Below are 72,089 nucleotides of genomic sequence, written 5' to 3'. Positions count from 1 at the left end.
TCCGGTCGAATTGGACCAATTTAAGGTTTCTCTCTGAAAAATGTAGTTAATTTAATATGATTGTCATAAGGTTCCATGACTTTTGTACACGTGCGGTGTTCCCGGTCAAAAATGACCGGTCATTAGAAATGAATGGGTGAGACTACAATTAGTGTATCAAATTGAGTTCAGGCACATGCCCATTCATCAGATGTACACACTTCCTCTCCCAGACCCACACATACATGTGTGTTTGAGCACATACACTCACACCTCACTCCCCTTCTTGGCTTCCATGGAAACCCCCACGGGAATCTTTCACCCATGGGAACCACACCTGTTGGCATTCTCACAAACAATCGCAACATTGTTTCAATAATATATAGAACTTTTTTCGCAGCTCTGGTATATAAAGCTTTTTTGAGGCCTTGCTCACAATTCATTCTGTGGCAGCACAATGACCAAACGATATACTGTATGTGAGGCTCTTGATCATATCTTTGGTCATGACACTGGTGAGGAGGAGAGAGGCCAGGAAACTGACAGTGAAGATGCATTAGAGGAGGAATTGTCAGAAGTTGAAGACAACACAGAATATGATCCAGACCAAGAGACAACCGATGTGGAACAATCCAGTGATGACGAAGAGGGCCCTGCTGAGGTTGTTGTTACATTCCGGTCAAAGAATGGGAATTTGTTGTGGTCTTCATCCCCACCTGAGAGGAGAGGTCGGTTGTCGGCTGAAAATGTTATCAGGATGACCCCAGGCCAATGAGATACGCCATATCCCAGGTTGATGACATAACATCCTGCTTCGAACTGTTGCTGACAGTCAATCAAAACTATAGTGATAAACATTACCAACTTGGAGGGGAGATGCGTTTACAAAGACGACTGGAAGGAGGTAGCCCGGACAGACGTCCAAGCATACGTGGGTCTTTTGATTTTTGGCTGGTGTGTACAGGTCCAGAAACTAATCTACCACCAGTTTATGGGATGCAGAATCTGGTCGTGCCACTGTGTCACTCCAGACATTTCACGTGTTGTCATGGGGGATTTTCTTCAACAACCGTGATACAAAACCAGGCCGCTGTCAACAAGACAAGCTGGCAGCGATCAGAGAGGTTTGGGACAAGTGGGTGGAGCACTTGCCACTCATTTATAGCCCAAGTCCAGACATCACAGTGGATGAGCGTCTGGTCGCTTTTAGTGGACACTGCCCATTCTAACAGTACATGCCATGCAAACCATCTAAATATGGAATAAAGATATGGGAAGCATGTGATGCAAGGACACGTTATGCCTGAAACATGCAGGTTTACACCAGGAAACCTGCAGACGGTGTCCCCGAAGGGAACCAGGGGAAGCGGTTGGTCCTGGAAATGACTGCAGGTCTCCAGGGGAAAAACATAACGTGACAATTTCTTCACCTCATATGCTCTTGGTCAGGAGCTGCTCCAAAAAAAATGTATCATAGTGGGGACGGTCAGAAGGAACAAGCCTGAGTTGCCTCCTGCCTTACTCACTACCAAGGACAGGGATCGTTTTTCCTCTAAATTTGCCTTCACCGATAGACACACTCTTGTGTCCTACTGCCCGAAGAAAAAGAAGAATGTGCTGCCGATGACAAATCTACACAGGGATGCCGCTGTGAGTACCAGGGAGGACAAGAAGTCCAACGCTATCCTGGATTACAACAGGAACAAAGGGGGAGTTGACAACCTTGATAAGATATGTTACTTTTTATCTCATGTACTTTTGTTTTCTATTACCAGATTGTTTTATCTGCACTATAAAAATAAGACATGTTGTTTGGTGAAATGCTCATTGAATTTGTGAACAATATGGAGTCAGTTCTATTCATTTGAATATGTAAATATGTTTTAGATGTGATAAATTAAAACAACACGTTGATGCAATTTTTCACGTTACTATGCAAGACATGAAGTATCACTTGTATGTACTCATTATTTTATTTACTGATTGTTGCACTTTTGCAGGTTACTGGCACATACTCTTGTAAGAGGATGATGGCACGTTGGCCCATGGTGGTGTTCTTCAACATCCTAGATGTGTCGGCCTACAACGCGTTTGTGGTGTGGATAGAGGTGAATCCAGGCTGGAAGCAGGGGAAATTCTTCAAGAGGAGACTATTCCTAGAAGAGTTGAAGAAAGCCATGGTGGCACCCCTCATTCAAAGGGGCCAACACCTTCCTCCAACACCATTTTCTGCTGGATTGGTGAGAGATATACAAGGGCAAGAAGCTAGATTTACGGCCGCCAGAGACAGAAGAGACAGAGGGAAGAGGTGAGATCTGTGTGCGCCAAGAGATGTCAAAACGAGCATTATGTTCCATAAATGCAGTGCATATATTTGCAAGGCACATGCAGCAACCACCACGTATTGTACAACATGTGCATGAGAACACACAAAATGTAACCAGCATTGATTGACAGATTGTGAACATTTGAATGTTTTTGTTATTGTTAGTAATACTGTTATTGTTACTGTTGTTCTTTAATGTGTTCAGACATTAATTTTGTAATATGGTAAAATTTTCATGTGTAGTCCTTTCTTTACTAATAAAATCATACAGGTCTGTTTTGACCGGGAACACAACAGATGTTATTTTGTGCCACTATTTAAACATTTGAAATAGTTTCAAAACGTATGTCCTTGTTAAACTTTGACACAAAGTAGTCTGTGCTAAATAGCACAATATGTTTCATCTGAGTATTTGTTATAGTCAAAATAATCCATACATTAAGCTTTTTTTACTCAAAAACGAGTTGTATGAGCTCAGGTCAATGAGGCCTACAGGCCATAAATAGCTAATAGAAGTTCAAAACTTGTAATGTTCACAATAACCTAAGTTGATAAAAAGATCTAACACAACATTAAGTGATAATATATGTATTATTATGGATATATAATCAGCTATAATGGGGCGGTCATTTTGGACCGGGAACACAGAATTAATTAACATGAAAGGAACACAACAGAAGGGTTAAATACATTGTTACAGTTGTTTGTTATCTACTTAGCGAATTCTAGCCATAATTGTATTGACTTGAAATCAGTCATAGCACCTCAAAACAAGACATTGTAATAAGAACAAGATAAAACTAGCTGAAACGAACCACTTACGATTCCTCAACATGGCAGTTTCTTGTCATTGTTGTTAGCTACAGTATCTGGCCATCCAGAAACCCAGCAACTCACAGACTTCTGCCCCATTGAAGCGTGCACATCTTTTTCCTGGCGTTCTCAGCTAATCCATCTATAAGGAGTTCTTACATTTGAAAAGCTGTATTGCAGGGGTAGGTAACCCTGTTCCTGGAGTGCCGCAGGTACTGCAGGATTCTGTTCCAACTAGGCAGCACACCTGACCAACTGAGCTAATTGATCAGGGATTGCCTAAATTCAACACCCCTGGTCTTCCAGGTTGGTTCAATCAAAAACATGAAGTGGCCCTCCAGGACCAGGGTTGCCCCTGCGGTTTTGTATTACAGTAGACCAGTAGGACAGTAGACCAATAGACCAGTAGACCAGTATGCCAGTAAAAGTAAAGATACCTTAATAGAAAATGACTCAAGTAAAAGGGAGTCACCCAGTAAAATACTACTTGAGTAAAAGTCTAAAAGATTTGCTTTTAAATATACTTAATAAGTATCAAAAGTAAATGTATTGCTAAAATGTACTTAAATACAAGTATAAATAATTTCAAATTCAGACCGTCACATTTTCTTTCTTTTAAATTTTTTTACAGATAGCCAGGGGCACACTCCAACTCTAAAACATGATTTACAAATGAAGCATTTGTGTTTAGTGAGCCTGCCAGATCAGGGCAGTAGGGATGACCAGGGATGTTCTCTTGATAAGTGTGTGAATTAGACAATTTTCCTGTCCAGCTTAGCATTAAAATGTAACGAGTACTTTAGGGTGTCATGGAAAATGTATTGGAGTAAAAAGTACATCATTTCCTTTCGGAATGTACTGAAGTAAAAGTTGTCGAAAATATTAATAGTAAAGTACAGATACCCCCAAAAACAACTTAAGTAATACTAAAGTATTTTTACTTAAGTACTTTACACCACTGCCAATAGACCAGTAGGCCAGTAGGCCAGTAGGACAGTGGACAAGTAGACCAGTAGGCCAATGTTGCTAAACAGAAACTATAACACACTTTCCCAATGACAAAAAAGTTACTTTGAGCAGACCGTCCAGTGCCAGCATGGAGGGAAAGTCCTTGCAGTTGGAGACTCCTGTTGAATCAGTTACACATGCCTTCCACAGGTTGGACCAGTAGGTAGCTGTGGTGATAACTGTGCCGTCCAGAGAGGACACCTTCCAGTAATCCGTGGGTATGGTGGAGGAGATCAGGACCCAGCCAGATGTGGTCAGAATAAAGGCCAAAATCTCTGTCACCATTTCACTCATCATGTACAGTACACCAGCGCTTACTACTGAAGTTGGTGAGAAATACAGAGGTCACAGAAAAGACGGTCCACTGGCCAATGAAGCTTGTTGAAGACAATCTCAGGCATGGGCTCTGGAGCAGTAACCCAGGTTAAATGGCCATGGTGGGATTGATGGTTAATATGTTCTGGAATGTTTCCTATTCATCAGGGAGGGGTTTAGCCCTCGTTGTCAATGACTGACCAATGGTGTCTAGCTTCCTCCACCCCCTCACTTCACACACATCACTCACTGTGATAGAGTTGATGGGAGTTAACTGTACAGAAAGGTCAAAGGTAGAGGATGCACTGTCATGATGTGTCAAAATGTGTCATGATGACTTCATATATGATGCCTCACATAACAAGAGGATAAATATACGTGATTCCGAAGATTTAGAACTTATAGGCCTATAACTTAGAGGACGTCGCACAACCAGCCTGTACATCTAAAGGAGATCATCACATTTAGCATGGGGGACATGATACAGCCACTTTCGACTCTGTCGTAACAACCTGCTCATAGGGGAGTTATTAAGTATTAAATAACAAAAAAATGTGACCGAAGGTTAAAAGTAGAATAATACTGATCACTCATTAACCCGCACCATGGACTGATGCTTCAGAGAGAGAGAAAGAGACATAGAGAGACAGAGAGAGAGAGAGAGAGAGAGAGAGAGGTAGAGCAACTCAATGACATGGTAGTTAAAAATGAAGTATCAACACATCTGATTTGACAAACAATGGGAAGGAACTAGTTAATAAAACAGGAAGGAACTAGTTAACAAAACAGGAAGGAACTAGTTAACATAACAGGAACGTACTAGTTTACAAAACAGGAAGGAATAAGTTAACCTAACAGGAATGTACTAGTTAACAAAACAGGAAGGAGCTAGTAACATAACAGGAATGAACTAGTTAACATAACAGGAAGGACATAGTTAACATAAACAGGAAGGAACTATTTAACATAACCGGAAGGAACTAGTTAACATAACAGGAAGTAACTAGTTCACATAACAGGAAGGAACTAGTTACCAAAACAGGAAATATGTAGTTCACATAACAGGAAGGAACTAGTTAACAAAACAAGCAAACAAATGGCTGTACATAGCCATAGATCCTAGAGTACATTCATAGGGATACAGAAGGAATACTTTCTTCCTAACTATTTTTTACAGTTACGTTAGTGGCCCATCTAGTGGTAAACTATTGTACATGTGCACAGTTTCAAACACCACCACATGAGGGAGTTTTGAGAGATCAACGTGCACTTGACATGCACAGAATGCAGCCCAAAAAAGGCAGTATCACAAAGTGCTACATTTCTTAAGTCAACAATGCCAAAGTAATGATCCAGAAACGTGGCATATGATTGCCTGTGTCACTGGGAATTTATCCTTTATAGCCTCTGTACTTTGGGACAACAGAGAAATATCATGGTGTCAATTACCTTTTCAATGTCCTCAGAAGAGATTGAACACAGCTGAAAAATATATCTCAGCAATGTTATAACTACAATTACTAGTTCTTCTCAACCAAGCCTATAATGGCCACTGCATTTGGCAGAGCTATGTCTCTATTTTTACATGTTGTCCTGTACACTGGCAGGTGCCTCATACAGGAGCCACTGTGATTCAGTACGTGAACCGCCTGTTCTCTCAGTCTTTCCTGAGGATTACACATTGGCCACGGCAAAAAGTTGTGTCATCACCTGGAACACAAATACGTAAGAACATGAATTGTTCTTATAGATTATATTTCAAATTCCACAATGTGATCAAATCCACTAGAAGTAAACTATATTTAACAAATATTACAATGTGTAACAACTGTCAAAATACCTTCTGTCAATGAAGAACAACATGCTTCGATTGACTTTCTGTCAACGAAGAACAACATGCTCCAAATGCAATGATCTGATACCCTCCAAAATATTTTACACAAGATAATGCATTTTTATCTGACAATTTGCAATCACAAAATCAGTGGCATTGAAACATACGTGTGAATAAAGGATATTTAAGAAAATATCTACAAATAGACAAGGACTATTGGATATACGAATGTTGCAGTTTTGTGTTACAAAATGTTGCTGTTTCATTTTAGTTTCTTCTTTTTGTAGAGCGCATCAGCTGTAGGCCCAGTTCATTAACAAATAAAATGCATATTATGCATGTATCATATGATTGTCAGTCAGTTCAATTTAATGTACTTAACAACTTTTTCACAGTATGATCATACTGATAAGACAGGAGCATGAAACACAGTAAAGAAAGAATACTAGTGAACCAGGATGTTTTCATTTAGTGAACCAGGATGTTTTTCATTTAGGGAACCAGGATGTTTTTCATTCAGTGAACCAGGATGTTTTTCATTCAGTGAACCAGGATGTTTTTCATTCAGTGAACCAGGATGTTTTTCATTTAGTGAACTAGGATGTTTTTCATTTAGTCAACCTGCATAAAATAATTCCACAGGTCGGTCCCTTGTTGGTTGTCACTGTACATGATCTGTGTGATGTGGATGGAGGGACCCTCCTCACCCTACCTTCCAGTTTGAAGATAGTGTGGTGTGGTCTGCAGTGCAGGGCTCCAATGGCGTTTCCAGCACAGTTATTCCACAGTCCCTGGAGGACCCATGTGGCCGTGATGACAGAGGAGGCTCTGCTGGTGGTCCTCCATTCGTTGGACAACGTGGCACAGAAGGTGGCACCAAGCCCAACCAGGCCGCCCAGGAAAGCCAAGATCTGGATGCCTGACATTTTGGAAAAAGGTGAATTTAAAGTTTTTTTCAAAGTCTTTCAGCAGTTTAAAAATGAGAAGAAATAAAATGCCCCAGGCGAGCAAATTACACAAGGGACATGTGTTCAACAGAGATGATTTACACTGAGGACATCTAGTCTCGCACCATTTACTGAGCAGAGGGATGGACAGAGTGAAAGAGTAAATGAAGTCAACTGACAGTTAGTTATTCAGGCAGCATTTGAAAAGGTTTTCCTTTTTTGCATCTTTTGTGCTCTCCAGACTTGGTCTTTGAGTGAGGTCTAGTGTCATATTAACATTAAAGATATAAAGGACTAATCAGTAAGCCATAAGACAATCAGCAATGTGACAAAGTTCAGTTACTAGTTCAACTATTCCTGTTTACAGAATAGGCCAATTTACGATAAAAATAGCTTTTGTTTGACCTTAAATAAACTTTGGATGGGCCATAAACTCAATATTATACAATGTACATGTGTGACACAAAGATCCCCCCCAAAAAATGTGGTCTGGAACAGGAAACAGGAAGCTGTAGACACGTACCGCAGCAGTTTTCCCAAAGAGTAATCTCCCTTTTTGTGTATTGACATCTGAACTCGACCTTATCTCAATGTATTTGACCTTTAACCTATACTCATCTTACCTAGAGTGCTTCATTCACCCCAATACTATTGAGTGCAGTGAGAATGTTTGCAGTGATACTTTATTTGACCCTGCTGGTCATCTGTGAACGTTTGAACATCTTGGCCTTGTACTGTTATAATCTCCACCTGGCACAGCCAGAAGAGAACTGGCCACCCCTCAGAGCCTGGTTCCTCTCTAGGTTTCTTCCTAGGTTCCTGCCTTTCTAGGGAGTTTTTCCTAGCCACCGGTCTTCTAAAACTGCATTGCTTGCAGTTTGGGCTTTTAGGCTGGGCTTCTGTATAGCACTTTGTGACATCGGCTCATGTAAAAAGGGCTTTATAAATAAATGTGATTGATTGATACTTTATTTGCCACTATGTGTACAGTATTGAGGCTACAACTAGCTAGGAGGGGAAGCTGGTTAGAGCGGGGGACAGGGTTAGGAGATCTGCTAATCCACCTGTTAATTGTTAAGTTCAAGCCTGTGGAAAATAAAGCTGCGTTCATACCTTAATACCTTGACTTATTACACATTTTGTTATGTAGCAGCCTGAATTCAAAATTGATTAAATATGTTTTACCCATCTACACACAATAACCTATAACGACAAAGTGAAAACATGTATTTAGACATTTTTGCAAATGCATTGAAAATGAAATCCATTTATCTCATTTACATAAGTATTCACACCCCTGAGACAATACATGTTAGAATCACATTTGGCAGTAATTACAGCTGTGTGTCTTTCTGGTTAAGTCTCTGAGAGCTTTACACAGCTGGATTGTACAACATTTGCACAGTACTCTTCAAGCTCTGTCAAGTCAGTTGTTGATCACAGCCATGTTCAAGTCTTGCCATGGGGTTTCAAGCCAATTTAAGTCAAAACTTTTAACTAGGCCACTCAGGAACATTCAATGTTATCTTGGTAAGCAATTCCGGCGTACATTTGGCCTTGGTGAATTTGTCTCCCAGTGTCTGTTGGAAAGCAGACTGAACCAGGTTTACCTCTAGGATTTTGCCTGTGCTTAGCTCTATTCCGTTTATTTTTATCCTAAAAATCTCCCTAGTCCTTACCGATGACAAGCATACCCATAATATGATGTAGCCACCACCATGCTTGAAATTATGAAGAGTGGTACTCAGTGATGTGTTTTGTTGGATTTGCCCCAAACATAATGCTTTGTATTCAGGACATAAAGTTAATTTCTTGCCAATATTTTTTGCAGTTTTACTTTACTGCCTTGTTGCAAACAGGATGCATGTTTTGGAAAATGTTGTATTCTGTACAGGCTTCCTTATTTTCCCTCCGTCATGTTAGTATTGTTTAAGTCACCATTGGCCTCGTGAAATCCCTGAGCGGTTTCCTTCCTCTCCGGCAACTGAGTTACGAAGAACACCTACCGGTATCTTTGTAGTGACAGGGTGTATTGATACACCATCCAAAGTGTAATTAATAACTTCACCAAGGGATATTCAATGTTTGCTTTTTTTATACCAATAGTTTTTCTACCAATAGGTTCCCTTCTTTGCGAGTCATTGGAAAACGTCCCTGGTCTTTGTGGTTGAATCTGTGTTTGAAATTCATTGCTTGACTGAGGGACCTAATTGTATTGTGTGGGGTACAGAGATAAGGTAGTCATTCAAAAATCATGTTAAACACTATTATTGCACACAGAGAGTCCATGCAACTTATTATGTGACTTTTACTCCTGAATTTATTTAGGATTGCCATAATAAAGGGGTTGTAGAAACTTGTAAAAAATTCTAAAAACATCATTCCACTATGACATTATGGGGTATTATGTGTGGGCCATTTTGAATTCAAGCTGTAGCATAACAAAATGTGTAAAATGTCAAAGGGTGGGAAAACTTTCTGAAGGCACTTTAACTATGTACAAAACGATGTAAACACACCTCGGAGGGCTGACTGTAAGCATCTTCTCTCTCTTTAGGGTCACACGGTGGCACAGGGTAGGTACACGGAACTCCAGGGCTCCTGAATGGGTATCACCTCGCTGCTGAAGAAGGATGAGGATGATGAAGAAGAGGGGAAGGCTGGCACAGCCCCTGCCTCAGGCACACTCATCCACCTCCCACCTCCTGGGAGAGCACACAGCATCCTGTGCTGTCTTGTTTGTCAGAATAATTAAAGAGGATTATATGTCAGCGGTAGCTTCCTGAAATGGCACCCTTTCCCTTTATTTATTTACTTCTGAACAAGGCCCATAGAGCTCTGGTCAAAAGTAGTGCACTAAATAGGAAATACCTCTTGTCAAAATTAGTGCACTAAATTGGAAATGCCTCTGGTCAAGAGTAGTACACTAAATAGGAAATGCCTCTGGTCAAAAGTAGTGCACTAAATAGGAAATACCTCTGGTCAAAAGTAGTGCACTAAATAGGAAATACCTCTGGTCAAAAGTAGTGCACTAAATAGGAAATACCTCTGGTCAAAAGTAGTGCACTAAATAGGAAATACCTCTGGTCAAGAGTAGTACACTAAATAGGAAATACCTCTGGTCAAGAGTAGTACACTAAATAGGAAATACCTCTGGTCAAAAGTAGTGCACTATATAGGAAATACCTCTGGTCAAAGTAGTGCACTAAATGGGGAATATGGTGCCATTTGGAACAGAGTCAGTCTGTATCAAAGCAATGAGAGCTGTCAAGTTCGTTGAACACGGTGTTCTTTACAAGGTAAGAACTTTTGTCTGCTGCTTCCTTTTTGCTCCAACTGGAGGGCAGTATATATTCTCAGTTTGTCTACCTTCATACTCCACCTGCATATAAAGAGTAACTCAAGGATTTGCATGACTATTTGGGTGTATTATAGCCAGTTTAACGCATGGTGGAGAAGAGTTACTCAGGGGGAACCATCAGCCTCCGTCTTTATCTGAGGTACTTCATAGCAGGTGCTAACATTCTGGTTCTCCTGGCCCCGGTTTTCCTCAATCTACTGTCAATGGCTCTGCAATTACATGTGACACTAGAACATATTCAGGCTATTTTAATTTTATTTTTTTAAGTTGGGGTAGCTATATATTTAGCATTTTCAAAAAATAGTCTAAAGTAAGAGAATAATGATTATAACTACTATAATGTGAATTGAGGCCTAATGTGGATTTTCATATATATTTTCTAGATGAAATATATTCTCAAGGGCTGGTGGCTGGCTTACTGGTGAGAAATGTTTTGAATCAGTGAACACCTATGTTCAGTTGCTGAACAAAATAATATTGACTTTCTGAACATTATAACCTGTTTGCTTACAAATAATTGGTCCGAAGTCGGAATCTTGTGAGAAGTCATGATTCGTTTTCTCAAATACAACAGATCGATGTTGTTTATTTACATTGATGATGTGTTGTCATTCAGGTTGACCCTGTATCCCGGATCAGGAACATATTGCTTTGTACTCTACCTTCAGCTTCCTGCTTTCTATTGATGGAATTGGTGTTTATTTGTCCTTGTGGGTTTGATTCCTTTGTGCTGGGCAGAGCCTCTGAACAGGAGCGTCTCAATGTGACAGAGTCCATCCTCAATGGCAGCAGTGCCACTCTGCAGCTGGACCTTGACCTTTCTTTGGGTGTTTACGCAGGTGAGTCACAGTGAACGCAGCTCCCATTGTCTGCAATTGAGACTCCGCACAACCCAGCCATTCACTGAGCACATCCCCGGGCTTTGGCTGGAGCCCAAGGCCTTCAAGGCCTAGTGTCGATACTCTGTGTTTACAGGGCCTCAGCTGCTAGAGAAGATAGGAGTGCTTTTCTTGTCTTCAAGTGTTGGATTGCTCTCAGGTCTGATGTGATTGTCTTCCCATGACTACTCACCTCTTCAGTTTCCCACTGAGCCTGTGTTCACAGTCCATAGTCAACTATTGGCAGCTCAACCTTTGAAAATAAAAAGTGAATCACTGAGGGAGAGATTGATGTGGAATCTAGACCCATTTTGAGTTTTCCGGCCCAACAATGGTACAGTGAAGTCTACAGCTGACCTACTTGGAGCAGGAAGATGGAAAAGTATTACTGCACTCTCCTGGTGTGTTTATTTCACCTTTTTTTGTTGCTATGTAGGTTTGACAGGGGCCACCATCGTATTTGCCTTCCTGCATAGTCTTGTGTTCTTCAAGAACCTGGTGAGCTCAGCCCAGCCTCTACAACTGCATGCTGACCGCGATCCTCTACACCCCTGTTCGCTTCTTTGACTTCAATCCAATTGGTAAGGGGCCAGGCCATGTCAATAATATACTTTCTTCACTGACACAGTATGACCACAAACCACATCTGTTATAACCACGTACCACATCTGTTATGACCACAAACCACATCTGTTATAACCACAAACCAGATCTGTTATAACCACAAACCACATTTGTTATAACCACAAACCACATTTGTTATAACCACAAACCACATCTGTTATAACCACAAACCACATCTGTTATAACCAAAAACCACATCTGTTATAACCACAAACCACATCTGTTATAACCAGAAAATGTTAATGTTTCAAGGCCAGATAGCATCATTACTTTTTTAGTTTAACATTTACGTGTGCTTACATTTTGGAGTCCTCATCTTAAAGGCCATTCTGTCCACTAGAGTGCAGACTATTCCTGGGACATACCAGCTTCTGCATTGGCAGCAGCATACCACCCTGCAGTCAACTGCTGGCTTGCCTCTGAAGCCTAGCAGGGTTGGTCCTGTATGGGAGACCAGATGCTGCTGGAAGTGGTTTTGGGGGGCCAGTAGGAGGCTCTTTTTCTTTTGGTCTAAGGAGACCCAATGCCCCAGGTTAGTGATTGGGGACATTGCCCTGAGTTGGGTGCTGTCTTTCGGATGGAAATTTAAACAGGGGTCCTGACTCTCTGTGGTCACTAAAGATCCCATGGCACTTATTGTAAGGGGTGTTAACCCCGTTGTCCTGGCTATATTCCCCATCTGGCCCTCATACCATCATGGCTACCTAATCATCCCCAGCTTCCAATTGGCTCATTCATCTCCCCTCTTCTCTCATGTTAAAACAAATTGTTCTCAGTCAATTTACCTGGTAAAATAAGGGTTGAATTACCAGTCCAGTAGACCAGATTCACACCTATGTCTGTCCCCACTTTACAATTACACTCTGCTGAGGTAAACAAAATACACCTTTAGACAATGGTTTTGCATCTGTTAAAACTCCAATAATTTCTCTATAATATATAATATACATGCACTAGTCTTAGTAATATTTGTTACCTATAAGTGTAAATAAATCATTCACCTTGTAATACACCTGCTAGAATGACAGGAATATTCAATGTTCATTTAGGACTGTAGCCCTCTCCTGCAATCAAATGACCTAGTGGCCTCACGGCTGGAATGTTATTCAGATTTATTTTATAATTTCATCATTAATAAACATTCATCATTTCAACAAACCCGCCAAAAATCCGGTGTTTCAATTTCAAACAGTTTTGTTATATTTCAGTCTTCTGTGATGTATATAAAGTGTAATATCGGGATGCAAACGCAAAATGTAATCAATTTCATCTCTCTATCTGACATGGTACAGGTGTCTTCTTTTTTAAGCCCATAACCATGTGTGTGAGGTGTATACTTTTGTTTCAAAGTAGATTTGTTTAAGACTACCAAGAAACACTCTGTGAGACCTTGATTTAGCCCAGTTCAGTAAAAGGTTAAAGAGTTATGTGTTACTTTTTAGTTAGATGGGTATTGTTTGGGGTTTTGGTACAGCACTACATCGCAGAGTCAATTTAGTTTAAAAGAAGCTTCATATAAACTGAAATCATCAATCGTCGGTGAGTGTCAGAACTCCGAGTCAATAACATGTGAAATGAATCTACTCTATATTTAGGTGTCACATCTTTTAGAAATGAGTGAGAAGAGGGTTATCTATGAACCGTGAGCCTGAACAAAAAAGCAAACAATGGTATTGAATGAATATTGTTTGCTCTAGATCTTGAAGTAGTGTTGTATTTGAACGACAGAGCTGACCAAATACAGGTCGATTTGCCTTGTGTACTATATCAGAAATCTTTGACTGTTTCACTAGCTTTGTAGACTGTATCTGTTTTGGACAGAGTGGAGTAGGCAGATGGACATGACCTTAAAACTGAACAAACAATACAAAGATGACCTGCTCTAAAGGATACTTCCCTTATGTTTTTATAACAAGGCTGCTTCACAATACACCTACCTCCATATTAAGGTGATTAAACAACTGACTTCTATCTACTTATATATTTTTCAATTTGAAGACTAAAATGTATTCTTCCCAATTAAATTTGACAATTCATAAAACAATTGCTGCCATTTCTGTGGTAAAATCTGTTTCTAAATGTATGTTAATGTAATATGATGTCATTGTCCTTTTTCATTCATAACCCAAGTCAAAGGTCAAATGGGCCACATTGATAACTAGTGTTTTTCTAGGCCATTGTTCACCTGTCAGCACATCATTACTCAGGTTAATCTCTCCATAGTGACATGCATGTACAGCACAATCAGCACGGTTGGGAATGTTCTCATTGAAGGAAACTTGGATCAATATAATGACTCATAGTAAACTTGTAACAAAACTACAAGTATAATTTGAGGGTGTTCTTCAGTAGTTTCTGTGGTTTCTGCTGACATTAGAAGTGGGTGTAGCGTGGAGGTTGTGTTTGGAGCAAACACTGTGGGTCTTAATCTTTGAGTTTTGTTTTTACTGCTGCCGTTCCGTTGTGTGTGTCTACGTTACGGCTTATCTTGCCGCGTACCTCCCTGGTAATCTACACATAGGAGGAGCACAAACAGTTTGAATAATGTAATCATCTGTTTAATAGCGCAGTAAAGGAGAGGTTTAACAGACGCTGCTATCTGATTGCTGTTGTGCTGGTATCAGTAACCATTGTAATAACGGTCCAATAATTCTGTCTTTGGCCCTAGAATCCAAACACTCCACTATGTCAGACTGGATTCAGTTCAGACACAACAACATCACGTCGTTTAAGAACTTTGGTTCACCTGTGGTATTGTCCCCCCCCCACAAAAAAGGGCATGACAAACATACCAAACCACCACAACAAAACTTACAAGTATTTTTTATTGTACCTTTATTTAACTAGGCAAGTCAGTTAAGAACAAATTCTAAATTTCAATGATGGCCTAGGAACAGTGCCTTGTTCAGGGGCAGAACGACAGATTTTTACCTTGTCAGCTCGGGGATTCAATCTTGCAACCTTCCGGTTACTAGTCCAACACTCTAACCACTAACCTTAATGCCCTTTTGAATGGGATTCCCAAGGTTTTTTCTCATTCTGTTATTTTATTTAACTAGGCAAGTCAGTTAAGAACAAATTCTTATTTACAATGACGGCCTACCCCGACAACGCTTGGCCAATTGTGCGCCGCCCTATGGGATTCCCAATGACAGCCGGATGTGATACAGCCTGGATTCTAACCAGGTACTATAGTGACGCCTCTTGCGCTGCGCCACTCGGGAGCATATGTTATGTAGTTATGTAGTCTCCTGAATCATGCTTTTCTTTCCCCATGCTGTAACTAAGAAGCGCGTACTCCCCTCGATTTAATAGAATAGATGATACACAGAGGTACTGTCATTAGGGCCATTGCCAGCACTGCTAGTACTGCCTCTCTGTTGTTTTTTTTTCTAAGAGTTTTTTTTTTCTCAGCAAAATGTCTGTGTGACATTCCCTTGTGTTGCCAACACAAGTGTGAGTGATGCACTTGTAAATGTGCATACGTTGTTAAAGATTTGACAACTGTTTACACTTGTAAGAGATATGGGTGCTGCTGCTACTGCTGAACAGGCCCTGTGTTTGGTACGTTGTTGGCTGCCATACGGTCAGTCGTACTGGGAGTTAAAGATTACCCTGACAAGCTCCGTTGTGTCATGCTCTAGGTTTGTACTAACAATTGAACCAATCATTGATGGAATGTGATTGATGAATAGCTTTTGTAGATAGGTACCGTAGCTCTGTAATACTGTATGTTTGGCTGAATGACTTCGATGGAAGATTTTTTTGGTGTAATACAGGAGTTATTAATTTGTTTGACAATCATAGAATTTATAGTTTAGATAGAGTTTGGTCCAATTATGACGCGTAAAATAGGACAAATGCTACTGTATGGGAAAATCCAACAGGATAATTATCAACATGTTTTGTGATTTATCACTGTGTTCCATTGGGAGCAGCAACACACAGCAGGGGATGTGTTCGGCTGACGTTGATCCCTGTAATTTAGCTAGTGTCGTTGAGTGGGCTAATCCCCTCTGAGACTGCAGGCCCGGGCCTCAGCTCATCAGCACTGTTGCATAGTGGGGTTTCAGTGATCACACACATGTGCAGGCACACACACACAGACAGACACACACACACAGACACACACAGAGACAGACACAGACACATGAATGCACACATGCAGGCAGACTGGCAGACACACACACACACACACACAGGCACACACACACACACACACACACACACACACACACACACACACACACACACACACACACACACACACACACACACACACACACACTCCATCTTTAACCTCTGCCCTCACATATCAGCCCAGGTAGGTCACATCCGTGCCAGGTGTCAGTGTCTGTTATTGACTCAGAGAAACATCAATATGTATATGTAACAATGGGGCAATCTAATTGAGGGAATGTTTTTTAATATCTATATTTGGGCCTTCAGTATCAGTGTAGCAGAGAAGTGGTAAAAGTACTGCAGAGAGGACCATGATATCGGAGTGTGCAAATTGAATGTGGAGATGGTGCCGTGTGTGCAGTGGGGCTGATAGGGCTCCCCTTCGCTCACCACTTCCACTATTTAATTGCATGAAAGGAAAGTGCAGGAGATTGCAGGACCCTGGTGTGTGAACGGAGAGAATGGATTTAGAATGTATTAGTATTGGCAGCAAGGTGCCGGTGGTGGGGTGGGGAGGCAGCCTTGGCCCCATGCCTCTGGGTCTTTTTGAGAGTGCAGGTGAGCTGTAGCCCAGTAGCCCCCCACCTCAGCATCCTCCAGCCACAGCAGCAGTCAGCCTCAGTGAAAGACTGGCCCAACAGCAGCGGGGCCTATCTTATCTAGATGTTTACAGGGAACAGAGATTTGTCACAGTCCCCTGCTCCAGCTCCAGACCACACTGTTCCTCTGCTTCAATTCTGATCGCAGAGCCCTGCCTACCTAATGTCACCACCCAAGGGGCCACCTCCACCCTGGTTGGGAAGGCCTGACATTTCGGCAGCCCCCACAAAATGGTGCAAATCACCCCCGGAGACTAACACCATGATAAATGTTTTTATAGTAATACTGCTGATATCTTGAAATGTCTGTCCCCCTCTACCACACAATAGGCAATATTGTTGACAGCAACCAGTGGTGATTGAAGCCATTGTCCCAGACCTGTCTTACCTCACAGGCATTTCCATGACCTGAATGTCTTTGTGTAACCGCATCACTGTAATGGATCTTGCCTAATAGTTTGTGGAGGGATTTTACCTGATTACAGTTGAAACAGTGAGCTGCTAGTTAAACAGCTGATGCCTCTGTGATGCTCTCTGGTGCCAACCCCCTGAATCCATGGTATGATGGAACTTAGGGTAATGTATTCTTTACCTCTATGCTTTGTGTACTGATTCACATGGATACAGGTCCTCTATGGTTTAGACAGTAGCAATACAAACAAATTATAGGGTTCTCCACAAACACAGTTTGACAATAACTCACTCCCTCCTGAGAGACTATACCCACTCAGGAAAATAACAACTGTGAGCCAGTTTTATTCCCCTCTTGGTGAGAGGCATCCCTTCAGGAAGTCTGCATGCTAAAGGGACACTCACACTGTGAATAAGATGAGTCTGCCGCAGTGTACAATATGCTTACGCCACTTGACTTTGAATCAATGCTGATTTGGAAGCATTGCTGGTTTGTAAAGGGGAATAATGCTCCGGCTGAGTTTATGCAATGACTGCTTTGGAAAGCCCTCTCCTGCATGCACATTGTAGGCGGGAGCAGGGACTGGCAGTGGTGGTTTTGGATAAAGCTGTAAGCTGCTTACGGCCTTGGAGAGAAGTGATTACAGGGCCCACCACCATGGGACCTTCTGGGAGCCATCTAGACAACTTTTAGGTCAGCAACCTCGACTCCACCGCTGTGCCTCCAAACACAATAACTTCACATCCTGCCAAACCTCCACTCCATCCTTCCTACCTTTGTCACGCCCTGACCATAGAGATCCCTTGGTTCTCTATGGTGTTGTAGGTCAGGGCGTGACTAGAGGGTGTTCTAGTCTTTTCATTTCTATGTTGGTGCTCTTGGTATGGTTCCCAATTAGAGGCAGCTGATGTTCGTTGTCTCTAATTGGGGATCATAGTTAAGTTCTCCATTGTTCCCACCTGGGTTGTGGGATATTGTTTTGTGTTAGTGTGTTGAGCACTACGACTTCACGTTCGTTGTATGTTTGTTGTTTTCTTAGTATTACTTTAATAAAATATGTGGTACTCAAATCACGCTGCGCCTTGGTCCATCTATCCCAACAACCATGACAGAATATCCCACCAAACAAGGACCAAGCAGCGTGCAACGGAGGGAAAAGTGAGTTGGACCTGGGAAGATATCATAGGAGGATGCAAGACCCTTCCTTGGCAGGAGTCGCCAGGAAATCAGGAACGACAGCGACGACGCCGGGGGGCCGCATCCACAGAAACCCCAAGATTTTTTGGGGGGGGGACACGAGGGGTGTCGGCTGAGCAGCGGAGAGTGCCAGAGCCCGTCTGGGAGTCGGTGGAGGAGTTTAATGAGGGATATATTTGGCGAGGAGTATGCTGCAGCGCAGGCGTGCTGAAGAGCGTGACACCAGTCCGGTGCCATCTGTGCCAGCTCCCTGCACTCACCCTGAAAAGCCAGAGACCGTCAGGGAGGCCATGGAGAAGTTGGGAGAGAGAGGAGAGAGATGTTGGTCAAGTGTGTTCTGCTCAACATTCGACCTGAAGAGCATGTCGTCAGTCCGGTGAAACCTGTACCGGCTCCACGCACCAGACCTCCAGTGCGCCTCCCCAGTCCGGTATGTCCTGTGCCAGTTCCTCGCACTCGCCCTGAAGTGCGTGTCACCAGTCCGGTGCCACCTGTACCGGCTCCACACACTAGGCCTCCAGTGCCCCTCTCAAGCCCGGAGCGTCCTGTGCCGGCTCCACACACTCGACCTGAGGAGCGTGTCATCAGTCCGGTGCAACCTGCGCCAATGCCCAGTCCAGGCACGGTGTCCAGTCCCACTCCATGGCAGGAGCCATCCTCTGCGACGATGCCCAGTCCAGGCACGGTGTCCAGTCCCGCTCCATGGCAGGAGCCTTCCTCTCTGCCGGTGCCCAGTCCAGGCACGGCGGCCAACCCAGCTCCATGGCCAGAGCCTTCCTCTGCGCCGGTGCCCAGTCCAGGCATGACAACCTTCCTATAGTATCAGCTAGCTTCCTCCCTACCTTCCTATAGTATCAGCTAGCTTCCTCCCTACCTTCCTATAATCTCAGCTAGCTTCCTCCCTACCTTCCTATAATCTCAGCTATCTTCCTCCCTACCTTCCTAAAATCTCATCTAGCTTCCTCCCCACCTTCTTGTAATCTCAGCTAGTTTCCTCCCTACCTTCCTGTAGTCTCAACTAGCTTCTTCCCTGCCTTCCTTAAATCTCAGCTAGCTTCCTCCCTACCTTCCTATAATCTCATCTAGCTTCATCCCAGCCTTTATATAGTCACAGCTAGCTTCCTCCCTGCCTTCCTATAGTCTCAGCTAGCTTCCTCCCTGCCTTCCTATAGTCTCAGCTAGCTTCCTCCCTGCCTTCCTATAGTCTCAGCTAGCTTCCTCCCTGCTTTCCTATTGTCTAAGCTAGTTTCCTGCCTACCTTCCTGTAGTATCAGCTAGTTTCCTCCCTGAGTTCCTATAGTCTCAGCTAGCTTTCTCCCTGCTTTCCTATAATCTCAGTTAGCTTCATCCCTGCCTTCCTATAGTCTCACCTAGAGTGTTTCCTCCTTTAAAAGTGAATGAAGCCTATGGATAAAGCAGAATTTAATAACTTTATTGTGCCAAGTGTGCACGTCCTATATACATGTACTGTAGGTATTAGCACGCATGAGATCCCCACATTGTAGCCTGTACATTGAATATATTTACTGATCATGTACTCTTCCTTAAAGGTGCGGTTCAGGTATGAATCTCTGTGAGGCATTATTTTTAAGTCATATCCAATACCAGGTATATCAAACTCAATTATTTGAATGATGTTGTGTCTGCATGTATGAATTACAATTATACACTTCAACAGTGTTTACCACTCCTGCTCCTGGGACATCAATGATTACACATTGTAACTATGCAATAGACTAGAAACATGATTTTAGTAAAGGCTGATTTGTAATTCATATATATAGAAAAAACAGTACACTACACTTCCTATGCATATCTAACTCCCTTCATCTGCATTAATCTGAGGACACAGGATAGGTGTTGTATTTCAATGAGATACTTAATGTAACGGCCGTCTGAAGGAGTAGACCAAGGCGCAGCGTGGTTAGTGCTCATCATAATATTTTAATGGAACACTTTAAACAAAATAAGAAACGAACGACAGCCAAAACAGTTCTGTCAGGTAACAACACTAAACAGAAATTAACCACCCACAAAACCCAAAGGAAAACAGGCTACCTATGTATGGCTCCCAATCAGCAACAATGAAGTACAGCTGTCCCTGATTGAGAGCCATACCAGGCCAAAACAAAGAAATACAAAACATAGAATAAAGGACATAGAATATAACCCCAAAACCCCAAAACACACAGAAAAACACCCCCTGCCACGCCCTGACCAAACTACAATAACAAATAACCCTTTTACTGGTCAGGACGTGACACTTAATTTCAACCAGTGGAGAATGTGAAACGCTTTATTGAAAGAAGGTCATTATCCAAGTGTTATAAATACATAATACATGCATTATAATTATGACAATTGTAATGTTACTTCAATGCACATATGGTTTCCATTATAAAAAAGAGGAAGAAAGAGGAGGTGGCGAGAGAGGTTTAGAAGACAGAAAGGGAAAGAGGTAAGAACAGAGGAGCAGGGCAGACAGCATATGATTAATGAATTACAGTTCTACCATAATATTCTCTCCGTTCATCACAATTGCGGTGTCTCCTAACCAGCCTTGGGCACCCAGTTGGCCCGAAGGTTATCTTAAGAGCGGGTGAGGTGGCGATGACGGGACTGGCTTCCTCTCTCACATCAAAACATACCTGCAGACGAGAGACCGATGGATAGAGAGAGAGCATGATTAAGCCTTGTTTTTTTATTCTAACACGCTCAGTCATCATAATCATCAGGAGGTGAAATGGAAACCTGACCTTGGATCATTAACTCTGGGACTACTACATCTCTATCTGTATTTCAATGTAAAGCATCTCTTTAATAATACTTCCTGTTGACCTGATCAAGTGACCTCTCACCTACAGTATGATCATGCTCTGTGTCAGCCAGTTCAGATGTGGGAGGGGTTCAACAACACAGCTGATTTAACCTGGAGGATTTAGGGAGAAGTGGGAGAGGGACGAAGTGAAGGAGAGAGACTGTTATTGAGAAAATAAGGTAGTTAAAGAGTCTGCGTTCAACAGGAATCTGTGTGTGTGTAGTCTCACCTGGTGACTACAGAGTACTTTATGCTGAAAAACCGACACGTGGACAAACAAAAGAAGATACTGTCATTATTAGGCTTTTACATTAACAGATCATTGTGAATTACTAAAGTATAACATCCCTTATAACAAATCATCATAACATTGGATAGATAGATACATGTAAATGTGTAGCATGTGACAATATCAGGATCATATCATGGATAGCGTCACAAATGAATACATAAACATCACATGAAGCTTGATGACTTTATCATTTGAAGCAGCTGTGTAGTGCTAAGGCAACAAAAATGTGCAAACAAAAAAAAATGTGCACCCCTTTGAGTCACCAGGACCAGGACTGAGAACCACTGCTCTTCCTTGGGACCTCATAATCTGCAGACAGGATTTCACAGCTCTCTATATCTGAGGACAGAAAACCTCACAAGAAATAGACTTCATTATACTCAAATTAGACAGCACTGAATATGATGTTCTCTGTCCTCACTTCTAAGGACTGGAACTACACAAAAGTACCTGCTCTATCCAGAATAGCCTACTCTCTCACTTTGACAGCTGGGCCTGCTCTGCTTTCACCCTACTCCATGGCTGTTAACTAGCTACCTACACATGTATTTTACGGTGATAAACATTTCAAGATTGCTAGCTAATATGAAGTTAGGTAGCTGGTAAAATGTAATTAACTTATCTAGCTATCTATACAGTATGTAAACTACCTAGCTACGTTAGCAGCTCATTTGAAATCAAATGCACTGTAGCTAGTTAGCTAATAATACATCGGGTTTTTACATTTTTGAAAGGTATTTACTTAATTGAATAGGTTCTCCCAGCCATGTGGACGATTGAAAACAGGCCAGCAAAGTTTGTTAGTCACCAGAGAGGTTAAGAGCATATTACTATTTGCCTGTGAATAACCAGACCTTCATACAAACTTGCTATGCTGAATTCTTGACGCACAACCGAAAGGGCTGCCATATCCTGCCACCACGCCCACAAGCGAGCCACTCAGGTGGAGAATGACGCATGGAAGAGGGCAAGGAATGAGATGAGAGTAACAATCCAGGCTATTTTCTCTGAGACCGGCATAATAATGTAATGAAACAAGCAGGAAGCAGGTTTTGAACTCTCAACATTCTAGCCCGAAGTCCAGCACGCTATCGACTGTGCCCAAATGTATTAATTGGGGTTGGGGCCGATTGTGTCTAAAAACACTTTTCACAAGTGAATTCTGCAAACAACGTTACTAGGATAGGCTATTAGCTGAACTATGGACTATTCAACCTTTACTAAAGAAATGTCTAATAGCCGAGCTATTAGCCCCCCCCCCCAACTTGCAACAAATCATTTGTATCTATCTTTCCAGATATACCTACACACAATAGTGGGTTAACATTTTTTTAAATGGCGGCAACCGCAGCGCAATCAATTGGTAAACAGTGGCTGGTGCTGAAAATATAGCTAACTTGTTATGCAAGTGTTGCACACCAACAGATGGAGAAAACCTACACCGGTCAAGCAATTCATTTCAACAATAATCTTCATTTTAATGTGACTTTACAAACAACAAGAGGGCTTAATTGGAGTCTATTTCTTCGGCGTCTAGACATATGTAAAATAACTTAACTGGCTGATGCAGGTTCGATACCCATGCCGGCCGCCACCGGAAGACCAATGAGGTGGCTTTTGGTTTTAATTTAGAATCCTCTAATCCTCTATATGTAATTATTGCCGGAGAGTCACGTCATATTTTTGAATATACTGTAGGCCTACCGTAGGCAACATGAGTCTCACTAGTGTTGAGTAATGTGCTGTTAAAAGTAGTGTAGGTCTTATTTATTTAAAGAGCATATTAAAGTTAGAAGCAATAGGATTTAGCACTGTTTTGCACTGCTCTGAGAAAAGCATGTGGACTGGTCTTGATAAATCAATTAGATTTTTATTTTCACTTAATCTCTGTTTGGGTATTGGTTAGACTAGAATTACAAAATTAGGGTGCAGAAATGTTATGCTCTAAGTGTAAGCTTTATTTAACTAGGCAAGTCAGTCAGGACAGCCTACTCTTTCCTCCCCGTTGGCGAATTGAACCCCGGTCTCCCGCCTACCCACACGACACGGGGATTCTTTATCTAAATAGCCCAGTAATATACTGCCAACCATCACATTGTACAGCGCCATATTTTCCGTTCCATCCTAACATACACCCAGAGGCTTTTTAGGTTTTCTTGGAATAGAAACACCATAATATTAATCAAATTAATTAAGTGAGTACCATTCAAAAGTTTGGACACACCTACTCATTCCAGGATTTTTCTTTATTTTTACTATTATCTACATTGTAGAATAATAGTGAAGACATCACAACTATTACATAACATTTTTGGAATCAGTTAAGAACAAATTCTTATTTATTTACAAGGACAGATATACTTCCTTCCCTCCCCATCAGGGAAATGTACCCCGGTCTCCCGTGTGCCTGCATTCTCTAGTACAGTCATTATTGAAGTTACTTGAGGTCACCAAGAAGGTCTGAACATGGCCTTCTCTCCCTTATGTAAGGAATTAGGCACTTTTCCATGTTTACTACAGTATGTATTGTAGGCTATGTTTACTTGTCAGACTGAAAAGTAACCTAATAAACAAATGCAGGTGGTTTCGCGCTGCTCTGAGACAAGCATGGGGACTGGTCTTGATAAATCAATGAGATTTTTATTTTCACTGACTCTCCGTTTTGGTATTGGTTACACTACAGTTCGGGTGTAGAAATGTTATGCCCCTTAGATATTAATTTAGAATCCTCCAATCCTCTTATGCCGTAGCCTACTCCTGACCGTCATGTTGTACAGTGCCATATTTTCCATTCCATCCTAACGGAAACTCTGAGGGTTTTGTTTTTTGTTTTTCTCGGAATAGAAACACCATAATATTAATCAAATTAATTAAGCCAAATTTGTTAAAATCAATCCCATATACTATGTTATTACAAAAAAGGTTTAAAATTCTCTGGTAATGCCAATATGGAAGACTATCAAATGCTTCTCAAAGATGCCCTCTGGTGGTCAAGCACTAACTTGCATTAACAGAAAAAAATGGCTGACAATTTAAATAACGTGCCACAGAATGCTGCAGCAGCCCACAAGGTGTGCTGCAGTATGACGCAACTTTTAAAGGAGGAACCACTGTAGCTTCTTAACTGGCTGCTCTATCGGAAGTGGCAGTGTGTTTGGAGAATAAAGCTCACCCAGGGAGGTTAGGCCTTGAGCACTAGAGGCCTGTCTAGCATACACTCCATATATGAAGCAGAAAGTACTGCAGGTGTAGTGATCTGACATATTGTGTGTTGTTATGGTGAGTCATTCTGACACTACCTTGAAGTTAAAGAATATAGTACAAGGGATGACAAGTTAGTGTCCTTCAGGATATTCATGTTGTCACTGACGGGATGCTCAATATAGCACCCCTACAGGGTGCTGATCAGCAGCTGTCTGTCCACGCTATTCAATCTGAAGGCTTCTTTCTCCTCCAGGCCCAGAGATATGAGAGCATGTCTGTCTGTCTGTCTGTCCAGCCAGCCTATCTGCCTGTGGCTTTGGGATAGGCTATGACTGGGCCCTGCAGTAATGTGTGTGTGTGTGTGTGTGTGTGTGTGTGTGTGTGTGTGTGTGTGTGTGTGTGTGTGTGTGTGTGTGTGTGTGTGTGTGTGTGTGTGTGTGTGTGTGTGTGTGTGTGTGTGTGTGTGTGTGTCTGCGTGTGCGTGAGGGATGTGTGGGTGTGTGGTGTGTGAGTAATCTTATGTGCTCGGGGATCAGGCTGGGGAGCCCTGCTCCCTCCGTCTTCCTCCTACTTCAGGATAATGAACACCTGAGCAGATTGGACGCAACTCTATTCGACATCATTGACACTGGCAGTCCAGACAGAAAGGCCGGTACAGAGGTTCTGTTTCCCCTTTGTTCCCAAACAAAAGGGTCCCCAACGTATTCATTCTAGAGTAGGGCAAGCGTTATGCAACCCAGAGCAAATAATGATTCATTGTTTGATTTAGATAGGCCTCTCTATTTGTCCATCTGATATCTCCCTCTTAATACACCATGCTATCAATATAGCAGCCACTTTTTAACAGAGATTAATTTAAATGAAAGCAGCAACTGACTGTTGAAAGAAAATTCTAAAACATTATTGAGTAACGTCTTACATTGTGTGCAGAGTCTGAGAACAGATTAGCCCATGGATTAAAAATGCTATGCTCTTTTGATATGCGGTTTTGTTCCTCCCAATGTACGACAAGCTCACCTAATGGTGCGATTCAACAGAAGTCGAAATGAGTCATGTGTTTGCACTCCTCCCTGTAAATATATCTACTTGTAAGTTTTAGACAAAAAAAATCTAACTTTCTAATGTTAAACTGACGGGATGCTCAAATAATCACAACATCATTTTTCCATTTTATTTTCGTTCCTGTTTTTGAACTCTAATGCTAAACAACTTCACACATCATAGTGAAACCACAAACTACTGCACACACATGGTGCAGAATGTCTAATCTATAACCTAGAATCTCCTGTTGTGAAAAAAACTAAACTAAAGCAGGATGTAGCAGTGATTCGCTCAATAAGGAAGTGGTCAGAGGACCCAGATGCTAAGCTAAAGGACTGTTTTGCTAGCACAGACTAAAATATGTTCCTGGATTCTTCCGATGGCATTGAGGAGTACACCACATCAGTCACTGGCTTCATCAATAAGTGAATCGATGACGTCGTCCCCACTGTAACCGTACGTACATTCCCCAACCAGAAGCCATGGATTACAGGCAACATCCGCACTGAACTAAAGGGTAGAGCTACCGCTTTCAAGGAGCGGGACTCTAACCCGGACGCTTATAAGAAATCCTAGCTATGCACTCCGACGAGCCATCAAACAGGCAAAGCATCAATACAGGACTAAGATTGAATGGTACTACAACGGCTCCGACACTCATCTGATGTGGCAGGGCTTGCAAACTATTACAGACTACAAAGGGAAGCACAGTCGCGAGCTGCCCAGTGACACGAGCATTCCAGACGAGCTAAATAACTTCTATGCTCGCTTTGAGGCAAGTAACACTGAAGCATGCATGAGAGCATCAGCTGTTCCGGACAACTGTGTGATCACGCTTTCCATAGCCGATATGAGTAAGACCTTTAAACAGGTCAGCATTCACAAGGCCGCAGGGCCAGATGGATTAACAGGACGTGTGCTCCGAGCACCGCTGACCAACTGGCAAGTGTCTTCACTGACATTTTCAACCTGTCCCTGATCGAGTCTGTAATACCAACATGTTTCAAGCAGACCACCATAGTCCCTGTGTCCCAGAACACCAAGGTAACCTGCCTAAATGATTACCAACCCATAGCACTCACGTCTGTAGCCATGAAGTGCTTTGAAAGGCTGGTCATGGCTCACATCAACACCATTATTCCAGAAACCATAGACCCACTCCAATTTGCATACCGCCCCAACAGATCCACCGATGATGCCATCTCTATTGCACTCCACACTGCCCTTTACCACCTGGACAAAAGGAACACCTACATGAGAATACTATTCATTGACTACAGCTCAGTGTTCAACACCATAGTGCCCTCAAAGCTCATCACTGAGCTAAGGGCCCTGGGACTAAACACCTCCCTCTGCAACTGGATCCTGGACTTCCTGACAGGCCGCACCCAGGTGGTAAGGGTAGGTAACAACACATCTGCCACGCTGATCCTCTACACAAGGGCCCCTCAGGGGTGCGTGCTCAGTCCCCTCCTGTACTCCCTATTCACCATTGACTGCATGGCCAAGCATGTCTCCAACACCTTCACTGACAATGATGAGACAGCCTATAGGGAGGAGGTCAGAGACCTGGCAGTGTGGTGCCAGGATAACAACATCACCCTAAACGTGATCTAGATAAAGGAGATGACTGTGGACTACAGAAAAAGGAGGACTGAGCATGCCCCCATTCTCATCGACAGGGATGTAAAGGAGCAGGTTGAGAGCTTCAAGTTTCTTGATGTCCACATCACCAACAAACTTTCATGGTCCAAACACACCAAGACAGTCGTGAAGAGGGCATGACAAAGCCTATTCCCCCTCAGGAGACTGAAAATATTTGGAATGGGTCCTCAGATCCTCAAAAAGTCCTACTGCCTTCCTCTCACTGCTACTGCATGGGAAGGTTCCTACTGCCTTCCTCTCACTGCTACTGCATGGGGAGGTTCCTACTGCTTTCCTCTCACTGCTACTGCATGGGGACGTTCCTACTGCCTTCCTCTCGCTACTACTGCATGGGGAGGTTCCTACTGCCTTCCTCTCACTGCTACTGCATGGGGAGGTTCCTACTGCTTTCCTCTCACTGCTACTGCAAGGGGAGGTTCCTACTTCCTTCCTCTCACTGCTACTGCATGGGGAGGTTCATACTGCCTTCCTCTCACTACTACTGAATGGGGAGGCTCCTACTGCCTTCCTCTCACTGCTACTGCATGGGGAGGTTCCTACTGCCTTCCTTTCAATAATACTGCATGGGGAGGTTCCTACTGCCTTCCTCTTACTGCTACTGCATGGGAAGGTTCCTACTGCCTTCCTCTCCTACTGCCTTCCTTTACTCCACCCCACCACACTCCACCCTGATGCATAGCCTAATAAAGTTACCCAACGCCATCACACGCCACCATGATGCATAGCCAGGTAAAGTTACCCAACGCCATCACACGCCACCCTGATGCATAGCCAGGTAAAGTTACCCAACGCCACCACACGCCACCCTGATGCATAGCCAGGTAAAGTTACCCAACGCCATCACACGCCACCCTGATGCATAGCCAGGTAAAGTTACCCAACACCATCACACTCCGCCCTGATGCATAGCCAGGTAAAGTTACCCAATGCCATCACACGCCACCCTGATGCATAGCCAGGTAAAGTTACCCAACGCCTTCACACGCCACCCTGATGCATAGCCAGGTAAAGTTACCCAACGCCATCACACGCCACCCTGATGCATAGCCAGGTAAAGTTACCCAATGCCATCACACGCCACCCTGATGCATAGCCAGGTAAAGTTACCCAACGCCACCACACAGCAGCGCAACAATCATCTCCCAGTAGAGAAAGGCCCGCGAAGAAGAGCCCGCCAAGACGAGCCCGCTCATGCACCTAGCGCCACAAATGAGGGAATGTTCGCCACACAATCCAGTTTTGGGCAGCAGACGTGGCTCCTTGGTTAGGGCCAAAGAAAGGCAACAAAGCGGGACTGAAAACGAATCCCTCCTCCACAATGCCTGAGTGATGTTTGTGGCAGATACCCATCTCACAATAGACAAAAGCCATCTTAAATGGTGAAAGCACAAAAGATCATACGCACAAAGGCTTTTTGTCCACCATAGTTTCCCCATTTTAATAACAAGGTGGATAATGGGCAGAGTAAAATAAGAACGTTGCGGAAGGCCTTTAGCAGCAACTGATAAAAAATGGTGAAGGCTAGTCTAGGTCATGACAGAACAGAGGCTGTATCTCCATGTTTATCCATCTGTTATTGTAGAAACACAACAGAAGTTTAATTAACGATACGCAAATAACATACATTATCTTTTAATTATTGTAATTTGTTCATCATTGTTTTTGCTGTGAGAAAATCTGTGTAGCCTAGGCGACCCATGTTAGAGCTAGGCTTTTGTTGATTTGAACTAGCTGGTCAAAACTAAGATCGCAGCGCAGATACTGTGCTGGTGTTGTATGTAAAAACAATGTGGTCTTTCGGTGCGATAGAAAATGGAAACTCATTGTGTGAGGGACAAAGATGGCATCATTTGGACAAAGGGCTTTTGTTTGCCAGCTCTTTCTGCCCTTGTTTGCAGGTGTCTTTTATGTTGAGCTCTTTAATGCTTTCAGGAAAGAAGATTTTCAGCCTTTTTTATGAAAGTATTAGCTGGACTGAAAAGCTGCTGATCCTGACCATTGTTGCTCCTTCTCAGAGGGACATTTCCTCACTGTCATTGTTTCAAATGAAATGTATTTATTTAAATTGTTGTAAGGGGGGTCATAAAGGTAAAGTCCATAAACAATGGCCAACTGGTTTATCTCCCTCTGTCGGGAGAGGCCACCTTTGTGTGGGGATTTGCATCAGAGCCGGGTCCTTAATGGTGGAAGGAGAACTTCACAGTCATCAACACTCCCTCATACACTCCCTAATAGTGGGACTCCCTCAACTTGGGGAAACCAGTTACATCCCAAAGCTATATTTTTTTCACAGGTCTCATTTATGCGCAACTTAGTAGAGTGAAAAAAGTGCCCTTTTCTCTTCCCTCTTTATGTTAGAGGGACAAAGACAGAAATGTCAATTAAAAGCACTTCAGGCAGTGGGGACGGCCGGCCTTTGTGTGGACTTGACCTTCAAATCCTGGGTTGCCTGTGCTGTGAGTGAGGGGGCAGGAAAATACAGGACCTCTGAATGGACCCATCCTTGTTAAGGATCTTGACCAAGTTACCACTAATTGTAGGGTCCCTACATACATTCATTGGCCGTCAGTTAAAATTGAGTTTGTCAGCAGAAACCTGCTAAGAGGCCAAGTCTGTTTGGACCATGGTGGAAGGCTATTCCTCAAGTGACTTCAGAGGGATATTGGACATTTAGTATGTAATTATTCTATCCCTAAATTTTGCGATGTTTGAATTTTGTCCAAATACATTTTCCCATTATTTCCCTTTTTTTTTGGGGGGGGGGCTTTTCCTGGTCTCACCCTGGCCTCATCCTGGCTTTACCCTGGCCTCACCAGTGTTAGTTTGAGTGGGGTTGACCCTGGCCTCACCAGTGTTAGTTTGAGTGGGGTTGACCTTGGCCTCACCAGTGTTAGTTTGAGTGGGGTTGACCTTGGCCTCACCAGTGTTAGTTTGAGTGGGGTTGACCCTGGCCTCACCAGTGTTAGTTTGAGTGGGGTTGACCCTTGCCTCACCAGTGTTAGTTTGAGTGGGGTTGACCCTGGCCTCACCAGTATTAATTTGAGCGGGGTTGACCCTTGCCTCACTAGTGTCTGTGGGGTAACAAACAGAGACCAAGACAGGCCCATGTCATAAACTACAGCAGTTGGTCTGGAAGAGGGAGGAGAAGAGTCTGTCTGGGAAGAGTCTGTGTGACACAAACACCCTGAAGACATACAGGGCAGAGGATGGCCATTGTTTTGAAACACTGGCGGGTGGACCGGTGATCGCTGTGTGATACTGTATATTGTGGCACATTCTGTGGCTTTGTGGGATATGACGTAACTTTGAGTACTCTGTAGGATGGGGTTTCACCGGCTCTCGCTGGTGCCTTTACCAGCCAAATGACAAAGGAGAGGAAGAATGGCTCCAGGCACAACACACACCAGGTTAGGCAGAGAAACACTAGAGAAGGATCCACTGTGGAAATATACATTGTTATCTGACAGGGCAATTGTCTTGCTGCGCACGGTGGAAAAACACAAGAATGAGGCCAAAAACATTCAGTGAAATACCTTTTTTGTCTTTTATTTAGTTGTTGCACTACATAAAGTCCACTTTTATTGTTTATATGTCTCTCTCTCTCTCCCTCTCTCAATTCAATTCAAGGGATTTATTGGCATGGGAAACATATGCTAACATTGCCAAAGAAAGTGAAATAGATATTAAACAAAAGTGAAATAAACAATACAAATTAATTGTAAACATTACACACAGAAGTTCCAAAAGAATAAAGACATTTCAAATGTCATATTTTGTCTATATACAGTGTTGTAGCAATGTGCAAATAGTTAAAGTACAAAACGGAAAATAAATAAACATAAATATGTATATATATGTTTCTCTCTCTCTCTCTCTCTCTCTCTCTCTCTCTCTCTCTCTCTCTCTGGGGGGGGGGTTGTAACTCTGACCCAGCAGTACCACTGGTGGTCATGTGATGGTGGGTAGGCACTAGCTTCCTGTGAAAAGATCCCAGAATGTCTGTGTGGCCTGGCCTCCCATGGCACTGCGGTCTGGCACCTCTGCTGCCTCAGCCAACCACTGCTATGAGCCTAAGAACCCAGATCCCACATCCTAGTCTTTTCCCCTGAGACAGCACCAACAACTCTGGAGGAGAACGACACAAAATGATGGCTTTGACTATGAAGTTGCTATTTTGTTATCGGGAGACCTGCATTGTGGTTTCCTTCCTGTTTCTACGAAAATGCTTGTCTGTTGGAGTTCATGGGTTTGTTGATGTGAGTGAGAGGGAGAGAGAGAGAGAAACAGAGAGAGAGAGAGACAGAGACAGAGACAGAGAGAGAGAAAGATAAGGGGGTAATTGTATTGCTTTTTGGTGGATGCTAGGGATTTATAGAAGAGAGACGGAGAGAGAGAGAGTTTGGGGGTGAGTGTATGGCTTTTTGGTGGATGCTAGTGATTTATAGAAGAGAGGGACAGAGAGACAGAGAGAGAGAGACAGCATTTCAAAGCCTTTCTCTTATTTCCAAAATGGGGGTGGAAATCAGCAGCTTGACTGAGCTCAAATAAGTGACTTCTCTTAACTTTTCACAGCACACAATGGCCTAATCCTGCGACTACTTGAGCCACCAATGTAGACAGTGACCGAGACCACCATAATATGTGTCAGGCCCCCCTCACCACACACAAAACACATTGACTGCAGCTTTATGAAGTGAAAATGGCCCAGAAAGGAGGTGTCCACAGTCATTTCTCCCAAAGAAAGGCCCCAGCATCTGGGCCTTTAGGGGTAAAATAAAGGCCCAATGCAGAGGAGAATGAATTGGGTCACTCCTATTGTCTCCGTGACGGAGTGGAACGGTCTTGCTTTGTTTCAGTAGCACTGACCCTTACATGTTATTGTGCCTGTTCTGTCAGGGAAACCCTATTCTGCCAGGGAAATGCTATTCTGTCAGGGAAACCCTAACCCTACTCTGTCAGAGAAACCCTAACCCTAGTCTGTCAGGGAAACCCTAACCCTATTCTGTCAGAGAAACCCTAACCCTATTCTGTCAGAGAAACCCTAACCCTAGTCTGTCAGGGAAACCCTAACCCTATTCTGTCAGGGAAACCCTAACCCTATTCTGTCAGGGAAACCCTATTCCTATTCTGTCAGGGAAACCCTAACCTTATTCTGACAGGGAAACCCTAACCCTAGTCTGTCAGGGAAACCCTAACCCTATTCTGACAGGGAAACCCTAACCCTATTCTGTCAGGGAAACCCTAACCCTGTTCTGTCAGGGAAACCATATTCTGCCAGGGAAATGCTATTCTGTCAGGGAAACCCTAACCCTACTATGTCAGAGAAAGCCTAACCCTAGTCTGTCAGGGAAACCCTAACCCTATTCTGTCAGGGAAACCCTAACCCTAGTCTGTCAGAGAAACCCTAACCCTATTCTGTCAGGGAAACCCTAACCCTATTCTGTCAGGGAAACCCCTAACCCTATTCTGTCAGGGAAACCCTAACCCTATTCTGTCAGAGAAACCCTAACCCTATTCTGTCAGGGAAACCCTAACCCTATTCTGTCAGAGAAACCCTAACCCTATTCTGTCAGGGAAACCCTAAACCTATTCTGTCAGGGAAACCCTAACCCTATTCTGTCAGGGAAACCCTAACCCTATTATGTCATAGAAACCCTAAGCCTATTCTGTCAGAGAAACCCTATCCCTATTCTGTCAGGGAAACCCTAACCCTATTCTGTCAGGGAAACCCTATCCCTATTCTGTCAGGGAAACCCTAACCTTATTCTGTCAGGGAAACCCTAACCCTAGTCTGTCAGGGAAACCCTAACCCTATTCTGTCAGGGAAACCCTAACCCTATTCTGTCAGGGAAACCCTAACCTTATTCTGTCAGGGAAACCCTAACCCTATTCTGTCAGAGAAACCCTAACCCTATTCTGTCAGGGAAACCCTAACCCTATTCTGTCAGGGAAACCCTAATCCTATTCTGTCAGGGAAACCCTAACCCTATTCTGTCAGAGAAACCCTAACCCTATTCTGTCAGGGAAACCATAACCCTATTCTGTCAGAGAAACCCTAACCCTATTCTGTCAGGGAAACCCTAACCCTATTCTGTCAGGGAAACCCTAACCCTATTCTGTCAGAGAAACCCTAACCCTATTCTGTCAGGGAAAGGGTGTGGTGAACTATTTTTCTCCCTCTATTTCCCTTTTCGTTTGTGTTTTTCCCCCCCCCAAAGGCCTTCTCTCTCTCTCAGAAACCCTACACACTGTCCCTAAATAAAGGGAGGATGAAAAAGTGTTCTAAAGAAGCATGCATAATCCTCATGTCTGGAGGGATGTTTAATTGTCGGCAAGTGTTTATGTTCCACTGTGGAGCAACAGTCACTATCAGTGCCCAGCACAAATATAGCAATTAACTTCAATTTTCTACATTTATTTGGACATCAAAGACCTGATGGTATCACCTCCAAAATAAAGAAATTAGTGGTCAGTAGAGATGTGAATGTTCTTTGGGCCCAGCAGTGTGACTGTTGGCCTGAATGGGATGCATGCCTGCAGTAGCTTTCTTCTCTGGCTAAATAGCAAATAAAGGTAATGCTTTATTTAAACTGTTTATATACAAAAGCTTTTATCCACTTTTATGTGCAGCGGGCTATGGCTCGCCTCGGACAGGCAGAGAAAGGGGATGGGGTTGGGGCTATGTGATGTGGATGTGGACAGGGCTTGGTGGGGGGGGGTCTGTGCTTATCGAGGCTCATCTGTGTGTAGTTTGGGTGGGGGGCCATAGATTTCTCCGATGCTGATGTGATAAGAGGCAGACCAGGCTGAGATCAAACAGCTAGGGCCTTGGCGACAGTGTTGCCCAGGGGAGAAGGAGAGGCAGTAAGCAGGAGTCTCTCTCTCTCTCTCTCTCTCTCTCTCTCTCGCTCTCTCTCTAATAGATCCTGCTTCCTATCTCCTTCCTCCTCCTCAAATGACCCTACTGTCAGACATTCATACTAGACAGTAGTGTCCACTGGGTCCAGCAGCAGTAGACCAGAAGTAGATAGACTTTACACAAGACCATAACCACACCAGTTTGGTCCCATCCTAGACATGTGAAAAGGACTGTGTTACATGCTACTGTACATCATGACTCACTGTAGGGAAATGCAAATTAAAAGTTAGTTGAAATAATGACCATGTCCGAATACCCATACTTGCATTCTAAATAGTAAGCATTTTGGGTCTTTTTATAGTTTTATAGTATGTAAAAATGTAAACATTTTAGTATGCTTTAAATTCCACGATGTCATACATATTTCGCCTTTTCAGCTAGGAGAATTCGTTGAAGAAGTCTGTGAGTTTGCTGTGTTTCTGGATGGCCAGATACTGTAGCTAACAACAATGACAAGAAACGGCCATGTTGGGAATCATAGATGGCTCGTTTCAGCTAGTTTCATCTTGTTCATAATACCATGTCTTGTTTTGAGGTGTTTTGACTGATGCCACTTTGACTATGCTATGCCTCAAATTAGCTAGCTAACCAACAACTGTAACGATGTATTTGAGAGACAACAAGTGCCCATTGTGCAAATGTATATATTTTTTTCAATAAACTTTGGAGAGAAAATATAGTTAACATGTTGTCAACAATCTAAGCGAACCCTGTCTGTTTTGCCCCATAGTTGCACAGGAGTCAGTGTTGTTGCTAAACAACCAACCCGTCTATTGAGGAAGAGAATCGTATTTTGACGCCAACGTATTTCTGACAACAGATGATAATAAGCGGAGGAGACACGCTGTACGGACGGAATCAACGCATTTGCGCGTTAGATGACTCATTCTGGGGTGGCAGGTAGCCTAGTGGTTAGGGTGTTGGGCCAGTAACCGAAAGGCTGCTGGATTGAATCCCAGAGCTGACAACGTAAAAATCTGTTGTTCTACCCCTGAACAAGGCAGTTAACCCACTGTTCCCCAGTTGGCCATCATTGTAAATAAGAATTTGTTCTAAACTGACTTGCCTAGTTAAATAAAGGTTGAAATGTATCTGAAGGATGAGCCTAGTATGCTATTTGTTGCTTACTGCATTAATTTTTAAAGAACAATAGGTTCTAAATAATGTAGTATGCAGTACAATTAGTCACACGTTTAAATAAGTAGTAGGGAAGCCAGATTTCGGACACAGCCATAGTATCATTTCAGTTTGACATAAAATAAAATACACATTTGTTGAAATGTGTAAATAGTTGTGCCAGTCACTGGCTGAATCACAAATCACCCCTTTTCCCCTCTCCCTCGGTCCTCCATTTGGGCATTCACGTGTGCCTCCGCCATTTGCACAAGTGACCTTCAGATAGACACTTTGACCAAACCAGCAAGGCTGCAGGCTTCAGAGCGAAATGCTATCCCGACACGCATTGTGATTTGTTTGGAATTTGTGCAATTTCATACAAAAGAATGGAGAGGCGTGTTTAATTATACGTCACGTGCATTTCTGTATGTCTGATTTTGAGACTTGACACATGCAACAGATTAAATTAAATGTTTAACTCTTACAGGGGTGATTTGTTCATGCTCGTTTTATTATTTAAAAGTGGAACATGAATTGCATCATTTAAGTCAGGAGTGTGTCCCGAAGTTGATGGGTTTATTGATCCCATCGCCACTCTCTGGAAGTCACCTCTGGAGTTTCGTCAGCAACACCTGACAAAGGAGGGCCCTCCGCAACCAGGTCGTTAAGACTGACGTCGAAATTGGACGTCTATCCATTTCCCGAGGATGTCGGGAAAGGCCTTCAAAACCGTCCACTAGGGGCAACAGTGAGCACTATTACCATCAAGTAGGCTTGGGTTTTGCTAGGGTGTTGTGGACGGGGGTGGAGGATGTAATCCCATGACTCTGGATCAGAAGCGTTTTGGGTCATAGACGTGGATACTGTTTTTTTAACCCTATCCTAAACCATCAAATCAAATCCAATCCAATTGTATTGGTCACATACACATGGTTAGCAGATGTTAATCTGAGTGTAGCGAAATGCTTGTGCTTCTAGTTCCGACAGTGCAGTAATATCTAACAAGTAATTTAAAAATTCCCCCAACAACTACCTAATACACACAAATCTAAAGGGGTGAATGAGAATATGTACATATAAATATATGGATGAGCAATGGCCGAGTGGCATAGGCAAGGTGCAATAGATGGTATAAAATACATTATATACATATGATATGAGTAATGTAAGATATGTAAACATTATTAAAGTAGCATTATTTAAAGTGGCATTGTTTAAAGTGACTAGTGATCCATTTATTAAAGTGGCCAGTGATTGGGTCTCTTAACCCTTACCTTAACCATAAGAATGACTAAACTTAACTATTAACTTTTAAATTTGAGGTTTGGAGAAACGGAACGATACAGAGTAGCAGAAGCAACAACAACAACCAGTGCTAGACTTGGGCAGTAGCTCACCGAACCTGAGTACCAGTACCTGAAATGTTCTACTGCTTGAGCTCCTGTTCTTCTTATAGAGTATTATCTCAAAAGTATTGTTGAGCTCCTGCACCTAAATGTAAACTCCACCGGCACCCAAAATGAGTACTGGCACCTATTTCAGTCCAATTCAAACACTAACAAAAACACTTTGAAATTTGACGTTTAGAGAGCGTGGATGAACATCTAATTCTGGAGAAAGACTGTGAGAGCTTGTTGCCCTCCAAGTGAGTTGGTAGGGATGAAGGAGTAGTTTGGGATTCACCGATTCAGTGTGAGCTTGGATAACATGCGGTAATAGTGTGTGTCACTCCCATCTCACTTTGCAGTCCGGTAGCCTTCCATCACGGCATAGATTGAAATTGATGTACTGTGAAATTCTTGGGATCAGTTGTGCTCAGTAGTTTCCACTCACTGTTTGATTGTGTGTGCTGCAGCGCGGCAGTGGTGGGGCTGGTAATACCCTCTTATCTGCACTGTAAACGGAATTGAGTGGCTTTTCATCATAAAACGACATTGAAAGTGATCATGCTTAAATGTGCGCTTAAACGCCCTGATAACATCTGTAATTAAGGTGCTAAATGAAATGTTCATCTGGGAGTGTTAGTCTGAGACCACAGAAGGTAACATACTGATCCTAACCTCTCTTAGGAGTCATCTCAGATGTTGTCTCTAATTTCAGGGCGTGAGGTTACCATTTTACCAGCAATCTAGTGAATATAAAATATGCGGTGGCAGTATATCTTTAAGGTAGTAGGTCTTGAAGGACCTACTACCTCATAATTCAATCTACGAAGTTAAACTGTTTAGTTAAATTGAATTTGTTTTCAGATTGAATTGTATTATTGTTTGTACTGTAAGAATACCATGGCCTGTACAATGGTCATATTTGTGGATAGAGTACTATGTACTCTATCCACAAAGTTAAAACAATGACAGTCATCTGATACACAGTACAGCGAAATCAGGCACTACAATGCTCTTACTCTCCTGTCGTTGGCCAGAACACAGATGTGTCTGTAGCCGCCAGGGTTCCGGTGCTGCTGTGTCACCACCTGCAGTCCCTCTCGTTCAGGCATCAGATTGCATATGGCCAGTGGTCTACTTGTGTCAGGTGGCCATTAACAAGAGTGACAAGTCATTGTGTGTTATTGAGGCCTATATGAGGGGTATGCGGCCGGTGTATGCTGCTGTATCAGACACCAAAAGTGTGGTTCCCACAGCTCTCAGCCTGTCACAGTGATTATACGATGCCTACTGGCTGGGGCCACAGCGACTCGTCAAGGGAGGCTGAAACCTCAGGTGTTGAAGGGAAAACCCCTGGGGGTTAGGGAGGTGAGTCACAGAGGAAGAGCTCCCCCAGATAGCATGTCGGTTGGGGCCCCCCTGGAGGTCGAGGTCCCCCCAGATAGCACATGAACATGTCGGTTGGGGCCCCCCGGAGGTTGAGGTCCCTCCCAAATAGCATATGAACACGTCATAAGCCATAGTAAAATGTGTACAGTTGGAGGAATTAGCTTAAAAATTACACATTTTTCTCACAGCCTCATAAAAAAAATGCTTGAGATTAGCTATAAAACGACATCTTCTCTGCCTCTGTGTTCTTTTGTTCTCCCAATTTGGAATACCTCACCATTAAATGCCGTCCGCATTACATCCCGAGAGAATTCTCTTCGTCATCGTCAAGGCCGTGTATATTCCCCCTCAAGCCGACACCGTGACGCCTCTCAAGGAACTCTGGACTCAGTACAAACTGGAAACTGTGTATCCTGAGGCCGCATTTATTGTAGCTAGGGACTTTAATAAAGCAAATCTGAGGAAAACACTTTTATTAATACATCTCCTGCGCTACTCGCTCATTGAGAACTGTTGACCATTGCTACATTTCTGGGACAGCTACAAGGCCCTCCCCGACCTAGCTTTGGCAAATCAGATCACACCTCCATTCTGCTTCTCCCCTCCTATAGACAAAAACTTAAACAGGAAGTACCCGTGGTAAGGACTGTTCAACGTTGGTTTGATCAATCAGAATCTATGCTTCAAGATTGTCTTGTTCTCGTGGACAGGGCTTTGTCCTCCGTAAGGCATCAAAATGGCAAAACGTCAGTACAGAGACATAGTGGAGCTGCAATTAAATGGCTCAGGCACGAGACGTATGTGGCATTGACTCCAGACAATCACGATTATAAAGGGAAAACCAGCCACGTTGCGGACACCAACGCCTTGCTCCCAGACAAGCTAAACACCTTCTTCACCCGCTTCGAGGAAAACACAGTGCCGCCGATGCGTGCAACCACCACTCACAAGGACTGGGACATCTCGTTCTCTGTGGCCATCTTGAGTAAGACATTTAAGTGCGTTAAACCTGGAAACAATAGACGGCATCCCAAGCCGTGTCCTCAGAGCATGTGCAGACCAGCTGGCCGGAGTGTTTACAGACATATTAAATCTCTCCCTATCCCAGTCAGTTGTCCCCACTTGCTTCAAGATGTCCACCATTGTTCCTGTACCCAAGAAAGGGAAGGTAACTAAACTAAATAACTACAGCCATGAGTCAGCCGTGAGTCTTTCTGGGTAAGTTTCTAAGAGCTTTGCACACCTGGATTGCACAATATTTGCATAAAACAATACTTCAAGCACTGTCAAGTTGGTTGTTGATCATTGATAGACAGATATTTTCATGTCGATTTAAGTCAAAACTATAATGAAGCCACTCAGAAACATCAATGTTGTCTTGGTCAGCAACTCCAGTGTATATTTGGCCTTGTGTTTTTGGTTGTTGTCCTGCTGAAAGATGAATTTATATTGCAGTGTCTGTTGCAAAGCAGACTGAATCAGGTTTTCTTCTAGAATTTTGCCTGAGATTAGCTCTATTCCATTTATTTTTATCCTAAAAAAACTCCTCAGTCCTTTCCGATGACAAGCATACATTTGCACACACTGTATACTGATTTTTCTATAGTGTTATTGACTGTACGTTTGTTTATCCCATGTGTAACTATGTGTTGTTTGTGTTGCACTGCTTTGCTTTATCTTGGCCAGGTCGCAGTTGTAAATGAGAACTTGTTCTCAACTGGCCTACCTGAATAATAAAAAATAAAAAATAAAAATACCCATAATATGATGCAGCCACCACCATGCTTGAAAATATGAAACGTGGTACTGTGTTGTGTTGGATTTGCCCCAAACATAACGCTTTGTATTTAGGACATCAAGTTAATTTCTTTCCAAATGTTTGCAGTTTTACTTTAGTGCCTTATTGCAAACAGGATGCATGTTTTAGAATATTTTTTATGCTGTACAGGCTTTCTTCTTTTCACTCTGTCACTTAGGTTGGTAGTATGGAGTAACTGCAATGTTGTTGATCGATCGTCATTTTTTTCCTATCACAGTCACTAACCTTTTACTACAGTGGGCTAAATCAGGGTCACACAGAGTGATTCTTGGTAGTCTTAAACAAACCTACTTAAAGTATACACCTCACACACATGGTTATGGGCTTAAAAAAAGAAGACACCTGTACCATACCAGATATAGAGTTGAAATGTATTACATTTTGAGTTTGCATCCCAATATTACACTTTATATACAGTACATCACAAAAGACTGATATATAACAAAACTGCTTGACATAGAAACATCGGATTTTCTGCTGGGTTTTTGAAATAATGTTTATTAATTATGAAATGATTAACAATATTAATAACATCCTCCCATGGGGCCACTAGGTCATTTGACTGCAGGAAAGGGCTAAACTTTTGTTAATTTAACTGTTTTAATTTAAAGTCACCATGGCCTAATGGTGAAATCCCAGTGCGGTTTACTTCCTCTCCGGCAACTGAGTTAGGAAGGACGCCTGTGTCTTTGTAGTGACTGTCACACCCTGATCTGTTTCGCCTGTCTTGTGCTTGTCTCCCCCACCCCACCCCCCCCACCCCCCACCAGGTGTCTTCTATTTTTCCCCATTATCCCTTGTGTACTTATACCTGCGTTTTCTGTTTGTCTGTTGTCAGTTCGTCTTGTTTTGTCAGGTCTTACCAGCGTGTTTCCTGTTTCTCCTGTTATCACGTTTTTGTTTTCTAGTCTTCCCAATTCTGACCTTTCTGCCTGTCCCGACCCTGAACCTGCCTGCTGTTCTGTCCCTGATTGACTCTGCCTTGGATTACGAACCTCTCCCTGCCCTCGCCCTGCCCTTTGCCTGCCCCTTGTTATAATAAATATTCTGAGAATCAAACGATCCGCCTCCTGTGTTGACTTGTCGTTTGCCTGCCCCTGTTGCTGTAATAAAAATTGTTACTTCGACACAGTCTGCTTTCAAACCTGATAACTCTTGCCATAATAACAGAATTAAAAACTTATCGACTCAAGACATTTCAGCTTTAGATTATTCACACCAAAAAAATCTAAAAACATAATTCCACTTTGACATTATGGGGTATTGTGTGTTGGCCAGTGACAACAACATCTCAATTTCATCAATTTTAATTCAAGCTGTAACACAACAAAATGTGGAAAACGTTGAGTGGTGTGAATACTTTCTGAAGGCGCTGTATGTATTTATATTCTGGACTCTGACATTACTCATCCTGATATTTCTTAATTCCTTTCTTTAAATTTGGGGTATTTGTGTGTATTGTTAGGTATTACTGCACTGTTGGAACTAGAAATACAAGCATTCCGCTGCACCTGCGATAACGTCTGAAAAATATGTGTACGCAACCAATATAATTGTATTTATTTATTTGATCTGTTCTCTCCCTCTGTGTTCAGTCTCTCAGGTGTTCCTGCAGATATTTGGGGTGATCATTGTGGCGACCGCTGTCATCCCTGGATCCTGATAGCCCAAAGGCACACAGAAGGACAGGTCTGGTGATTGTAGCCCTTTCCTTCAGTCATTGACCAAAAGCGTCCTATTTGGCCTCATGTGTGGAATGCTATAAATATGTTTCATAATTAATAAAGGATTATAGATTTTTTTTACGATGAAAATCCGATGTTTCTATGTCAAACAGTTTTGTTATATTTCAGTCTTCTGTGATTATATAAAGTGTAATATTGGGATGCAAACTCAAAATGTAATACATTTCAACTCTATATCTGACATGGTACAGGTGTCTTCTTTTTTAAGCCCATAACCATGTGTGTTAGGTGTATACTTTTGTTTCGTGGAGTAGATTTGTTTAAGACTACCAATAATCACTCTGTGTGACCCTTATTTAGCCCACTGCAGTAAATTTAAGAACACATGTGGCTATTAATAACTTTCAACGGAACATTCAGGCTTTATCGCTGTTTTTTTTTATGAAGGACAACAGGAATGGTCAAATTTGTCATTTCCTTTAGAATGTTTATCTCAGAATCACTGCTATTGTTAGCCAGGTATACAGGGAAATGTATGGGAAAAGTGCATAAAGGGTTTCACCTCCATTTAACACCTGATTTATTGAACAAAACGCATCTCAATAGGTGATCCAGGTATGAGATGACATGGAGGCCTTTCCTCTTTTCTCCTTTATTGTTCCTGAAAGTTTGCAGTTATGTCAACAACAACAAAAAACTATTTTGCTCAAAACATATTTTCTGAACTTTTAGTGTGTTTACGTTACTGTATTTATACGTTATCATTTTTAAACATGAAAAGTTCCAAAATAGCTGGAGTGTGTCTTTAACTATTATGTCAGCCCAGCTTTTACAGCCTTACAATGGCAGAATATATAATTAAATTAGTTATTTTGCCTGTATTCAAATGGAATTTAACCAGCTTTCTACAGAACAGCAAAAGGTTGTGACATCTAACTACAACTCTACACACATAATTACAATTCTGATATTGTGTAATGTTGTCACGTCCTGGCCAGTAAAAGGGGTTATTTGTCATTGTAGTTGGTTGGTCAGGGCGTGGCAGGGGGTGTTTGTTTTGTGTGGTTGGGTATTGTGGGTTTAGGTTCTAGTTTTCTTATTTCTATGTTTATCTAGCTTTTCTAGTTCTATGTGAGTTTTGTCCATGACCTCCAATTAGAAGGAGCTGGTTGTTGTTGTCTCTAATTGGAGGCCATATTTAGTTGTGCTTGTTTTCACTTGTGTTTGTGGGTGGTTGTTTGTAGTATAGTCTATGCACCTTACTGGACTGTTTTCGTTGTTTGTTTTGTATTGATTAAGTGTTTTCTTTAATAAATAAGAGGATGAGCACTTTACCCGCTGCGTTTTGGTCCCCCTTCAACGACGAGTGTTACAAATGTAATATAGTTATTAATCAAGAGAGGGAGTGGAACAGAGAGAGAGAAAGAGGGAGAGAGAGAAGTGGAGATGGTTGAGGGGGATTGAAACCCAGCGTTTAATGCAGGGGGTGTATTCTGCATGGCCACGGTTCGCCAGTGTGGTTGATTTCACAATGGATGCGTTGATAAGTACAGAGGCCTGGGCTCTGACAGCACATGGGAGGGATCCACACCCGATGCCGCGGGCCTGAACAGGTTTTGTGCATCCTGACAGTCCCCCTGAGACAACACTTTCACAGGAAACCAATACCTATCTTTCTCCACACACACACACACACACACACACACACACACACACACACACACACACACACACACACACACACACACACACACACACACACACACACACACACACACACACACACACACACACACACACACAGTTACCTGAGGCCTGAGATATAGACTCAGAGAGACACATTATTCAGTACAGCAGGAACACACCAAAGGACTCAAGACCTTCACTAGCTGGCCTGACTCTTGACTTAATTTTCTTACATTTCTTAATGTACAATTTCCATACTTGCATGTCGTGTATCCACAAGGTGATTTCTAGATTGAATTTAGATAGCTTTTTATATTCTTTGTTTGAATGTAATATTTCTGATTAGTTAGAAGCTCATCTTTGGGAATCTGAATCCAAGCATATTGGTTACAGTGGGATGGGAATATGTGATTGATCAATGTGGAACATGGTTGATAATACCAACAGACATACACTGAAATGCATTACGTTATGGTAGCATCTTATACCATCACGTAAACTTTAGCAGAATTCTGCTGTTTTAATGTCACATGGCTTGTGGGGCTGTCACGTTAACAACTGATACCTACCAGACAGGAAGGAACATCTCCACAAAAATAATATTTCTCTCTCTCTCATTCTGCTGGAAAAGTGAAAGGCAAAGGACATAGATGATTCAGTTTACGATGACACAATGGGAAGTGAAGTAGACCTTGAATTTAGCACTTTGTACAATGAAGTGGTAGGTCTTGGCTAGGATGTGTTGAATGGTGTTGTTCAAGTTCTGTAGTAGAGAAATTAGTTCAGAGTAAAAAAACAAAATACAACACTAATAAAATACAACACTAACTCTCTGAATGTTTGACTGTAGGTTGGCATCGTAAGGCGGACTGGCGCTGGTAAAATCTCCCTGATACAACACTAATAAAATACAACAATAATTCTCTGTATGTATGACTCTAGGTTGGCATCGTAGGGCAGACTGGAGCTGGTAAAATCTCCCTGATACAACACTAATAAAATACAACACTAATTCTCTGTATGTTTGACTCTAGGTTGGCATCGTAGGGCGGACTGGTAGAGGTAAAAGCTCCCTGAGCTGTGCTCTATTCCACCTGGCTGAACCTGAGGGCAGGATATCCATCGATGACGTTCTCGCCTCAGAGATCGGCCTGCATACCCTGCTTCAGAGGATCATCCTTCTGGTATCTACATTGTTTGCTGCCTAGTGTAGTCTAGTTGCTAGGCAGCACTATGTAGCACAGTTACTTCAGCATAGTCCTGTACATCCATTAGTGGTCCACTTACAGTACACATGATTATGTAAGCCTTAGAATCACTAAAGCTTGTTGAGTCATTATAAAGCATTGTGTAAAACAGTTCAAGGTTGAATGTGGGAGGGCCAGGATAGTAAGGTGCGTAGGGCTACTGACTTGTCTCCTAAGGTGACTTGACTGAGGTGGTCCCTAATGCATTCTATAAGGTTACATTATACAACGAAACAAGTCCTACAGGCCTTAGTTTTCTCACACCTGGACTACTACCCAGTTATATGGTAAAGTGCCAGAAAGAAGAACATAGGCAAATTCCAGTTGGCCCAGAACAGAGCAGCACAGCTGGCCCTTAAATGTACGCGGAGGGCTTATATCATAATAACATGCATGTCAATCTCTCCTGGCTCAAAGTAGAGGAGAGTTTGACTGCATCACCACTTGTCTTTGTGAGAGGTATTAACGTGTTGAAAGCACCGAACTGTCTGTTCAAACAGCTAACCCACAGCTCAGGCACCCATGCATACCCCACAAGACATGCCACCAGGGGTCTCTTCACAGTCCCCAAGTCCAGAACAGACTCTGGGAAACGCACAGTACTACATAGAGCCATGACTACATGGAACTCTATTCCACATCAAGTAACTCATGCAAACAGTAAAATCTGATTTTAAAAAACAGACAAAATGTTGTGGTATTTTTTATTTTATGTTGTAAATGTGTGATATTAGAGTAATCATTTATTGTATGATGTATTGTTATTGATGATGTAGGTTGTGGTTGTGTTTTGATGTGGTGTAACCATTTTAACCCTGTTTTGACCCCAGGAAGAGTAGCTACTGCAGCAGCTAATGGGGATCCTAATAAACACTACAAATATGTCTTTAGCATTCCCCAGACATGTTGCACAGTCACTGATTAGGTGGAGAATTACAGTCGTCACTCAGGGGATTTTGGAAAGTGAGGCAAAAAGATGCCTTGAGACAGTTTAACTTTATTTTTGCTAGTTGAAAATTATATGGATTTAGGAAAATGCCGTCCCGTGGGTGAGTGTCAGTGCTCTGCGGCGATGAGGGGAAAAGACTCCCATGGCCCAGCTCTGAGAGGAGAGTAGAGCAGAGTAGAACAAATCCGCTCCCTTTCCCTTCAGTGACAGGAGATTAGCCCTCTACCCCCAAAACATCAGCAAAGCTGCTTAGGAGACTTCTCTCTTCTCCACCACCCCCATCCTCACAGTCCCCCTTATAGTCCTACCAACATCATTTAGCCCAAGTGTTGAACATTTCATACACTTAAGCCAAGATTACCTTAAAGCAAGTGAATTATTAATTAAAGGTTTTAGTTATGACTTTGATGGGTTTTTGGTATCAATAGCTTACCAGATAAAGTTCCAATCCTGTATTAAAACTGTTTTTGTTTTTCTGAGTGATCTGGAGAGATGTTTTCATTTTGGGCACTGCTCGTTCTGACAGGGGGACAGGCAGTTGTATCTCCCGACCCTTCCTGTCTCAGCCTCCAGTATTTATGCTGCAATAGTTTCGGTCGAGGGGCTAGGGTCAGTCTGTTATATCTGGAGTATTTCTCCTGCCTTATCCGGTGTCCTGTGTGAATTTAACTTGTTATGGATAGGGGGCAGTATTTTCACGGCCGGATAAAAAACGTCCCCGATTTAATCTGGTTATTACTCCTGCCCAGAAACTAGAATATGCATATAATTAGCATTAGCTTTGGATAGAAAACACTCCAAAGTTTCTAAAACTGTTTGAATGGTGTCTGTGAGTATAACAGAGCTCAAATGGCAGGCCAAAACCTGAGAAGATTCTGTACAGGAAGTACCCTGTCTGACCATTTCTTGGCCTTCTTTGTCATCTCTATCCAAAACAGAGGATCTCTGCTGTAACATGACACTTTCTAAGGCTCCCATAGGCTCTCAGAAGGCACCAGAACGTTGAATGATGACTCTGCAGTTACTGGCTGAAAAACAGTAGCGCATTTGGTAAGTGGTCAATCTGAGAACAATGAGACGGCTGCGCGCGTGCACGTGCAGAGTCCATTTTACTTTTTCAGTCTTTGAACGAAAACAACGACTCCCGGTCGGAATATTATCGCTATTTTACGAGAAAAATCACATAAAAATTGATTTTAAACAGCGTTTGACATGCTTCGAAGTACGGTAATGGAATATTTTGAAATTTTTTGTCACGATACGCGCCGGGCGCGTCACCCTTCGTTACCCTTCGGATAGTGTCTTGAACGCACAAACAAAACGCCGCTATTTGGATATAACTATGGATTATTTGGAACCAAACCAACATTTGTTGTTGAAGTAGAAGTCCTGGGAGTGCATTCTGACGAAGAACAGCAAAGGTAATCCAATTTTTCTTATAGTAAATCTGAGTTTGGTGAGTACCAAACTTGGTGGGTGTCAAATTAGCTAGCCCATGATGGCAAGCTATCTACTCAGAATATTGCAAACTGTGCTTTCACCGAAAAGCTATTTTAAAATCGGACACTGCGATTGCATAAAGGAGTTCTGTATCTATAATTCTTAAAATAATTGTTATGTTTTTTGTGAACGTTTATCGTGAGTAATTTAGTAAATTCACCGGAAGTGTTCGGTGGGAATGCTAGTTCTGAACGTCACATGCTAATGTAAAAAGCTGTTTTTTGATATAAATATGTACTTGATTGAACAAAACATGCATGCATTGTATAACATAATGTCCTATTAGTGTCATCTGATGAAGATCATCAAAGGTTAGTGCTGCATTTAGCTGTGGTTTTGGTTTATGTGACATTATATGCTAGCTTGAAAAATGGATGTCTGATTATTTCTGGCTGGGTACTCTGCTGACATAATCTAATGTTTTGCTTTCGTTGTAAAGCCTTTTTGAAATCGGACAGTGTGGTTAGATAAAGGAGAGTCTTGTCTTTAAAATGGTGTAAAATAGTCATATGTTTGAAAAATGGAAGTTTGTATTTTGCGCCACGCCCTATCATTGGATATTGGAGTGGTGTTCCGCTAGCGGAACGTCTAGATGTAAGAGGTTCTCTCTCTCTTTTTTCCTCTCTCGCTCTCTCTCTCTCTCGGAGGACCTGAGCCCTAGGACCATGAGCCCTCAGGACTACAGGCCTGATGACTCCTTGCTGTCCTCAGTCCACCTGGTCGTGCTGCTGGTCTAGTTTCAACTGTTCTGCCTGCGGCTGTGGAACCCTGACCTATTCACCGGACGTGCTACCTTGTCCCAGACCTGCTGTTTTCAATCTCTAGAGACAGCAGGATCGGTAGAGATACTCTGAATGATCGGCTATGAAAAGCCAATTGACATTTACAACAGGTGCTGATCTGTTGCACCCTCTACGGCCACTGTGATTATTATTATTTGACCCTGCTGGTCATCTATGAACATTTGAACATCTTGGCCATGTTCTGTTATAATCTCCACCCAGCACAGCCAGAAGAGGACTGGCCACCCCTCATAGCCTGGTTCCTCTCTAGGTTTTTTCTTAGGTTCCTGCCTTTCTAGAGAGTTTTTCCTAGCCACCGTGCTTCTACACCTGCATTGCTTACTGTTTGGGGTTTTAAGCTGGGTTTCTGTACAGCACTTTGTGACATCAGCTGATGTAAGAAGGGCTTTATAAATACATTTGATTGATTGATATCATGGGTAAACCATCAAACCATCAAACAGGGCGGGATGGGATGGGGGGGTATTAGATGACTTCTGTTCCAAACTCATAAGTGACTTGACTTAGCTCAGAGTAGCAGCACTCCTTCTGTACACATACAGAATAGAGATGATCTATGGGTATAGATTCATGTCTTATTTTCCTCTGTAAAAATCATTGTTTAATTAAGTCAGGAACCACACCTGTGTGGAAGCACCTGCTTTATTTTTAATTTTTAATTTAACCTTTATTTAACTAGGAAAGTCAGTTAAGAACAAATTCTTATTTACAATGAGGGCCTACACTGGCCAAACCCGGACGTCGCTGGGCCAATTGTGCACCGCCTTATGGGACTCCAGATCACGGCCGGTTGTGATACAGCCTGGATTCAAACCAGAGTGTCTGTAGTGACACCTCTAGCACTGAGATGCAGTGCCTTAGACCGCTGCGCCACTCGGGAGTCCAAATATACATACTTTTTATCCCTCATTTAATCATTTGTTTCCTTTATTTTGGCAATAATGAAAGACACAGAGTATGATTGGTAATACCAAGGTTGGATTTCTTCTGCCTATATTTACATTCTTCACAACGTCCGTTACAAACCGAAAAGGTCTCCGTTGCTGTCACGGTTGACGTAAGGAGAAGCGGACCAAAGTGCAGCGTGTGTGTCGTTCCACATTTTATTAACACTGTGAAACTATGCAATACATAAACAATAAACTGAACTAACAAAAACAACAAACCGTGACGCAGAGGTGAAACATACACTGCTCAAAAACAATCTCCCACAAACCCAGGTGGAAAAAAAAAACCTACTTAAGTATGATCTCCAATTAGAGACAACGAGGACCAGCTGCCTCTAATTGGAGATCATCCCAAACAAAACCAACATAGAAATACAAAACTAGAACATGAACATAGAAATACAAAACATAGAAAAACACCCCTGTCACGCCCTGATCTACTCTACCATAGAAAATAACATCTTACTATGGTCAGGACGTGACAGTTGCATTTACAAATGTACATTTGAAACCAGCTTTTAATATATCAATCAAATGTGTTTATAAAGCCCTTCTTACATCAGCTGATGTAATCACAGTGGCTGTAGAGGGTGCAACAGGTCAGCACCTCAGGAGTAAATGTCAGTTGGCTTTTCATAGCCGATCATTCAGAGTATCTCCACCACTCCTGCTGTCTCTAGAGAACCCCTGCCATATCTCCTAGTATAAGTGATATTCACTCAGCCTTTCAAATAGAAAAGAACTTGATATAAGATGCTTATGGCCATAATGTGGAATCTTCAGATTTTGATATGTATTCTATAAATTGCCAATGAGGACTTTTATTATTGTCCAGCTTCCCTCAGATTTGATTATGATAAACTTGTATTAGTATGGCATTAAAAAATTATAAATTTTAGGTTCTATTGAAATCTCAGGAATAAAATCTCAAAATGGATTTGTCAGACAACAAAGGGCTTATTATTGATGGAGCACATAATCGTTCATTGGAAAGCTGTGCTTGAAAGCTGTTTTTCCAATGTAACATTGAGTACAAAACTAGTTTGAATTGGGACCTGAGCTGGCATAACGACAAGGCTGTCTGCTGGTGGCAGGGGAAAAGCTCATTGGGAGTAGAGAGGTGGGACCATTTTTAGGGTATAGAGGGAAAGGGATGAACTCCTGAATGCTTCAAATTCACAGCTGTTTTCAAGGGATCTGCTCAAAGTTGAACACCTGCCATGGGGTTTTCGAGACTGACACAAAAGTTTGTTGAGGTGTGTGTGTGTGTGTGTGTTTGTGTGTGCGCACGTGTGTGCATGTGTCACACAAATTCTATCTTGCCGTTTCAGGTGAACATTCTTATCTTAATAGGAGGTCAGATTAGCATCTGAGGTAAACTTGATTTATTATTGTCTTCCCTCCACTGCATTGTGGATTGGGACAGTTTCTCACTGTCCTCCTCCATCTCTACTGCTCCTGCACAGGCCGAAACATACTCATTAAGGGTTTTTAAATGGTCGTTATGACTGTTAAAGCCCCAAATACTCTGTTGTGTGTCACAGAAGAAAGCACCTCAAGTATTTAGTGATGAAATAATGAGGAAATTACCCTGTTATCTAGCTTTTAGTGTTGGGGAGTAGTGAACTATACGTAGTTCAACTAGTAATTTAACTACATTTTACAGTAGCTTTGAGGTAGTTGAACTAACTTCTAATCTAGGTTGTGTTTCAGTAGTTAATTACTGTTTTACCATGTAGTGATGTAGCTAACTACTGGCATCAGACCTCCCTAATTCTCACTTGAAACATTTTTGTGTCCCTAATTTTCACTTTTTGTTTTTACTGTAATAGGCTAAATTCTACATTCTGTTAACATCTGACTACAGAGTGATCTGTTTCTGCAATTTGTAGTCTATGACATTTAAGATTTACATTTTTCACTAAGTAGTTTGGAACTTGAGTTAAGCAAACTTTATTTTTCTTAAGGGCAGCTTTAGTGTAGCTTCGCTTCTTCTATTGTGAAGTAATTGGTAGCTTGGTAGACTACAGTATATTTTCAGAGTAGCTTCCCCAAAAACTGCTACCTTCATAGTGTTCCGTGAATGGCCTGATGTATTTCTTATGGCTAGAAAGGAGAGTCCACTGTAAGATGTATGTAGATCACTTTTACATTGGAGCAGAATTTCTGAATAAATATATTCTAGGAGGCTTGACATGATTAATTACATTTAGCCATGCTCCTGTTTGCCAGGTTACAGCAAACACAAGGGCATGCTGGAACAATGCCTTCTGAGTGGCCAGCTGTTTTGACTGCATTACAATAAAGAGTTGTATTTATTCTTTTAAGGGTAGTTGTACAACTGAACCTTGATACAGGTGTGTAGCTCACTGTAAATACACAGAGCTCACGCAGTCCACACAGAACTGCTCCAAGCTGCATTTTATAGCCTGGAGAAATGTCAACCAAGTGAAGGATTACTTATTTTTACTCATGCACACGTACAGGTAACTGCCAAAATAAAGGAAAGACCAACATAAAGTGTTTTAATAGGGCGTTGGGCCACCACAAGCCGCGAGATCAGCGTCAAGTGTCTGGAACTCTATCGGAGGGATGTGAAACCATTTCACAAGAAATTCCATATTTTGGTGTTTTGTTGATGGTGGTGGAAAACACTGTCTCAGGCCCCTCTCCAGAAACTCCCATAAGTGCTCAATTGGGTTGAGATCTTTTAAATATACATGTATTTTTTATTTTATTTAACTAGGCAAGTCAGTTACAAACAAATTCTTATTTTCAATGACGGCCTACACCTGCCAAACCTGAATGACACATACTTTGTATCCCTCATTTACTAATTTGTTGCCTTTTTTTGCGGCAGTTACCTGTATTTGTCAACTAAAAATGAGGGAGTTTGATATAGGTTTGAACTGTAATTTAGAGAGAGCATCTATCTTCGTGTACTGTATTTGATTGAACATTGCTTATTTTCTTCATTCTATAAAATGTGCTTTTGAGACAAGATATGTTTTTTTTTGTTTTACATTGACTAAATTATGGTATAGTTTACCTTTAGGTAATTTGACAAATACTTGTAAAATGTTGTTTGATTGCAAACATTGTAGCTGGTACACTTTTCTACACCCGGACAACCTCTATGCACCCTTTACTTTCAGCCAAGACCACAGCACAAACTACGGTTTTCCAAAGTAAAAAGATCAACTCAACGTGGCATAGTGTGCCGGAGGCCAGCATTGAATGGGGCTCCTGAGTGTGGCACTGCAGGCTCCATTGTGAACACCTCTCCCTCACACACAGCGCTGCTCTATGAAGGCTGTCTTAACCCTTTTAAATGTCTCCCCTTCGCCATTATCCTAACTGGCCGTGGCCTTCTCTTTCTACATTCATCCATCCCCATGCAGGACCCGGTCCTCTTCACCTGGACCCTTTCAGTCAGCACACAGACGAGGACCTGTGGAATGCACTGGGAGAGGTGCTACATCGTTGTGCTCTGAATACCTCCCCCTCGGCGGCCCGTGGGGGGATCCCTCATTCCAGCTGTACAATGCTGCCATTCAGCCTGCCTGCTCGCCACAAGACAAAGGGGGGAAATCCCATTAGGGCCATGGGGCCATGTCAATGTGTGGCTTGTAACTGGTAGACAAAGTGCTGGGGAGATGCTGTGTTGTGCTGTGATGTGTTGGGCAGAAGGGGATGAAGGCAGGCTTCCCCCACAGTGAAGGGCTCCAGCTCCTGGTCCCTAGTCTCCCCGCTCCTCAATGGGTTTGCTGGCTTGGATAAAAGCAAAAGGCAGTGGCCAAGGTCATCCATGGACCTGGCCCTAAATTGTGCCAGCTGGTTAATGCTGTGTTGGATGGCTCTTTAAAGAGATCCCCCCGGGAGGCCTTTCTCCAGAGGTAATGGAGGGTCCATGCTCATTCTCATCTCTCTGCAGGTGCAGTTGAGGGCCGTTATGGAGGAGCTGCCTGCCAGGCTGGTGACATTATTGGCTGTCAAGCGCCAAATTCAAAGTGGGTCAGAGGCAGCTGGTCTGTCTGACCAGGGCCATCCTCAGATGGAACCGTATCCTTATCATGGACGGGGCCACCACTAACATGAACACCAGGTTAGAAAACTGTTAACATGAACCAAAGGTTAGAACACTGTTAACATAAAGCCCAGGTTAGAACCCTGTTAACATGAACCCCAGGTTAGAACACTGTTATAATGAACCCCAGGTTAGAACACTGTTATAATGAACCCCAGGTTAGAACACTGGTAACGTGGATCCCATGATAGAACACTAATAACATGAACCCCAGGTTAGAACACTGCTAACAAGAACCCCAGGTTAGAACACTGCTAACGTGGATCCCATGATAGAACACTGATAACATGAACCCCAGTTTAGAAAACTGCTAACATGAACCCCAGGTTAGAACACTGTTATTATGAACCCGAGGTTAGAACACTGGTAACGGGATCCCAGGTTAGAACCCTGTTAAGATGAACCCCAAGTTAGAAAACTGGTAACGGGGATCCCAGGTTAGAATATGGTAACATAAACCCCAGGTTAAAACACTGTTATTATGAACCCCAGGTTAAAACACTGTTATTATGAACCCCAGGTTAGAACACTGTTATTATGAACCCCAGGTTAAAACACTGTTATTATGAACCCCAGGTTAGAACACTGTAAACATGAACCCGAGGTTAGAACACTGATAACATGAACCCCAGTTTAGAACACTGCTAACATGAACCCCAGGTTAGAACACTGCTAAAAAGGATCCCAGGTTAGAACATGGTAACATGAACCCCAGGTAAGAACACTGCTAATGGGGATCCCAGGTTAGAAAACTGCTAACATGAACCCCAGTTTAGAACACTGCTAACATGAACCCCAGTTTAGAACACTGTTAACATGAACCCCAGTTTAGAACACTGTTAACATGAACCCCAGTTTAGAACACTGATAACATGAACCCCAGGTTAGAACACTGGAAACACAAACCCCAGGTTAGAACACTGCTAACATGAACCCCAGGTTAGAACACTTTTAACACAAACCCCAGGTTTGAACACTGCTTACATGAACCCCAGGTTAGAACACTGTTATTATGAACCCCAGGTTAGAACACTGTTATTATGAACCCCAGGTTAGAACACTGCTAATGTGGACCCCAGTTTAGAACACTGCTAACATGAACCCCAGGTTAGAACACTGCTAACATGAACCCCAGGTTAGAACACTGCTAACATAAACACCAGGTTAGAACACTGTTATTATGAACCCCAGGTTAGAAAACTGCTAACATGAACCCCAGGTTAGAACACTGCTAACATGAACCCCAGGTTAAAACACTGCTAACGGGGATCCCAGGTTAGAACACTACTAACATGATCCCCAGGTTAGAACACTGCTAACATGAATCCCAGGTTAGAACACTGTTTTTATGAACCCCAGGTTAGAAAACTGCTAACATGAACCCCAGGTTAGAACACTGCTAACATGACCCCCATTTTAGAACACTGTTAACATGAACCCCAGGTTAGAACACTGCTAACATGAACCCCTTTTCAGAACACTGTTAACATGAACCCCAGGTTAGAACACTGTTAACATGAACCCCAGGTTAGAACACTGTTAACAGAAACCCCAGGTTAGAACACTGCTAACGGGGATCCCAGGTTAGAACACTGTTAACATGGAACCCAGGTTATAACACTGTTAATGTTGTCATGTCTTTGGCATCATTAAAACAGGGGATGTCCTGGTTGGTGATCGCCTTTGCGGTCCACCCCTCTGGTGGTTTACCTTGGTAGGCTCTGACAGCGGGGCATGCCGCCGCAAGGATGGGCCATGGGTGTCCTGATTTGGGGTCGACGTTCCGGACCCGTCGTCTGGTCGTCGTCCAGACCGGAAGATCTGGGCAGTAACTTAGGCAGATGTTAACAACGCACGCACACACACTCATGAAATATATATAATTACATTCACTCCCCAATGAGCGGCGTTGTGGCACTAAGTGATGGTTGTGTGGGGACTTTGTCTATGGCTCTATCACTTCCTAAGTGTCAAAGGAACTGAACCGAAAAGGAATGAAAGCATAAACAAAAGATATACAAAACATAGTTCTCACACAAAATCTTCTAATTGGACTGTATTCTATATACATCCAATGTTCTGGCAAAATGACTATCATGGCATTGTCTCTAATGCCATATCTAGGGTTTTCCTACTTGGTGTGTTGCTTAGGCACTATCCTAAGTTGATAACTATATGAGAAGTCTACAGCTGTAAGGCACTAGTTTTGGGCAGTCTACAGGGATTACCTATGGACTTCTGGGAAGAAAACTGGTGAGTGCTGTAGAGTCAAAGGCCTAGAAGTAAATGTTCAACTTTACTAAGGCAGGTATTTTGCTTGGAGCCTTAAGTGATCCTAGCATGAATCCTAATTGGATGTTGCATTGTGCATGTGCCTTTATGCTTAGACGCATGTCAAGGGAAGAAAACCAAGTATCCTGGCAGATTACAACTTGTTCAGAATGAGTCTGACGTAGTCAGGTAATTTTCAGGTCAATGCCTGGAGGTCAGTCAGAATTGATGTCGAGGGAGTCTGTAGTAGTTTTTACTACAAGTCACTGTGTCTTCCACTTTTGTAGTGGCGATTGGTATTTTTGTTTATTTATTTCACCTTTATTTAACGAGGTAGGCAAGTTGAGAACAAGTTCTCATTTACAATTGCGACCTGGCCAAGATAAAGCAAAGCAGTTCGACAACATACAACAACACAGAGTTACACATGGAGTAAAACAAACATACAGTCAATAATACAGTAGAAAAATAAGTCTATATACAATGTGAGCAAATGAGGTGAGATAAGGGAAGTAAAGGCAAAAAAGGCCATGGTGACAAAGTAAATACAATATAGCAAGTAAAACACTGGAATGGTAGATTTTTAGTAGAAGAAAGTGCAAAGTAGAAATAAATAATGGGGTGCAAAGGAGCAAAATAAATAAAATAAATAAATACAGTAGGGGAAGAGGTAGTTGTTTGGGCTAAATTATAGATGGGCAATGTACAGGTGCAGTGATCTGTGAGCTGCTCTGACAGCTGGTGCTTAAAGCTAGTGAGGGAGATAAGGGTTTCCAGTTTCAGAGATTTTTGTAGTTCGTTCCAGTCATTGGCAGCAGAGAACTGGAAGGAGAGACGGCCAAAGGAGGAATTGGCTTTGGGGGTGACCAGATAGATATACCTGCTGGAGTGCATGCTACAGTTGGGTGCTGCTATGGTGACCAGTGAGCGGAGATAGGGGGGACTTTACCTAGCAGGGTCTTGTAGATGACCTGGAGCCAATGGGTTTGGCGACGATTATGAAGCGAAGGCCAGCCAACGAGAGCATACAGGTCGCAGTGGTGGGTAGTATATGGGGCTTTGGTGACAAAACGGATGGCACTGTGATAGACTGCATCCAGTTTGTTGAGAAGGGTATTGGAGGCTATTTTGTAAATGACATCGCCGAAGTCGAGGATCGGTAGGATGGTCAGTTTTACGAGGGTATGTTTGGCAGCATGAGTGAAGGATGCTTTGATGCGAAATAGGAAGCCAATTCTAGATTTAACTTTGGATTGGAGATGTTTGATGTTAGTCTGGAAGGAGAGTTTACAGTCTAACCAGACAATAAGGTATTTGTAGATTTTCCACATAGTTGTCAGAACCGTCCAGAGTAGTGATGCTGGACGGGCGGGTAGGTGCAGGCAGAGATCGGTTGAAGAGCATGCATTTAGTTTTACTTGTATTTAGGAGCAGTTGGAGGCCACGGAAGGAGAGTTGTATGGCATTGAAGCTCGTCTGGAGGGTTGTTAACACAATGACCAAAGAAGGGCCAGAAGTATACAGAATGGTGTCGTCTGCGTAGAAGTCAATCAGAGACTCACCAGCAGCAAGAGCGACATCATTGATGTATACAGAGAAAAGAGTTTGCCCAATAATTGAACCCTGTGGCACCCCCATAGAGACTGCCAGATGCCCGGACAACAGGCACTCCATTTTGACACACTGAACTCTATCAGAGAAGTAGTTGGTGAACCAGGCGATGCAATCATTTGAGAAACCAAGGCTATTGAGTCTGCCGATGAGGATGTGGTGATTGACAGAGTCGAAAGCTTTGGCCAGGTCAATGAATACGGCAGCACAGTATTGTTTCTTATCGATGGCGGTTACGATATCGTTTAGGACCTTGAGCGTGCCTGAGGTGCACCCATGACCAGCTCTGAAACCAGATTGCATAGCGGAGAAGGTGCGGTGGGATTCGAAATGGCCGGTAATCTGTTTGTTGACTTGGCTTTCGAAGACCTTAGAAAGGCAGGGTAAGATGGATATAGGTCTGTAGCAATTTGGGTCAAGAGTGTCCCCTCCTTTGAAGAGGGGGATGACAGCAGCTGCTTTCCAATCTATGGGAATCTCAGACGACACGAAAGAGAGGTTGAACAGGCTAGTGATAGGGGTTGCAATAATTTCGGCAGATAATTTTAAAAAGAAAGGGTCCAGATTGTCTAGCCGGGTTTGAGCCCGGGTCCAGATTTTGCAGCTCTTTCAGAACATCAGCTGAATGGATTTGGGAGAAGGAGAAAAGGGGAAGGCTTGGGCGAGTAGCTGTGGGGGTGCAGTGCTTATGACTGCAGTAGGGGTAGCCAGGTGGAAAGCATGGCTAGCCGGAGAAAAATGCTTATTGAAATTCTCAATTATAGTGGGTTTATCGGTGGTGACAGAGTTTCCTATCCTCAGTGCAGTGGGCATTTGGGAGGAGGTGTTCTTATTCTCCATGGACTTTACAATGTCCCAGAACTTTTTTGAATTTGTGTTGCAGGAAGCAAATTTCTGCTTGAAAAAGCTAGCCTTGGCTTTTCTAACTGCCTGTGTACGTATATTGTTTTCTAACTTCCCTGAAAAGTTGTATGTCACGGGGGCTGTCAGATGCTAATGCAGAACGCCACAGGATGTTTTTGTGTTGGTTAAGGGCAGTCAGGTCTTGGGAGAACCAAGGGCTATATCTGTTCCTGGTTCTACATTTCTTGAATGGGGCATGCTTATTTAAGATGGTGAGGAAGGCTTTTTTTTTAAATAACCAGGCATCCTCTACTGACGGGATGAGGTCAATATCCTTCCAGGATACCAGAGCCAGGTCGATTAGAAAGGCTTGCTCGCTGAAATGTTTCAGGGAGCGTTTGATAGTGATGAGTGGAGGTCGTTTGACCGCTGACCCATTACGGATGCAGGCAATGAGGCAGTGATCGCTGAGATTTTGGTTAGGATGATATCTATGAGGGTGCCAGTGTTTACGGCTTTGGGGTGGTACCTGGTGAGTTCATTAATAATTTGTGAGATTGAGGGCATCAAGCTTGGATTGTAGGATGGCTGGTGTGTTAATAACCCTGCTTGAACAACAGTCTGCTAACATGGACCCCGGTTAGAACACTGCTAACATTAACCTCTCTGGGCTAGGAGGACGAATTCTCCCCACCTACTCAACAGCCAGTTGAATCCTGTGGCGCGTTATTCAAATACCTTAGAAATGCTATTACTTCAATTTCTCAAACATATGACTATTTTACAGCATTTTAAAGACAAGACTCTCGTTAATCTAACCACACTGTCCGATTTCAAAAAGGCTTTACAACGAAAGCAAAACATTAGATTATGTCAGCAGAGTACTCAGCCAGAAATAATCAGACACCCATTTTTCAAGCTAGCATATAATGTCACATAAACCCAGAAGACAGCTAAATGCAGCACTCACCTTTGATGATCTTCATCAGATGACACACCTAGGACATTATGTTATAAAATACATGCATGTTTTGTTCAATCAAGTTCATATTTATATCAAAAACCAGCTTTTTACATTAGCATGTGACGTTCAGAACTAGCATACCCCCCGCAAACCTCCGGTGAATTTACTAAATTACTCACGATAAACGTTCACAAAAACATAACAATTATTTTAAGAATTATAGATACAAAACTCCTTTGTGCAATCGAGGTGTCCGATTTTAAAATAGCTTTTCGGTGAAAGCACATTTTGCAATATTCTCAGTAGATAGCCCAGCCATCACGGCTAGCTATTTAGACACCCACCAAGTTTAGCCCTGACCAAAGTCAGATTTACTATTACAAAAGTTTGATTACCTTTGATGTTCTTCGTCAGAATGCACTCCCAGGACTGCTACTTCAATAACAAATGTTGGTTTGGTCCAAAATAATCCATCGTTATATCCAAATAGCGGCGTTTTGTTCGTGCGTTCAAGACACTATCCGAAGTGTAAATAAGAGTCACGAGCATGGCGCAATTCGTGACAAAAAATGTCTAAATATTCCATTACCGTACTTCGAAGCATGTCAACCGCTGTTTAAGATCCATTTTTATGCCATTTTCTCGTAAAAAAAGCGATTCAGCTTTTTTGCCACCTTCTGAGAGCCTATGGGAGCCGTAAGAAGTGTCACGTTATAGCAGAGATCCTCAGTCTTCAATAAACAGAGGCAAGAAGAACGACACCTTGTCAGACAGGCCACTTCCTGCATGAAATCTTCTCAGGTTTTTGCCTGCCATATGAGTTATGTTATACTCACAGACACCATTCAAACCGTTTTAGAAACTTTAGGGTGTTTTCTATCCAAAGCCAAATAATTATATGCATATTCTAGTTACTGGGCAGGAGTAGTAACCAGATTAATTCGGGTACGTTTTTTATCCGGCCGTGTCAATACTGCCCCCTAGCCCTAACAGGTTAACCCCAGGTTAGAACACTGCAAACTTAAACCCCAGGTTATAACACTGCTAACATGGATCCCAGGTTAGAACACTCTTAACATAAACCCCAGGTTAGAACACAGCTAATGTGGTACCCAGGTTAGATCACTGCTAACGTGGACCCCGGGTTTGACCCTCATGTTTCTGCTAGTTGTCACTAGAATGTTGTGAGTCGTGTTGTAACTTGTGTTGTAACATAAGTCCTTCCCATACATTCCATTTTCCGTTCATTTGACAAAAACATAATGAACAAAAAGATCAAACTAAAACCTTTGTGCATAAAGCTATGGCCTCTGGTACTCTGTGACAGTGTAACTCTATCCTGTGAACGTCAGTACAGCTGCACATACCTGGCTAAGGATTAACCATTGTTTTGATGTGTGAAGTAAAATCCCTGCCCAGGGGTAATGGAAGAGAGTATTGTTTCTTTGTGGATGCTGAGATATTATCTTTCCCTGCTCCTGTAGAACTTACTGCCTCAACCAGCAGACCATCAAGGAGACGTTCAGAGAGTGTACTGTGCTCACCATCGCCCATCGACTCAACACCATCAACATTGACTGTGACCGGATCTCGGTGAGGCTTGCAATGCGTCTGCACATCTTCTTAGGCAAAGTCATAGCCCTTCTTCATCTTCACTGAGTCATTGACAGTACTGTAGATACACTTGATATTAAATAGCTTACACACATTTCTTCTTCCTACTGTAAAATACGATGTCAAAGAATAGCTCAGGGTCAGACTTTACAATCGGCCATTTAAGCAAATTACTACACAGAGTTTAGCTGTAAATGTTAAGTTTATTAATTTGACCATTTTAAAAAACAAGCTCACATAAAACTTGAAAAACCCATGCATGCACATGAGAAAAATCATCGAAGATAACACACAATAAAGTCTGGGACTTATTTCCATTGTGGTCCTCTTAAAAAAAGATGGCTAGGTAAGATCCAACATGGTTGAACACAGTATGACAGCGAGATAATAAAACATAAAAACAAAGAAGAACATCTATCTTATCATTGCAGTTATATCGTAGAGGCACAGCAGCCATCAAACAGTTTTTTACTTATCTTTAAGCTGCCCAGAGAGGACATTGTTTTTATGGGCAGAGGCAACTCATTCCATTCTGAGGCTCAAGTATATGCAGTGCCTTGCAAAAGTATTCATCCCCCTTGGTATTTCTCCTATTTTGTTGCAGTACAACCTGTATTTTAAATTGATTTTTATTTGGATTTCATGTAATGGACATACACAAAATAGTCCAAATTGGTGAAGTGAAAAGGGAAAAAAACGAAAAAGTGGTGCATGCAAAAGTGGTGTGTGCATTCACCCCCTTTGCTATGAAGTCCCTAAATAAGATATGGTGCAACCAATTACCTTCAGAAGTCACATAATTAGTTAAATAAAGTCCACCTGTGTGCAATCTAAGTGTCACATGATCTGTCACATGATCTCAGTTTATATACACCTGTTCTGAAAGGCCCCAGAGTCTGCAACACAACTAAGCAAGGGGCACAACCAAGCAAGTGGCACCATGAAGACCAAAGAGCTCTCCAAACAGGTCAGGGACAAAGTTGTGGAGAAGTACAGATCAGGGATGGGTTATAAAACAATATCAGGAACTTTGAACATCCCACAGAGCACCATTAAATCCATAATTATGGCACCACAACAAACCTGACAAGAGAGGGCCGCCCACCAAAACTCACAGACTAGGCAAGGAGGGCATTAATCAGAGAGGCAACAAAGAGACCAAATATGACCATGAAGGAGCTGCAAAGCTCCATAGCGGAGATTGGAGAATCTGTCCATAGGACCACTTTAAGCCGTACACTCCAAAGAGCTGGGCTTTACAGAAGAGTGGCCAGAAAAAAAGCCATTGATTACAAAAAAAAGCAAACATGTTTGGTGTTCGCCAAAAGGCATGTGGGAAACTCCCCAAACATATGGAAGAAGGTACTCTGGTCAGATGAGACAAAAATGTAGCTTTTTGGCCATCAAGGAAAACGCTATGTCTGGTACAACACCTCTCATTACCCTGAGAACACCATCCCCACAGTGAAACATGGTGGTGGCAGCATCATGCTGTGGGGATGTTATTAATCGGCAGGGACTGGGAAACTGGTCAGAATTGAAGGAGTAATGGATGACGCTAAATACAGGGAAATTCTTGAGGGAAACCTGTTTCAGTCTTCCAGAGATTTGAGACTGGGATGGAGGTTGACCTTCCAGCAGGACAATGACCCTAAGCACACTGCTACAGCAACACTCGAGTGGTTTAAGGGGAAACATTTAAATGTCCTGGAATGGCCTAGTCAAAGCAGTTTTGCCTTGAAGAATGGGAAATAATCCCAGTGGCTAGATGTGCCAAGCTTATAGAGACATACCACAAGAGACTTGCAGCTGTAACTGCTGCAAAAGGTGGCTCTACAAAGTATTGACCTTTGAGGGGTGAATAGTTATGCACAAAAACGATTTCTTCTTTGTTTCACAATAACAAATATTTTGCGTATTCAACTTGGTAGGCATCTTGTGTAAATCAAATGATACAACCCCCCCCCCAAAAAAAATCTATTTTAATTCCAAGTTGTGAGGAAACAAAATAGGAAAAATGCCCAGGGGATGAATACTTTCGAATGCCGCTGTAAGACATTACCTTTCCCAGCATTACTCCTGAACCTGTATAAACACAGATTAGCAACACCTGATCTTGTGCTGTGATTGTGTGCATCCCTAACATGGGGAAAGTATTCATTTAGATATCTGGGCGCAGAACCATAAATACTCCTGTCAACCAAACCCAGTCTAATCTGGGACACCCTAGCCTCAACAGGTAGGCAGTTGAGTTCCTGAAAGGAGCTACTGCCTATGTGAGTATGTGGACTCACCTTCAAAACTACCCTGATCATCTTATTCTGGGCTATCTGGAGCTTCCCCTTATAAAAGCCCCAAAACCAGGAAGTACTAGTGTAGTCAAAATGGCATTGAATGAGGGCAGTGGCTAGCACTCTCAAGGAGTCCTTATCAAGCAGCTTGGACTTTCTCTCCAAAAATGTAGTCCTGGCATTATCCTTCCCTAGCACTTTAGTGGTCATGCTCACACCTCCCAAGCTTCCAATCAAGGATGCATCCCAGGTAGCTAACAGAGGTTTTACGTGACAGCCGGACCATTACTCCTTTGTCATACCCCCTCTTAGTGAGGCCAGGTAGGAAGAGAGGTACCCATGCCAGCCCCCTCTTAGTGAGGCCAGGTAGGAAGAGAGGTACCCAGGCCAGCCCCCTCTTAGTGAGGCCAGGTGGGAAGAGAGGTACCCAGGCCAGCCCCCTCTTAGTGAGGCCAGGTAGGAAGAGAGGTACCCAGGCCAGCCCCCTCTTAGTGAGGCCAGGTGGGAAGAGAGGTACCCAGGCCAGCCCCCTCTTAGTGAGGCCAGGTGGGAAGAGAGGTACCCAGGCCAGCCCCCTTGCAGTGAGGCCAGATGGGAAGAGAGGTACCCAGGCCAGCCCCCTCTCAGTGAGGACAGGCGGGAAGAGAGTTACCCAGGCCAGCCCCCTCTCAGTGAAGACAGGCGGGAAGAGAGTTACCCAGGCCAGACCCCTCTCAGTGAGGACAGGCGGGAAGAGAGGTACCCAGGCCAGCCCATGGGCCCTGTGCCACTTTGGCCTCTTCTAGCCCACTGCCTGCAGAAGTGCCAATTAGTGCCGTTTGTGCAGCATTTGTTTCCTGTCTGCCAGGACATTGGCTGGCTGGCCATTGACAAGGGCGAAGAGAAAAGCTAAATGCCACACAGCAGGGACATTTCCACAACAGTCCCCATGTTAAACACCCCACAAATTGTCACGCTGTTTGGTAGAACAGACTTGAGACACACCTGAATTGCCTCATCCAAATGATTAAGCTGCACCCCTGATGAATGAGAGAGTAATTCTTGAGTAGGGGGCCTGCATGTATTCTATGAAGCTATAGTAGCTAAGGCAGAGATAGTGTTCTGTTGTTGATGACACTAGTTCTATAATACTATGTGTTACTGTTCCTTAATGAGTTTTAAGATGTTATAGAGTGGGCATTGTCTATTGTACCTTGTTTAAAGGTAGTCAGAATGTAATGCTAGGCCTTTATGGACCTCCTAGAAAAGGAGCTACTCTTTACCTGGTTTACGTTGTGATGGCAGACACATGGTAATTTTCTTAAGTGTGCTGAAGGTGCGATTGTTGCCTTTGACACAGTTGAGGACCACCCTTGCGGTGCTGAAATGCGTGCATGGATAAATGCATGGATAACAATGCTTAGGCCTGATCTTCTGTTTGACACACTTTTACAGCACCAATAGGGAATGTTCACAGCCCTGTCAGGCAGCAACAAACCCTGGTGTTTGTTGTTGGCGTGAGTCACATGAAATGGATGGTTCTGAGACAGTAGAGAACTACTGTTTCCCACTCACCCTCTATTGTCTGTGTGGATCACTCACCAGTGAAACAGCTGAAATGTTTGTTTTTAAGCAGTAAAGTATACAGGCTGTGTGGCCCTCGCCCTATTACTCTCCCCTGTGTCTGATTGCAGGTTCTAGATGCTGGGAGGATCCAGGACTTTGATGAGCCCTACGCTTTGCATTAGAACCAGGAAGGAACAGGCAAGGCAAAGTCAGCCTCCCTGGTCCACCCAGTCAACCAGGCCGCAGCCTACCTGCTCCACACAGCCAACCAGGAGGCAGCCTCCCTGCTCCACACAACCAACCAGGAGGCAGCCTCCATGCTCCACACATCCAAACAGGTAACCAATCCAACCATCCAGGAGGCAGCCTGCCTGCTCCACACAGCCAACCAGGAGGCAGCCTCCCTGCTCCATACAGCCAAACAGGTAACCAACCCAACCAACCAGGCCGCAGCCTACCTGCTCCACACAGCCAACCAGGAGGCAGCCTACCTGCTCCACACAGCCAAACAGGAGGCAGCCTCCCTGCTCCACACAGCCAAACAGGTAACCAATCCAACCAACCAGGAGGCAGCCTCCCTGCTCCACACATCCAAACAGGTAACCAACCCAGCCAACCAGGACGCAGCCTCCCTGCTCCACACAGCCAACCAGGAGGCAGCCTCCCTGCTCCACACAGCCAACCAGGAGGCAGGCTCCCTGCTCCATACAGCCAAACAGGTAACCAATCCAACCATCCAGGAGGCAGCCTCACAGCTCCATACAGCCCAGGCCAGCCTCCCTGCTCCAAACAGCCAACCAGGAGGCAGCCTCCCTGCTCCACACAGCCAAACAGGTAACCAACCCAACCAACCAGGAGGCAGCCTCCCTACTCCACACAGCCAACCAGGAGGCAGCCTCCCTGCTCCACACAGCCAACCAGGAGGCAGCCTCCCTGCTCCACACATCCAAACATGTAACCAATCCAACCAACCAGGAGGCAGCCTCCCTGCTCCACACAGCCAACCAGGAGGCAGCCTCCCTGCTCCACACAGCCAAACAGGTAACCAACCCAACCAACCAGGAGGCAGCCTCCCTACTCCACACAGCCAACCAGGAGGCAGCCTCCCTGCTCCACACAGCCAACCAGGAGGCAGCCTCCCTGCTCCACACATCCAAACAGGTAACCAATCCAACCAACCAGGAGGCAGCCTCCCTGCTCCACACAGCCAACCAGGAGGCAGCCTCCCTGCTCCACACAACCAACCAGGAGGCAGCCTCCCTGCTCCATACAGCCAACCAGGAGGCAGCCTCCCTGCTCCACACAGCCAACCAGGAGACAGCCTCCCTCCTCCACACAGCCAACCAGGAGGCAGGCTCCCTGCTCCATACAGCCAAACAGGTAACCAATCCAACCATCCAGGAGGCAGCCTCCCTGCTCCATACAGCCAAACAGGTAACCAATCCAACCATCCAGGAGGCAGCCTCCCTGCTCCACACATCCAAAAAGGTAACCAATCCAACCAACCAGGAGGCAGCCTCCCTGCTCCACACAGCCAACCAGGAGGCAGCCTCCCTGCTCCATACAGCCAAACAGGTAACCAACCCAACCAACCAGGCCACAGCCTACCTGCTCCACACAGCCAACCAGGAGGCAGCCTACCTGCTCCACACAGCCAACCAGGAGGCAGCCTCCCTGCTCCACACAGCCAAACAGGTAACCAATCCAACCAAGAAGGAGGCAGCCTCCCTGCTCCACACATCCAAATAGGTAACCAACCCAGCCAATCAGGACGCAGCCTCACTGCTCCACACAGCCAACCAGGAGGCAGCCTCCCTGCTCCACACAGCCAACCAGGAGGCAGGCTCCCTGCTCCATACAGCCAAACAGGTAACCAATCCAACCATTCAGGAGGCAGCCTCCCTGCTCCATACAGCCAAACAGGTAACCAATCCAACCATCCAGGAGGCAGCCTCCCTGCTCCACACAGCCATCCAGGAGGCAGCCTCCCTGCTCCACACATCCAAACAGGTAACCAACCCAGCCAACCAGGAGGCAGCCTCCCTACTCCACACAGCCATCCAGGAGGCAGCATCCCTGATCCACACAGCCAACCAGGAGGCAGCCTCCCTGCTCCACACAGCCAACCAGGAGGCAGCCTCCTTGCTCCATACATCCAACCAGGTAACCAACCCAACCCACCAGGAGGCAGCCTCCCTGCTCCACACATCCAAACAGGTTACCAACCCAGCCAACCAGGAGGCGGCCTCCCTGCTCCACACAGCCATCCAGGAGGCAGCATCCCTGCTCCACACAGCCATCCAGGAGGCAGCCTCCCTGCTCCACACAGCCAAACAGGTAACCAACCCAACCAACCAGGAGGCAGCCTCCCTGCTCCACACAGCCAGCCAGGAGGCAGCCTCCCTGCTCCACACAGCCAACCAGGAGGCAGCCTCCCTGCTCCACACAGCCAAACAGGTAACCAACCCAGCCAACCAGGAGGCAGCCTCCCTGATCCACACAGCCAAACAGGTAACCAACCCAACCAACCAGGAGGCAGCCTCCCTGCTCCACACAGCCAGCCAGGAGGCAGCCTCCCTGCTCCACACAGCCAACCAGGAGGCAGCCTCCCTGCTCCACACAGCCAAACAGGTAACCAACCCAGCCAACCAGGAGGCAGCCTCCCTGCTCCACACAGACAACCAGGAGGCAGCCTCCCTGCTCCACACAGCCAACCAGGAGGCAGGCTCCCTGCTCCATACAGCCAACCAGGAGGCAGGCTCCCTGCTCCATACAACCAAACAGGTAACCAACCCAGCCAACCAGGAGGCAGCCTCCCTGCTCCATACAGCCAACCAGGAGGCAGGCTCCCTGCTCCATACAGCCAACCAGGAGGCAGCCTCCCTGCTCCATACAGCCAACCAGGAGGCAGCCTCCGTGCTCCACACAGCCAACCAGGAGGCAGCCTCCCTGCTCCACACATCCAAACAGGTAACCAACCCAGCCAACCAGGAGGCAGCCTCCCTGCTCCACACAGCCAACCAGGAGGCAGCCTCCCTGCTCCACACATCCAAACAGGTAAACAATCCAACCATCCAGGAGGCAGCCTCCCTGCTCCACACATCCAAACAGGTAACCAATCCAACCAACCAGGAGGCAGCCTCCCTGCTCCACACAGCCAACCAGGTGGCAGCCTCCCTGCTCCACACATCCAAACAGGTAACCATTCCAACCAACCAGGAGGCAGCCTCCCTGCTCCACACAGCCAACCAGGAGGCAGGCTCCCTGCTCCATACAGCCAAACAGGAAACCAACCCAACCAACCAGGACGCAGCCTACCTGCTCCACACAGCCAACCAGGAGGCAGCCTACCTGCTCCACACAGCCAACCAGGAGGCAGCCTCCCTGCTCCACACATCCAACCAGGTAACCAACCCAACCCACCAGGAGGCAGCCTCCCTGCTCCACACATCCAAACAGGTTACCAACCCAGCCAACCAGGAGGCGGCCTCCCTGCTCCACACAGCCAACCAGGAGGCAGCCTACCTGCTCCACACAGCCAACCAGGAGGCAGCCTCCCTGCTCCACACAGCCAAACAGGTAACCAATCCAACCAAGAAGGAGGCAGCCTCCCTGCTCCACACATCCAAATAGGTAACCAACCCAGCCAATCAGGACGCAGCCTCACTGCTCCACACAGCCAACCAGGAGGCAGCCTCCCTGCTCCACACAGCCAACCAGGAGGCAGGCTCCCTGCTCCATACAGCCAAACAGGTAACCAATCCAACCATTCAGGAGCCAGCCTCCCTGCTCCATACAGCCAAACAGGTAACCAATCCAACCATCCAGGAGGCAGCCTCCCTGCTCCACACAGCCATCCAGGAGGCAGCCTCCCTGCTCCATACAGCCAAACAGGTAACCAATCCAACCATCCAGGAGGCAGCCTCCCTGCTCCACACAGCCATCCAGGAGGCAGCCTCCCTGCTCCACACATCCAAACAGGTAACCAACCCAGCCAACCAGGAGGCAGCCTCCCCTACTCCACACAGCCATCCAGGAGGCAGCATCCCTGATCCACACAGCCAACCAGGAGGCAGCCTCCCTGCTCCACACAGCCAACCAGGAGGCAGCCTCCTTGCTCCATACATCCAACCAGGTAACCAACCCAACCCACCAGGAGGCAGCCTCCCTGCTCCACACATCCAAACAGGTTACCAACCCAGCCAACCAGGAGGCGGCCTCCCTGCTCCACACAGCCATCCAGGAGGCAGCATCCCTGCTCCACACAGCCATCCAGGAGGCAGCCTCCCTGCTCCACACAGCCAAACAGGTAACCAACCCAACCAACCAGGAGGCAGCCTCCCTGCTCCACACAGCCAGCCAGGAGGCAGCCTCCCTGCTCCACACAGCCAACCAGGAGGCAGCCTCCCTGCTCCACACAGCCAAACAGGTAACCAACCCAGCCAACCAGGAGGCAGCCTCCCTGATCCACACAGCCAAACAGGTAACCAACCCAACCAACCAGGAGGCAGCCTCCCTGCTCCACACAGCCAGCCAGGAGGCAGCCTCCCTGCTCCACACAGCCAACCAGGAGGCAGCCTCCCTGCTCCACACAGCCAAACAGGTAACCAACCCAGCCAACCAGGAGGCAGCCTCCCTGCTCCACACAGACAACCAGGAGGCAGCCTCCCTGCTCCACACAGCCAACCAGGAGGCAGGCTCCCTGCTCCATACAGCCAACCAGGAGGCAGGCTCCCTGCTCCATACAACCAAACAGGTAACCAACCCAGCCAACCAGGAGGCAGCCTCCCTGCTCCATACAGCCAACCAGGAGGCAGGCTCCCTGCTCCATACAGCCAACCAGGAGGCAGCCTCCCTGCTCCATACAGCCAACCAGGAGGCAGCCTCCGTGCTCCACACAGCCAACCAGGAGGCAGCCTCCCTGCTCCACACATCCAAACAGGTAACCAACCCAGCCAACCAGGAGGCAGCCTCCCTGCTCCACACAGCCAACCAGGAGGCAGCCTCCCTGCTCCACACATCCAAACAGGTAACCAATCCAACCATCCAGGAGGCAGCCTCCCTGCACCACACATCCAAACAGGTAACCATTCCAACCAACCAGGAGGCAGCCTCCCTGCTCCACACAGCCAACCAGGAGGCAGCCTCCCTGCTCCATACAGCCAAACAGGAAACCAACCCAACCAACCAGGACGCAGCCTACCTGCTCCACACAGCCAACCAGGAGGCAGCCTACCTGCTCCACACAGCCAACCAGGAGGCAGCCTCCCTGCTCCACACATCCAACCAGGTAACCAACCCAACCCACCAGGAGGCAGCCTCCCTGCTCCACACATCCAAACAGGTTACCAACCCAGCCAACCAGGAGGCGGCCTACCTGCTCCACACAGCCATCCAGGAGGCAGCATCCCTGCTCCACACAGCCATCCAGGAGGCAGCCTCCCTGCTCCACACAGCCAAACAGGTAACCAACCCAACCAACCAGGAGGCAGCCTCCCTGCTCCACACAGCCAGCCAGGAGGCAGCCTCCCTGCTCCACACAGCCAACCAGGAGGCAGCCTCCCTGCTCCACACAGCCAAACAGGTAACCAACCCAGCCAACCAGGAGGCAGCCTCCCTGATCCACACAGCCAAACAGGTAACCAACCCAACCAACCAGGAGGCAGCGTCCCTGCTCCACACAGCCAGCCAGGAGGCAGCCTCCCTGCTCCACACAGCCAACCAGGAGGCAGCCTCCCTGCTCCACACAGCCAAACAGGTAACCAACCCAGCCAACCAGGAGGCAGCCTCCCTGCTCCACACAGACAACCAGGAGGCAGCCTCCCTGCTCCACACAGCCAACCAGGAGGCAGGCTCCCTGCTCCATACAGCCAACCAGGAGGCAGGCTCCCTGCTCCATACAAAAAAACAGGTAACCAACCCAGCCAACCAGGAGGCAGCCTCCCTGCTCCATACAGCCAACCAGGAGGCAGGCTCCCTGCTCCATACAGCCAACCAGGAGGCAGCCTCCGTGCTCCACACAGCCAACCAGGAGGCCGCCTCCCTGCTCCACACATCCAAACAGGTAACCAACCCAGCCAACCAGGAGGCAGCCTCCCTGCTCCACACAGCCAACCAGGAGGCAGCCTCCCTGCTCCACACATCCAAACAGGTAAACAATCCAACCATCCAGGAGGCAGCCTCCCTGCTCCATACAGCTAAACAGGTAACCAATCCAACCATCCAGGAGGCAGCCTCCCTGCTCCACACATCCAAACAGGTAACCATTCCAACCAACCAGGAGGCAGCCTCCATGCTCCACACATCCAAACAGGTAACCAATCCAACCATCCAGGAGGCAGCCTGCCTGCTCCACACAGCCAACCAGGAGGCAGCCTCCCTGCTCCATACAGCCAAACAGGTAACCAACCCAACCAACCAGGCCGCAGCCTACCTGCTCCACACAGCCAACCAGGAGGCAGCCTACCTGCTCCACACAGCCAAACAGGAGGCAGCCTCCCTGCTCCACACAGCCAAACAGGTAACCAATCCAACCAACCAGGAGGCAGCCTCCCTGCTCCACACATCCAAACAGGTAACCAACCCAGCCAACCAGGACGCAGCCTCCCTGCTCCACACAGCCAACCAGGAGGCAGCCTCCCTGCTCCACACAGCCAACCAGGAGGCAGGCTCCCTGCTCCATACAGCCAAACAGGTAACCAATCCAACCATCCAGGAGGCAGCCTCACAGCTCCATACAGCCCAGGCCAGCCTCCCTGCTCCAAACAGCCAACCAGGAGGCAGCCTCCCTGCTCCACACAGCCAAACAGGTAACCAACCCAACCAACCAGGAGGCAGCCTCCCTACTCCACACAGCCAACCAGGAGGCAGCCTCCCTGCTCCACACAGCCAACCAGGAGGCAGCCTCCCTGCTCCACACATCCAAACATGTAACCAATCCAACCAACCAGGAGGCAGCCTCCCTGCTCCACACAGCCAACCAGGAGGCAGCCTCCCTGCTCCACACAGCCAAACAGGTAACCAACCCAACCAACCAGGAGGCAGCCTCCCTACTCCACACAGCCAACCAGGAGGCAGCCTCCCTGCTCCACACAGCCAACCAGGAGGCAGCCTCCCTGCTCCACACATCCAAACAGGTAACCAATCCAACCAACCAGGAGGCAGCCTCCCTGCTCCACACAGCCAACCAGGAGGCAGCCTCCCTGCTCCACACAACCAACCAGGAGGCAGCCTCCCTGCTCCATACAGCCAACCAGGAGGCAGCCTCCCTGCTCCACACAGCCAACCAGGAGACAGCCTCCCTCCTCCACACAGCCAACCAGGAGGCAGGCTCCCTGCTCCATACAGCCAAACAGGTAACCAATCCAACCATCCAGGAGGCAGCCTCCCTGCTCCATACAGCCAAACAGGTAACCAATCCAACCATCCAGGAGGCAGCCTCCCTGCTCCACACATCCAAAAAAGGTAACCAATCCAACCAACCAGGAGGCAGCCTCCCTGCTCCACACAGCCAACCAGGAGGCAGCCTCCCTGCTCCATACAGCCAAACAGGTAACCAACCCAACCAACCAGGCCACAGCCTACCTGCTCCACACAGCCAACCAGGAGGCAGCCTACCTGCTCCACACAGCCAACCAGGAGGCAGCCTCCCTGCTCCACACAGCCAAACAGGTAACCAATCCAACCAAGAAGGAGGCAGCCTCCCTGCTCCACACATCCAAATAGGTAACCAACCCAGCCAATCAGGACGCAGCCTCACTGCTCCACACAGCCAACCAGGAGGCAGCCTCCCTGCTCCACACAGCCAACCAGGAGGCAGGCTCCCTGCTCCATACAGCCAAACAGGTAACCAATCCAACCATTCAGGAGGCAGCCTCCCTGCTCCATACAGCCAAACAGGTAACCAATCCAACCATCCAGGAG

At 44.7% G+C, this 72,089-nt stretch overlaps 1 protein-coding gene and 1 pseudogene across 3 annotated transcripts in view; one reads left to right on the top strand and one right to left on the bottom strand.

Annotated features, from left to right (window-relative positions):
* The window catches only part of LOC106582444 (claudin-10), a 12,873-nt gene extending 5,455 nt beyond the window's left edge, over nucleotides 1–7,418 (bottom strand). Inside the window, exons 1-3 of one of the 3 annotated variants that reach the window (XM_045704854.1) lie at nucleotides 7,402–7,418; nucleotides 6,988–7,194; nucleotides 4,201–6,151 (exon numbers count right to left, since the gene is read on the bottom strand). In XM_045704854.1, the coding sequence (XP_045560810.1) occupies nucleotides 4,201–4,423 (223 nt within the window). In that variant the 5' untranslated portion in view covers nucleotides 4,424–6,151; nucleotides 6,988–7,194; nucleotides 7,402–7,418. The other 2 variants (XM_045704853.1, XM_014165559.2) reach the window with 2 other exon arrangements.
* Nucleotides 7,419–43,756: 36,338 nt separating this feature from the next.
* LOC106582425 (ATP-binding cassette subfamily C member 4-like) lies at nucleotides 43,757–64,348 on the top strand (annotated as a pseudogene).
* Nucleotides 64,349–72,089: the final 7,741 nt, after the last annotated feature.

The sequence above is a fragment of the Salmo salar genome, chromosome ssa21 (genome assembly GCF_905237065.1).
Source record: "Salmo salar chromosome ssa21, Ssal_v3.1, whole genome shotgun sequence".
Taxonomy (NCBI): Eukaryota; Metazoa; Chordata; class Actinopteri; order Salmoniformes; family Salmonidae; genus Salmo; species Salmo salar.
Note: the sequence above shows the minus strand (reverse complement) of the source record. Positions and strands in the feature narration are given on the sequence as shown.